Genomic DNA, 58639 nt, shown 5'->3' with positions numbered 1-58639 from the left:
AATAGGTTTAAAAAATGAGTGAAGATCAAGTTGTGCACTCAACATCAAACTCAGTCGTGTACAGTAGATCATAAGCCATAATCAAAAAAAATCACTGACTAGTTGACTATCAAAATAACCGTGAGCTGCAGCCCTATTGTAGATGCACTGAACCAGTGGTTCTCAAACTTTTTTCACCAAGAACCACCTCAGAAAAAACTTGGGTCTCCAAGTACCACCATAATGACCAAGATTAAAATACAGTAGCGTAGTAGGCCTAAGTATTCATTACAAACAAGGCAGAGGTTTTATTTTAGATTTATATTTTATATTTTGGGCCACAGTTTGAACAGTAACACTGAGTTTGAATATAGGAAAATAAAGCACCGTACTTTAATCTAGCCTTTCTTTGGCGTACTACTAGATGGAGCCCTACCACTAAACTCAGCGTGTACCTGCCTACTGTCAGCAGCATCAGACAATTGTGGGCGGGGCAGAGGGAGGGGCCACTGTGACAAAACAATCTGGCCATAAGGAAACACAACTGCAAACCATGCAAAGGTGTGAACACAACATGAAAATATGTCATAAAGTTGGGAAGGCAAAATGATGATGATGTCCATATTTGAAAACAGACACTGCAGTTATTTTTGATATTCTGACTTAAAGTTGACAAAAACTAAAAACAACTACTGCTTACTGTGGCTAATTTAATGTTAAATTGCTTGGAGATGTTGCTAAAGTCTAACAAGTGTTCATGCATGCGCAGAGTCAACTCACATCGGTGCCGTCCCGTCCAGGGGGCCCTGGCGGCCCTTGCAGGCCAACGGCTCCTCGGGGGCCTGGCCTCTGCAATACAAACAAATATAAATGAAATATATGGAGTATTTTATTATTTATACATCATAACAGTGAGAAAATGTTGTAGAGTCATTTTTCAGGTTCAGGCAAATACTTGCATCGTTATATATATATATATATATATATATATATATATATATATATATATATATATATATATATATATATATATATATATAGTCGAGGTTTCTGTGGTTTATCCGTTATACAGTGTTCAATACCGGGGTAGAGCGGAATATACGTTAGGTCAGAAAAAAACACAAGAGACTATATCATCCCTACAAGCCTGACGAGCAGGGAAACCTGCAAAACAGGCTTGTAGGGATGATATAGCTTCTTGTGTTTTTTCCTGACCTAATGTGTATAAATATATATATATAAATACTGAAAACATTTTAAATACAACATTCACAAGTTATGGATAACAATGACCAAGTTTAGTGAGAAGGAGTGGATGAACAGAGGTGGCTTTGTGTTCTCCATGAGTGCATTCCACAGGTTCATGACAAACCCTGCCAGCTGTAAAAGGTCCATTGAATGAGAAACAGAGCATCATAACGACACATAAAACTATGACAGGTGATTATTAATTGAGCAATTAGTAGCAATACAACACAGTCTGATGTCCTCATCGTCAACTACACACTTCTGCGCCTGCTGGAGGAGGCTCCAAAGAGAACATGGACGCCAGTGGTGGGAACTCACCTGTCCGGAGCAGGATGTGAAAAGCTGGCACAGTAAGAGCACCCACAGAGCCGAGAAGGTGGTCATCGTCAGCTCGCCCTCTCAAAGCGGGTTTTGAGGCGGAAAAGGTCAAATCCAATAGCCGCCGGTCCTCGCTCGCTCCCGCCTGCTACTGTCCGTCGAAGTTCGTTCACCTGAAGGCGCGCAGCTCCTGAATGACGTCCTGTTGGCTCCCAGACCAACCCGAACCTCCAGGCGGTAGGAAGGGGCTGAGCTCAGTCTAGACTTCTGTTTTGGGGCCGCAGGAGGAGGACTCAGGACCCTGAAAGTCCAGCAGGGACCACTCGTGGGCGGAGCTTCAGTGTTCTCAGGCTTTGCGGGGTTGTACTTTGACCAATCAGAAGACAGAGCTGTTGTGATTGACAGCTGGGGGTTTCCGCTGATCGCTCCTATCATTTCCAACTTCAACTTTTGCTTCTTTTTTTTTTTTTTTTTAATGAGATAACTTTGTTTTTCTTAGCGGAAACAGCTTGACGTAATTAACATGTTTGTTAGATTTACTCGATATCAGGGGCCGTACTTATCAAGCTTCTTAGAGTGCCATTTTACACTTAAGTCCTGAGAATTTGCGAAATTTAGTCCTACTCTCAAACTTAAGAATAAAAGCTTTTTATCAACGTTCTTAAGTCTAAGAATCACTCCTACTCTCCACGATATTTAAGAGACCTTCAGAGGTGTCTTAAGTGGTTAGGAGTTGCCAGCAGGGGATGGCACTGAGGCGAGAGAGACGTGCGCGAACGTTCAGGGAACGGAACAATGGTTTTTTTTTTTTGATGACGAGCAGCTGATCGAACGGTATCGTTTAGACAGAGCGGATATTATTTTTGTCACAGATTTAATACTTTTCCATTCCTTGTTGATTTCTGCATGTGTCTGCAGTGGGCTAGTATATATAGAGCCACCCACACCAGTTTCAAATTAGTTGCCTAATTAATGAATTGGAAAGAAAATGTTATCACAGTAGCGTATGTGTGTGGCCGTGAGGTGACCGACGTCAGTGAGTGTGTGGGCGATAGAAGAGAGGGAGCGGTAGCGTGAGTGCCGGCGGGGACTAGTTTGTTTTGTATTATTTTGCAGTTTATTGTCAAAATATACACTCCCATTGTCCACTTAAATATTTCCAAGATATTTCTTTATTCTTAGACAACGGATTCCCTTCCGTGATTGGTCATTTCTATGGACACAGAAATGACGTCACCTAAAATTCCGTTTACGGCACTTAGTAATGTCGTAATTCAGCTCTGAGTGTGACACTTAAGATTCAGTCCTACACTTCGCTGAAAGTGTGAGTAAGACGCTTGATAACTAACTTTTAAGTGCAGCTTTCAGCGAATAATTTATTTACTCTTAAGTCAACTCTTAGCAGACTTCTTAGGAGTCATTCTAAGAAGCTTGATAAGTACGGCCCCAGGTCTTCAACAGGGGGTCCGCAAACGCCAGAGGGTCTGTAGATGTTGTGTAGGGGTGTCGCGATTTAAATATCCTTTTTTTTTTTTTTTAAATATCTCCCTGAAGTCTTTAAATACACATTAATATTAATCAAACACACTGTATTGTATTTAATAAATGGCATTCACATACAGTACCTTGCAAGTTTAAAATAAATAAATGATAAATTGGTTATACTTGTATAGCGCTTTTCTACCTTCAAGGTACTCAAAGCGCTTTGACAGTATTTCCACATTCACCCATTCACACACACATTCACACACTGATGGCGGGAGCTGCCATGCAAGGTGCTAACCAGCAGCCATCAGGAGCAAGGGTGAAGTGTCTTGCCCAAGGACACAACGGACGTGACTAGGATGGTAGAAGGTGGGGATTGAACCCCAGTAACCAGCAACACTCCGATTGCTGACACAGCCACTCTACCAACTTCGCCACGCCGCCCCCCAGAATAAATTATTTCTATATTCATTTTAGCATAAACAATGTAAATCTCTTTCTGTATTAAACATTTTTTTAAATCAGGATGAAAAGTTATGACTGTGTAAAATGATTTATTGTTGGTTTAATTGTTGTAAAATGAAAATATGGCTTTGTAGTCACCATAGGCGCCGATCTACATTTCTGCCAGTGGGTGCTCGGTGTGTGCGTGTGTATTTAAAAAAAATTGACGTTCAGCGAAGTTAATATCCCATATGATTTGTGGCTTTATTATTTTGTAAAACGGACCAAACTTGCCACACAATTAACTACAACATGATTGATTTTTAAAAAAAATTATTTTAAAGATTGACGTGTGTGCTTGGGCCCCAAAAGCACCCACGGGATCAGCGCCTATGGTAGTCACCAACATTGGATGTCAATTGTTGTATTTGTGAAAATAGCGGGCAGATATGTTTTTAATTTATTTTCGTTCATATGCCACTTTAATGTTATGTTGATTGTTTTAATTAATGCCTTTGATTTTTTATGATAGACAAAAAACTTAACTGAACATTTATGATGCGTTCTAGTTGTCAGCTAGGTATTATCACCGTTATACGGTATTATTAAATGTCTTATTGCACAATAACAAGTGACCTTTAGAAGCATGTTTAATTTAAAACACAATCACAATTTTATTCAAATATATGTAAGTAGGAAGTTACTATTTTTTAGCCTGGAAAACAAACACCCCATATCTACTAGAAATAGGCTACGAAAATACCGAACATTTCTTTTCTTGTTACCACTGCAGAGCATTTGATATTAGGCCCCAAATATCAATTGTGGATGGTTTTAATATTGTTTTTGGAATATTCACAGAAGCACTACATTAGGAAATATTAAAACGTTTTTAAACATTGAATAAGTCATCTACAGGGGTTATAAAAAAAGAGTGGTTACAGAATAAAGAAAACTCAATATTCAACCTTCTCAGGCAACTAATGTCTGCAAACAGCATCCTCTTCCACCACAAGACAGACAGATTTCATGAAAGTGTCTGAAAATATCTTTATTCTGCTCTTAAACAACCAGATCTTCAGTTGGAAGAAAGGTTACATAGAAAGAACTTAAGCATTTTGTCTAACTTGAAATCAAAAAGTTTATGTTGAAAATGAAGTGCAAGTGTCAACAAAAATTACAACCCCAATGGCTTTACATACTTCCTGTATTCTCAAAAACCAAAATACAGATGGAACTCAGCTTTACCAATTGTGACGCAAAGACAAACATTTCAAATACAATCAATCAGTCTATAACATTTCTGGCAAGGCTTTCTGTTGTCCAGTAGTCAACTTTCCATTCAAGTGAAAGCACACAGACTGAAAGAAAAATTTGAGTACCAATGTGTGCGAATTCAGCATGAACACAAAAACAGCCTGCAAAGGGAGACAAAAACCTTCCAATTCGTTGTTCAGTGTAAAGCAACATTTTCTTGTAAAAACACTGTCCAACAGTTAATAAAGATCAGCATTTAGTTAACCTCGGTCAATAATGGCCCGTAGAAGAATTAAATGAGAATTTTAGCTCATATAATTTTGAAAATAAACATAATAATTTCAACCAATATATAAGAGTAATAGAGCCAAGAAAATAATAATTTCTTCATCTGTACCTAATACCCGTTTCACTTCAGTAGATATTTTAGGTTTTAATTCCGTGTTTGGGCTTAAATATTTAATTACTGAGACATACAACTCACTAGCCATACTTGTAGGCACACCTGCAACAGCTACAGCGAACTGCCTCAAAGGATTTTGCCTTTCAAAAAGTTGATAATGCCAACTTTTGATTGAGACTGTTAAAATATCTCATCTCTGGTAGTGTCAATCAAAACTGTCCATTATCTTTACAAAAAAGGCACCATTTTAGATGTTGTTTTGCAGTTGTTGCCTTTTAATGTTGCTTATTTCCATTATTAAATGATACTATAATAACAAAACACCGACATAAATAGTTCATTTTTAGTTGGTAACAGAGTTTAGAACATCTCTGTTAAATAAAAGTAAAGTAAATGTTCAATAGGAGTTTGTGAAAGCATCAAAGCTTAATGAGGCTTTAACGGTCCTTTCTTGCTTCCATTTATTGATTAATTCAACCATACAGGGTTTCTGAGCGCAAATCTCGAAACAGAACACCACTCTGTCTAGGAAAAGAAATGGACTGCTCAAAATGGAACAACCAACAATTCCTGTTGGATGTAATAATTTAGACTGAAAAACACTGGAACTGGGTCAAGGTAATACAAGAACTGTTCATGGGTTACCCATATTGGGGTCTACAGTCGAGGGGTTTGACTCCATGTCGACATCTTCTGGCTTCCTCTCAGTGGTCTGTTCGTCACCATTTTCATGGCTGCTCCTGTTTGCCTGCGACACTTTGTCCTCCTGATCTGGCACTTGAGTAAAGTCAGTCCTTGGAATCTTCTCCTCCCTGCCTGATGACAGACAGGGTGAGTGTTTTAAAGTCTTAAGAGGTGTTTGAGCAGGAGAGTTCATTTGGGCTGTGTTACTACCAGCCTTCCTCTCTGCCTGGCCAGAGCTCACGTATCCAGCAGAGATGCCGTTGGTTTGCATCATCGCACCATCTTCTCTCTTCTTCTTTAGAGGCTCCTCTGTGCCCACAACTCCATCTGTTTGCATAACATTGTCAGGTTCCTGAATGGTGTTCTGTGAGTGGTTCGTGGGTTTGGAGTCAATATCCGCAGTGGGCTCAGTTTTGACAGTCACAGTGTCAGGGGTAGGCGACTGATCCATTTCATCAACTTCATCCGTAGCCTCGTTGCTGTTCCCTAAATTATTGTTGGTCTCTAAATTCCCATTTCCAACAGACATTTTATCTTCCTTGACCTGAGGTGCTGACTCAGGCTGTTTGATTTTGTCTTTACTTGTTTCAGATTCTTTCTGTGGCTTTCCTGCATTGTCCAGTTTATCCTCTTTCAGGTGCACCCCCTTTTCTCCTTCTTTGTTTTTAGCCCTTGAATAGACATCATCTTTTCCTTCTCCAATGCCAAAAGCTTCTGATCGTTTCTCTGCCTTCCTAAACTGCTTCTGAATCTTCCTGGGACACCACACAAATTTATCCTTTGGTTCAAAGTGAAGGTAGGCGTAGCGCACCAACTCCTGGCGTTTTTGTTTATCCAGAATCGCAAACAGGAAGTAGTCAAGTACGCTGCGTTTAACACTGGTGAGGTTTTTCTTGACCAGAGTCTCCTCGAGGAAGAAGCGAACTAGCGGCGCCTGATAGTGCTCAAATCCTAGCTCGCCCAGGCTCTTTAGGATGCGAGTGATGCGCAGGTTGTTGTGCATGTTCCTAAAATAGATGAAATGGTTCCAAGTTAAATGATAAACTCTACAGTTCATATGAGCAAGTTTACTGTCATAGTAATAATGTCAGAATTTACCGCTCAAGGTTCCCGAAGCGCTCTTTCCAGTTGTCTGCTCGTGTCACTTCACCCGTCTCTTTGTTAACCAGGCGGACGCCGTAGAAGCCCAACATGAGTTCATAGGACTCCACTAGCCTCTTTTTTGCATCCTCATTACTCTTAAAGGCCTGGAGAAAATACAGGGTGAGTCAAAGTGAAAGTGCTGTAGAGTTCAGAAAAGGTCAACCATGTGACACTCACCTCAATTTCCTTCTTTGTGAGTTCAGAAGCCATGTAGTTTACCCCTGGTTCTCGGAGTGGAAACAGCCTGACAATAGCAAAAATATGTTGAACTCAGTTACAGTGCATTCTTATAGTTAAAATGCCACATCAAATGGTTAAGAAGCTCAGTTATACAGTACAATAAAATAACTTGATGCCTTTCATACTCTATATGGTATTGAACAGAAAGTAGAAATGCATGGCTTAAGATGACCATAATATCTTTCACTTGAAATTATGGATTGACTCATGCATTGAATTCCAATATGTAAGTGGATAAAAGCCTAAACTGGATTATCATTAACACACAATTGTGATGTGTGTTCAGTACCCACAAAACATATCATACCAGTTTATATATAAATAAGATATACAGCAAGAAAACCGACCGCTAGAGCAAAGTGGAGACTGTGGAGTGTATGCACAGCTTACATAAGCATTTGTGTTTATTTCTGTCATGACTATGTATCGTCAAATGGCACAATGCTATGGAGATGACAAACACACTCAAAGAAAATGCACATACCACTGAATGTATGAGTGAACTCTCTCCAGCTTTTTGTAGTCATTCTTCCATTCTTTGAGGAACGATTCAATGTAGACATCTGTGATGCATAAAAATATATCATGGCTTAGCTTTTTCACTAGTAGCACTGGTGCTACTAAATGAAAAAAAAAATAGTCGTGCAGAAAAAAATAGCAGCAACGTGAAATGTCTTAAATATCACAATTTCATTATAAACACTGATTAAACGTACATATGTGAACTCATACATATAAAACAATGCCATCATAAAGCCAACTGCAGCACTCAATTAAACACAAAAAACATCCCTAAAGTGTGCGAGAACTGTTGGTAAAACGAGTGTAGGGCTGGGCGATATGGACCTAAACTCATATCCCGATATAGTTTGGCCCATAAACGGAAATATCCGTTGATGTAACTAAATATCTCCACTGATGGGGATCCCAAATACACAAAAACAAATACCAACAAGTAAGAAAAGTAGGTTTTGTATATTAGGATCCCAATTTAAGAGGTTTTTGAGATAAGAAAAGAGAAATAAGAAAAGTTAAATATAATCTTTGATCTCCTTTAAAAGAAAACATTTAGCTATGCTCAATTCTTCAGCTAACAAAAACACAAAATAACTAAGGCTAAAACGACGCGTCGACGTAGTCGACGTCATCGGTTACGTAAATACGTCGACGCCGTTTTTGTGCGTCGACGCGTCGCATATGTACGTCACACTACCGTCATGGCGGAGCGCAAAGCCGACTGTGCGAGCGAGGGGAAAAACGCACGCCAAAAGTCGTCAAAAGTGTGGGAGTATTTCAATACACAGCCTAATAATGTTGTTGTATGCACACTGTGTCGAGCGGAAATGGCCTATCATAGCAGCACAACGGCTATGAACGAACATTTGAAAAGAAAACTATCAACCATCAACTAGTCAATCGTCCGCGTTAGCATACGTTGTCATCATTACACAAAAACATGAATGTGTCATTTGTATCTGCTAGGGGTGTAACGGTATGTGTTTTGTATTGAACCGTTTCGGTACGGGGCTTTCGGTTCGGTACGGGGGTGTACCGAACGAGTTTCTAAGCTAAAGCTAACTTTAGCTGCTAAAGTCTTAACAAGTTGCTTTGCTCCTCTGCCTCTGTCTCAGCACGCAGCATTGTCCCACCCATACAACCATCTGATTGGTACACACGCAGCATTGTCTCACCCACACAACCATCTGATTGGTACACACAAAGCATTATCAGCCAATCAGCAGTGTGTATTCATAGCGCATGTCAGCGCTTCAGCGTGGAGCAGATAGGTGTTTAGCAGGTGAGCATCAGGCAGCGGACTCTCCCCAAATGATAATAAACACCTCCCAGTCAACTACTAGTAACATCACTATGAGCCCGTTGACCTACTAGAAACTTAAACTGCAGCTCAGCTCGCTCGCAGTCCTGGCTTGAGGTGAAGGCTAATTACCTCTCAGTTCCAGCCACATCGACCCCTTCTGAGCGCCTATTTTCAGCTGCTGGGAATATTGTAAACAAGAAAAGAAGCAAAGCAAGTAGACATGCTAACCTTTCTTCATTACAACTGTTAGTCACTCACTGGAATGAGTAGAATTGGTTATTGTGTATTGTGTTGGACTGGATGTTTATTTTGCACATTTTAAAAGCAATACTTAATGTTTACAGTGCTCCAGAATATTTAGATTGGCACTTTTTTGTATTGGATGTTTATCTTTATTTTTGCACATTTTAGCAAATAAGCAATACTTTCACTTTTGTTGAAATGTTTACACTGTTGTTACAGAATATTTTGTTTTGCACTTTTTTGTATTGGATGTTTATCTTTATTTTTGCACATTTTAGCAAATAAGCAATACTTTCACTTTTGTTGAAATGTTTACACTGTTGTTACAGAATATTTTGTTTTGCACTTTTTTGTATTGGATGTTTATCTTTATTTTTGCACATTTTAAAGCAAAATAAGCAATACTTTTACTTTTGAAATGCTTATACTATTGCAGAATATTAAGATTTGCACTGGATGTTTACTTTTATATTTGCACATTAAAAAGCAAATAAGCTACTTTTAATTTTGTTAAATGTTTTAAATGTTTACATTGTTACAGAATATTTTGTCATGTTGTTGTCAATGTTGACTGAGTGGCCATACTTTTTTTTTTTGTAAATAAAAGCCATGCCTTTTGAAAAAACTGGCCTACTTTTATTTTTTCATCTTCATTTTAAATAAAATAAAATAAAAAATCGGTAAAAGGAAAAATAATCTATAGATGAATCGAAAAAATAATCTATAGATTAACCGATTAATCGAAAAATAATCTATAGATTAATCGATAGAAAAATAATCGTTAGCTGCAGCCTTAAAAATAACAAAATGTAAAATAAAGTGCCTTGGTTTAAAAGGGACATGTTTAAAGGCCTACTGAAATCATTTTTTAAAATTTAAACAGGGATAGCAGATCCATTCTATGTGTCATACTTGATCATTTCGCGATAGTGCCATATTTTTGCTGAAAGGATTTAGTAGAGAACATCAACGGTAAAGTTCGCAACTTTTGGTCGCTGATAAAAAAAGCCTTGCCTGTACCGGAAGTACATGACGTCAAAGGTTGAAAGGCTCCTCACATTTCCCCATTGTTTTCAATGCAGCGAGAGCGATTCGGACCGAGAAAGCGACGATTACCCCATTAATTTGAGCCAGGATGAAAGATTCGTGGATTAGGAACGTGAGAGTGAAGGACTAGAGTGCAGTGCAGGACGCATCTTTTTTCGCTCCGACCGTAACTTAGGTACAAGCTGGCTCATTGGATTCCACACTCTCTCCTTTTTCTATTGTGGATCACGGATTTGTATTTTAAACCACTTCGGTTACTATATCCTCTTGAAAATGAGAGTCGAGAATGCGAAATGGACATTCACAGTGCCTTTTATCTCCACGACAATACATCGGCGAAACACTTTAGCTACGGAGCTAACATGATAGCATCGGGCTTAACTGCATATAGAAACAAAAGAAATAAGCCCCTGACTGGAAGGATAGACAGAAAATCAACAATACTATTAAACCATGGACCTGTAAATACACGGTTAATGCTTTCCAGCCTGGCGAAGGTTAACAATGCTGTTGCCAACGACGCCATTGAAGCTAACTTAGCAACGGGACCTCACAGAGCTATGCTAAAAACATTAGCTATCCACCTACGCCAGCTCTCATCTGCTCATCACCACCCGTGCTCACCTGCGTTCCAGTGATCGACGGTGCGACGAAGGACTTCACCCGATCACCGATGCGATCGGCGGCTAGCGTCGGATAGCGCGTCTGCTATCCACCTCAAAGTCCTCCTGTATGTGTTGCTGCAGCCAGCCGCTAATACACCGATCCCACCTACAACTTTCTTCTTTGCAGTCTTTATTGTTCATTAAACAAATTGCAAAAGATTCACCAACACAGATGTCCAGAATACTGTGGAATTTTGAGATGAAAACAGAGCTTTTTGTATTGGATTCAATAGCGTCCGAATACTTCCGTTTCAACGTTTGACGTCACGCGCATACGTCATCATACATAGACGTTTTCAACCGGAAGTTTAGCGGGAAATTTAAAATTGCACTTTATAAGTTAACCCGGCGGTATTGGCATGTGTTGCAATGTTAAGATTTCATCATTGATATATAAACTATCAGACTGTGTGGTCGGTAGTAGTGGGTTTCAGTAGGCCTTTAAACATCAGCAGCAACATAACAATAAATTGAACTTTAACAATGGTGCTTTTATAGGTAAACATTAATACTGTACATACTGGGCTGTGAATCTTTGGGTGTCCCACGATTCGATTCAATATCGATTCTTGGGGTCACGATTCGATTCAAAATCGATTTTTTTTTTTTCAATTCAACACGATTCTCGATTCAAAAACGATTTTTTCCCGATTCAAAACGATTCTCTATTCATTCAATACATAGGATTTAAGCAGGATCTACCCCAGTCTGCTGACATGCAAGCAGAGTAGTAGATTTTTGTAAAAAGCTTTTAATTGTAAAGGACAATGTTTTATCAACTGATTGCAATAATGTAAATTTGTTTTAAAGGCCTACTGAAAGCCACTACTACCGACCACGCAGTCTGATAGTTTATATATCAATGATGAAATCTTAACATTGCAACACATGCCAATACGGCCGGGTTAACTTATAAAGTGACATTTAAAACTTCCCGGGAAATATCCGGCTGAAACGTCGCGGTATGATGACGTATGCGCGTGACGAAGTCAGAGTAACGGAAGTTATGGTACCCGTAGAATCCTATACAAAAAGCTCTGTTTTCATTTCAAAATTCCACAGTATTCTGGACATCTTTTGCAATTTGTTTAATGAACAATGAAGGCTGAAAAGAAGACAGTTGTAGGTGGGATCGGTGTATTAGCAGCGGACTACAGCAACACAACCAGGAGGACTTTGTTGGAGCGCTAGCCGCGCCAGCCGCCGACCTCACCTTGACTTCCTACGTCTCCGGGCCGCCAAACGCATCGGGTGAAGTCCTTCGTCCTTCTGCCGATCGCTGGAACGCAGGTGAGCACGGGTGTTGATGAGTAGATGAGGGCTGGCTGGCATGGGTGGAGAGCTAATGTTTTTAGCATAGCTCTGTGAGGTCCCGTTGCTAAGTTGCTAAGTTAGCTTCAATGGCGTCGTTAGCACAGCATTGTTAACCTTCGCCAGCCTGGAAAGCATTAACCGTGTATTTACATGTCCACGGTTTAATAGTATTGTTGATTTTCTATCTATCCTTCCAGTCAGGGGTTTATTTTTTTGTTTCTATATGCAGTTAAAGCACGATGCTATCACGTTAGCTCGTAGCTAAAGCATTTCGCCGATGTATTGTCGTGGAGATAAAAGGCACTGAATGTCCATTTCCCGTTCTCGACTCTCATTTTCAAGAGGATATAGTATCCGAGGTGGTTTAAAATACAAATCCGTGATCCACAATAAAAAAAGGAGAGTGTGGAATCCAATGAGCCAGCTTGTACCTAAGTTACGGTCAGAGCGAAAAAAGATACGTCCATCACTGCCTCTCAAGTCGTTCACTGTAACGTTCCTCATCTACGAATCTTTCATCCTCGCTCAAATTAATGGGGTAATCATCACTTTCTCGGTCCGAATCTCTCTCGCTCCATTGTAAACAATGGGGAATTGTGAGGAATACTAGCTCCTGTGACATCACGCTACTTCCAGTACAGGCAAGGCTTTTTTTTAATCAGCGAGCAAAAGTTGCGAACTTTATCGTCGATTTTCTCTACTAAATCCTTTCAGCAAAAATATGGCAATATCGCGAAATGATCAAGTATGACACATAGAATGGATCTGCTATTCCCGTTTAAATAAAAAAAAATCATTTCAGTAGGCCTTTAACTATTAAATGAACCAAAAATATGACTTATTTTATCTTTGTGAAAATATTGGACACAGTGTGTTGTCAAGCTTATGAGATGCGATGCAAGTGTAAGCCAATGTGACACTATTGTTCTTTTTTTAAATTTTTTATAAATGTCTAATGATAATGTCAATGAGGGACTTTTAATCACTGCTATGTTGAAATTGTAACTAATGATACGGTTGTTGATAATATTCATTTTTGTTTCACTACTTTTGGTTTGTTCTGTGTCGTGTTTGTGTCTCCTCTCAATTGCTCTGTTTATTGCAGAGCAATTGTTGCTGGGTCGGGTTTGTTTTTGGAATTGGATTGCATTGTTATGATATTGCTGTGTATTGTTTTGTTGGGTTGATTAATTAAAACAATTAAATTAAATTAAATTAAATTTTTTTTAAAAAATCAAAAATCGATTTTTAAAAAATGAGAATCGATTCTGAATCGCACAACGTGAGAATCGCGATTCGAATTGATTTTTTCCCACACCCCTAGTACATACACAAAGATTTTAGCCAGAAACACCAACCTGCCAACTGCTTATGATGCTGTGACAGGCTGTGTTCTAAAAAAAAAATTCTAAGTAATTATAGTTACTTATTACTTTACCAAAAAAGTAATTGAATTGAAAACAGAATTAGTCTTCAATAAATGTAAATAATTACTCGGAAAAGTGATAAATGCGTTACTTAAAAACTTCAAATATGTTACTAGCGCGCAGTGCAGTTTGTGTCAAGTTTTAAGGTGGTGGGAAAAAAATTGTTGTCTTTTACTGACCAGTTACTCCAACTAAGACATTGTTTCTTCCGTGTTGGAACACCGAGTGTGTGAACTAGTGGCTCCAGCCACACAGCCTTCAGTGCGCACAGAGTGATCAGTGACACTTCTGCATCAATCACTTGTCCATTTAGTTATGGTTAAGTTAATTTCAAACATTCTATACAGATGGGCAAACATTTTACTCTAGTTTGCTCAAATTTAGATGGATTTATTTCAGGAACAAAATGCTAATTTAAGGGTTAAAATCTGTATTCGCACGTGTGCTACTTTTTTTCTCAATACTTGTACAACCTACAGTCAAGGCCATAATTATTCACTCCCCTGTGAAATTAGACAACTCTTGATTTCTCTCTGGAAATGACCATAACAGCGAGTTTATATTGCATTTGTTTCCAAAATAAAAGACCAAATTTCCATTAACTTCAATTATATTTTATTGCTTCACAGAATTGAAACAAGAAAGGGCAAAAATGAGAAATCCAAACTTAGTAACCTACTTGCCATAGTCATTAGTGTCCCCTAAAGCTAATGCTAGCCAGAATATTCCATACACCCGCAACACATCTCCTCTGCTTGTGTTGTGAAGGATTTACCAACGCAAGCACAATAAACAGAGGACGGCAGCCGTAATTTCAGACACACTCTTTTTCTTTACAGAGCCTTGAGAAGACTCCTCTCAAAAACATATAAGCCACCAAGTGCACTGAAGAACAGGACACTCTCAGCCTACACAATAACCGTACTGTGCGCGACATCCAGTGGAATGAAAGATTTAACAATTTTTACCGTATAGCACATTTGTCACACAATGATTATGCTTTGACTTAAAATACTGGTCAAAATTGTTCAAGGATGTATTGCTCTAATAAATGTAAGGATTTTGTTAATTAAATTACATACTCTTGTTAATGAACATATCAATAAAATAAAAAATTATGCTGACGAAGCTTGTGTTTCACTTTGTTAATGGTATAGAATGGTTATAAAGGTTGTACAGTTTAGTTTACACTAAACATTTGTGTTTATAATAATTAGGAGCCATTTTTATTTTAAAGGATATTTTTGCAAGATGCATAACTGATAAATAGTATAGTTGCATTATTGGGATATTTGTAGGGTTGCTATCGATTTTATTAGTAATCGAGTGATCTATCGATTAATCAAGTAATCGGTTAAAACATGTTATAGCCTCAATGCGTATTTTAAGGAGAACAAACAGTAAACCATTAACAAAAAACACATTTCCTGCGAGCCATAACTCTGCAGAGACTACATTATTAGTTGAGACTACATTACCTGTAAATATGTGAGGAGATCTTTTTCATTCTTTTTTCCAATAAATGCACATCGAAATTGACCTTTTAACATCTCTTTGCTGTTTGTCCCCACACACCACCGTTCTCATGTGCGATTAATTGCAGTGGCCGTGTGGATACTTTGTCCACTTAACGTTCTGGGCACTCCCTTTAGACCGGATTCGAACAATTTTTAAAATATAAATCAAAGCTTTTTCTAATCAAAATCAGCGATAATCGTTGCAGTCCTAGATATGAAGTAGGGCTGGGCGATATATCGACGTCCCACTGGGGTGAGTTTTTCCTTGCCCGTATGTGGGCTCTGTACCGAGGATGTCGTTGTGGCTTGTGCAGCCCTTTGAGACACTTGTGATTTAGGGCTATATAAATAAACATTGATTGAGCTGAGATAGGCTCCAGCGCCCCCCGCGACCCCGAAGGGAATAAGCGGTAGAAAATGGATGGATGGATGGATGATTGATTGATATCGAGTTTGTAAGATGTATCGATATATTTTTTAAACAAGATATGACTTAAGAAAAATATCGTAATCATTTATTTCACTTTAAAATGACCAAATGCCGCTTAGTCCTTGTTCTCCCCCGCTTCCCCTCAATGGGCTACTAAACCCCCCCCCCTTCCTCCTTCCAAGACGTGCTTGCAGGTATAAGAACATCCATAATTGGTTGGTTGTTTACTATGATGAGTCACGATTGGTTAGGGACAGGCCAATCAGAGGCAAGATAGGGCGGGTCAGCGAACCAGGAAGAGAAATCACAAAGTGCCTGCCTGCAAATGTAATTTTTTATCTGAGTTTGATAAATTTTGTAATATTTGCACAGCTATGTTATTTATTTTACGTAGAAATAATATTTTCCTATGTTATTTATGTTATGTAATTCTGTGCTACTTAAACAGTTTATTTTCTGTGCTGTTAATACCCATCTTGACTAACTGTGTTAAAAGTGCCACTGACTGTTCACAGAACAGTTGTCATTCAGTTCCATTTTACTGAATATCACTAAAAAAATGAATATCTTTATATGTATACTTTCACCGAAAAATATATCGAATATCGAGTTTAAGCAAAAATATATTGAGATATACTTTTTCGTCCATATCGCCCAGCCCTAATATGAGGTAATAAAAAGAACAACAATGTACCGAACCAATCTGAAAACCACTCCATCTATCTTCTACCGCTTGTCGCTGGGGTGGCTGGAGCAGCTGGAGCAGCTGCATTCGAGCGTAAGGCGTGGTGGTACACCCTAGACCAGTGGTTCTCAAATGGGGGTATGCGTACCCCTGGGGGTACTTGAAGGTATGCCAAGGGGTACGTGAGATTTTTTTTTAAATATTCTAAAAATAGCAACAATTCAAAAATCCTTTATAAATATATTTATTGAATAATACTTCAACAAAATATGAATGTAAGTTCATAAACTGAACATAAAATCAAGTAGGCTATTCCATTCATTATCATAATAAACCCAGAGTTTCCCCCATGCCATGATGGTTTGACCGTCACTAAAATGTCTGTCAAAAAGAACTGTGAAAAGAAATGCAACAATGCAATATTCAATGTTGACAGCTGGATTTTTTTTGGACATGTTCCATAAATATTGATGGTAAAGATTTATTTTTTTGTGAAGAAATGTTTAGAATTCAGTTCATGAATCCAGATGGATCTCTATTACTATCTCCAAAGAGGGCACTTTAAGTTGATGATTACTTCTATGTGTAGAAATCTTTATTTATAATTGAATCACTTGTTTATTTTTCAACAAGTTTTTAGTTTTTATATATTTGTTTCCAAATAGTTCATGAAAGACCACTACAAATGAGCAATATTTTGCACTGTTATACAATTTAATAAATCAGAAACTGATGACATAGTGCTGTATTTAACTTCTTTATCTCTTTTTTTCAACCAAAAATGCTTTGCTCTGATTAGGGGGTACTTGAATTAAAAAAATGTTCACAGGGGGTACATCACTGAAAAAAGGTTGAGAACCACTGCCCTAGACAAGTCACCACCTCATCGCAGGGCCAACACAGATAGACCGACAAACCATGTCACAAAACAATGACAAGATCTGAACCGTGGCTTTTGCGAACTGTTCCACCCCTAGTATATATCTATCCTTATGGTATCATAATGTGGTGTGTTTTGATTATCCTACCATCAGGTGAAGAGGGGAATTTATTGAGGTAAAACTGCAAATTGTTCATTTTGTCCTCTGAGCACTCTTCATCTGCAAGATTCTGACAGAGAAAAGGACAGAGTATAATCATTTAGTAAAGTAGAACTTGACAGAACACACCAAGTCGAAGATTGGGCTTGAATATAACATACATTACTCATTCATTTAAAGACAGTCGCCAGTACTTACAGGGTATCCTCTTCTGTAGTTCTGCATGTCCTTTGCTGCCCTCATGTTTCTGGGCGTGTGATGCCACTGCAAACCATCATGAAGGTGAAATGTGTTTTACCAACGCATAAGACCATAGATTTTTGTAATTTTTGGTCCTGCATAATTGGACCATATCACGTACAAGTTTGACATATTTATCATAAAAAACGTGAATAAAGTCGAGGAGGGTTAGGTTCATGCTAATACTCGTTTTTCGAAACTAAATCATTTGGCATCCATTTGCATTTGTTCGTTTTATCACAGCAAAGCCAAAGTCATAATGTACAGTCTAAAATTAAAATGTCCTCACAATATAAGTGAGCTTATAAAGTAAGTTAGCCTGAGTAGCTTGCGAGGCTAGCTAGCTAGCTATTGCGCTCATTGTAGTAGCAACACCGTCTAACCTCTCGTCTCAAGACATTATTGCGAGTTAATATTTACGTTAGTTGAAGCACTTACCGATACTAAAGTCCAACCAGATTTATTTTTGTCTTGACTGGATCGACGAGGTTGGCCATCTCCGGCCGGGTCCTCTCCATCACTCTCTGTGTCCCAGGTCGAGTCGTAATCACACACGCAGTCGTCCTCCATGATTGCCAAAAAGGACAAAAACCACCTGAAGCTACCCGAATTTGTTTCCCACCGTAGATGTGCATGGACCCAGCTACACTGGCATGTTCAGGTTAGACGAGGAGAGCCCTGCTGACCAGCCTGTCTTTGCAGGCCGCCATCGTCTCTCGACACTCTTTAAGACGATGTTGCCTTCAGGTGCTCGAGTGGGCGTAGAAATAACCAGCCGCCGCTATCAAAAACAACATATAGTGCGTACTTTATTTAAGCAGCGGTGTTCAATTCCCCCTGTGTCCTTATTTAGATGAAATTCGCAATATTTAATCGCTCTATTACTTGCAGGTTTTGATCGAGAGAAAAATAATACGTTATTTTAACACTAATGGCGACATTAGCCTAACACAGCTGACATTTCCCAACGCAGCATTAATATGTGCGTTTTTGGGGCTCGACAAAGATCGTTTTTTTAATCGAAGGCCTCCCTCAAAATGTCTATACGTGAAGTTTTATGTGTAATAAAGTTTGTTCACGTCGAACTCCTAAATTCAGAGGGGAGGGGCTTGACATTGGTTTGTGACATAATCTATATTCTGAAAGCAGTGGCGGGCTGTGCGTTTCCCACCTAGGCCTTTCGTGATGTCCGACTTCAATGGATACCTCCCAAAATACCACAATTTATGTCACCACATGACCAATGCTGGAGAAATACTACTGGGCATTGTACAAAACGGGTTATTTTCTGGCACATTTAAAAATCAATAAACCCGCATCAGCAATTAAAGCTTATCTTATGTGGTACTGTCAAAATTAAAATTGAAAAAAACATATTAAACGTGAAAAAATAAAGAAATACAATATCTGAACTCACATTTCATCGTCAAGACAGCTGAGCTAGCTTCCGGGGTTGGCCGACATCGTCTCTCAAGATGTAGTTTCTCTTTAAATATCCTTCTTGAAAATGGCCCTTCAAATATATGTATTGTCTTGTCTAATCATAAAAGATGCAGACGAGGCCTGTTGGCTGAGTTCTTAAAGTTTACTCCACAGCGTGCTCATCAAAAACATCCCGCTGCATGTTATGCATTCAACAACCTAAACAGTCTACTGCGCATGATCTTCACTACTGTTCTTATGTTACCTAGCTCATAACATCACTATATATCTGACTTAGGCCATCTAGAAGGCCTTACTGACAACAACTCGTGATCTGATTGGCTATCACAACTGTCTGTCAAATGTTTGTGCCCGTTCACTGTGCACAGACGCCTGCATTGTTGATTCTGATTTGGTACAGCATGGCAACATAAGCTAGCTGAATTCTGATTGGATAAAAGCTCTATAACCTAAAAACAACAGCACTGGAAGGAGCATAATATGACATGAAGAGAATATGGATACTTTTAGATATTTAGGGAAAGAAAATAAAAAAATACTTTTATCTTTAATTATGATCATGATTTCTGGTTATGTTAGGCCAGCAGAGAAGGCCTTGTTGGCCCTGATGGCACACCGTTGCTGAATAGGCTGTTTTGGGGTATAGTATTAGCACCAGCTTGGTAGACTCTATAACAGTTGAGAGGGGATAGCAGTCCTACTTTCTGAAGTGCAATTTTTTCATTTTTAATAATGCAATTTCTGATGGCTAAACGCAACTAGATACTGTAAATCTCCAGAAAGAACAAGAAGTCAGAAAGACACAATGAGAGATTTAGACAACATCAGCCCTATTTATGCGACAAGTTATTAATATAAAGTATTTCACCGTTCAATTAGACACACACACATACACACACACACACAAACACACACCATCATCATCATCATCGGCAGTCACTCGAAGCGAGTATGACGGTCCTCCTGGTAGGGGGGTATCCCTTTACGGAGGATGCCTGTGCGTGACTTGGTTTAACGTGGGGAGACTGGTGCACAGACAGTCACCACACGATCCTTGACAGATCCAGGTCAGGGTCCAGTGGCATGGAGTCCAAGACGACTGGGGGCCCTTTTCTGCTGCAGCCTTCATCCGCCATCCCAGCCGTTGTGACGCTCCATAGGGTTAGCAGTAATCCTCCGCCTGTTCCACCTTTGAGGTCTTGGGTTGTTATTTCCCCATAACTGGGCCCACATGGATGTGGGGGTGCCTTCTTCCGCCATCACAGCCGTTGTGGTGGTTCATACATCTACCGTCTTCCGCCTGCTCCGCCGTTGAGGTCTTCACCGTATCCCTGGCTAGGGGGCAGTCAGGTACTAGGCCTTTGCCATGGGCCACCTGGGTTAACAGTAGTAAAGGGGTTAACCTCCTAGTGCCCCAAGACCCCATAGAGGAGCCTCCACTGCCGGATGCACTTTAACGTCAAGCCCAGGACACACACACACACACACACACACACACACACACACACACACACACACACACACACACACACGCACGCACGCACGCACACACACACACACACACACACACACACACACACACACACACACACACACACACACACACACACACACACATTATTATACATACACATATATGCCTTATATATATACTTATGATCAATTATTATTTGTGAACTTAAAAAAATAATCAGATTCATCACACTTGTTTACTTACTATGTTATATTATTTATTTATTTACTGTTTTGTTACAGAGAACAAGGAAATGAGATAACATTGCTATGGTATGAAAAGGGGTAGGATTAAATAAGCTCAGAGTGATGTGATAATCAAACACTCTAGAAGTCTAGAATGAAAGAGTATATAAGATCATTCACAGAGTGAGTTTGGAGTGTCTTCTTTAGCTTGCTTTCCATGATTATGTACTCACTGTCCACTGTGTCCAGGAACTTAGAAAATGTTTTCGTACCATTTGTCGTTTGACGCCCGCTATCATGCTAATTAGCTGCCTGAAAGCGGGTGACTACACTGTAGAAATAGCCTGCATGTCTTCTAGCACATACGCTGCAATGGCTCTATCAATGTTGTCCTGGCTAGCAGTCCCTCCGTTAAAATCCTTAGGTGAAGTGTGTTTCTCTTTACTAGCTTTGTCGTAGCATGTTGCTTTTGTAGCTGTTTCAGAAGATTTGAATTGCTGTTTTGGGCAGTAGATAGGATCTTTGATCCAAGACACAACTTACATTTAACTAAAATGCTCTTTTCTTTGTGCTCGACAAAAGAAAAGTAGTGAGAATATCTCCATGTTAAGAAACTCGGCTTCGGCTCCGCCATGATGTCTTGTTAGTAAACACAGACACGCCCCCCCACGCCCCCACACACAGCACGCGGCGCGCCTCTCTCTTCTAAGGCTTGTGAGACAGGAAGAATCAGAAGGACGACACTGCAACTCTCCAATAAAACACATTTAGATCTTCTGTTTCTAGCCGATACTATATAAAAAATAACGTAAAATAACGCAGTAACGCATCATGTAGTAACGGTAACTGAGTTACTGAATATAAAAAATAACACGTTAGACTACTCGTTACAGCCGAAAATAACGGCGTTACAGTTAGTCCCAACACTGGCTAAGGGTAACCCCAAATATTGCAATAACTGGATCTGACTTGATTTTTTTTTTTTTTTACACATACAAAAGAATGTATTGAAAATCTCTGACCAGAAGGTGTGTAATTTTGAACATGCCCAAAACATTTGTCCGGAGTGGCAGAGGCCTTGTGGCATCTGATGCAGTTTGGATCTAAGCCGGGGTATATCTGAGCTAGTCTGACTACGCAAAAGTGCAGGCAGTTAGATTGGACCAATCCGTGCCTAATACAAAATTGAGGATGTATGAACTCTTTGATAGCTCTTTGCCAGGTTTCCTCAGAAAGCTCTATGCTCAAGTCATCGCCTCAGCGCTCTTTCAGATGGTGGAGAGAATTACCTTCCAAGTCCTGTAAAATACTATATAGTTGAAACACACAACCTGGTACGTGTGGCTTAAGCTTCAGACATTCATCAAGTGGGCAAGCTGGGGATTTATGGGGGAATGATGGAAAAGTCGAAAGAGCTAAACAATCCATCAATAAATAGGTGCCCTACACAGTAAAGGCCCTACCCAAACCAGGTCTGGAAAGCTTTATGTAACAAAGAGGGTCTAAAAAAGGGATTGGCGACAAAGGGCATTGACACCAAAGCTTGCATAAGGTCAAAGTCTTTACGAAATTGGGTACATATACATAAAGTGCCTCTTACAGTTGGATTATTTGTATGAACCCCAACGCTAACGGTAATGGGCCACACAACATAGATGCTAAAGAGACTGGTGAACATGCCTGTTATAAATGGTAAATGGGTTATACTTGTATAGCGCTTTTTTACCTAAAAGGTACTCAAAGCGCTTTGACACTATTTCCACATTCACCCATTCACACACACATTCACACACTGATTGCGGGAGCTGCCATGCAAGGCTAACCACGACCCATCAGGAGCAAGGGTGAAGTGTCTTGCTCAAGGACACAACGGACGTGACTAGGTTGGTAGAAGCTGGGGTTTGAACCAGGAACTCTCAGGTTGCTGCCACGGCCACTCTCCCAACTGCGTCACACCGCCCCCTTTTTGTTCCATGATAGACCAATTTGGACCTTCGTCCTTCACAAAAGTATTGCACCAGACAATCACTTTATGCATTTTGGCTGCCCAATAGTAATATCAAAAGTTTTTTCAGCGCTAGGCCACCATTTGATTTGCATTTCTCTAGGACAGATTTGCGTACACATGTTATTATCTTATTTCAAATGAACGTGCTGGTACATTTATCTAGTTCTTTAAAATATGATTTTGGCAGGAAAATAGGAACTGTCTGAAATAGCTTGTGGAGGTTGCCCTCCAGGGGGTTCTTCGGACCACCAAGCACCGACATGAGAGCCCGGTTCAGGGTTACAATACAGTTTTATTGTGCCAATGTTCGCAGGTTGCTTTCCAGCAATTGTCTTGTGTCTCTCTGGCAGACTCGCTCTCGCTCTCACTCCAGCTCCAACAACCTCTCTCCTCCCGGCTGCTGCTTATACAGGGCGACAGGTGATTAGATAACAAGGCCCACCTGGGCCATCTACGCACCTGTCACTGACTTTGAGGCCGGTCCTGTCACACCCTGTTCCGCTGCAGGCCCGCAGGCCACGCCCCCCCTCCACATAGGTATAGACATTTTGGTAGAATAACTATCTTAACTGACCGGCCAGAGATAATGACCAGCGATTAGTATCCTTCTTAGCTTGATCAATGAGTGGTCTAAAGTTCACTTTCAGAAGATCTGTATAGTTGCGTGATTGACTCCTAAATATGTTTGGGTGCCAGTTGTAACTCTGAATTCACATGAGTCAAACAACATCGTCAATGCTTTTCTGTTAATGGGGAATAACACACTCTTTGTTAAATTGATTTCATAGCCCGAGGCCACACTAAATTGTGAGATTGTATCCAGGCACTTTGGAATATAATTTTTAGGTTCTGAAATAAATAGCAAAAGATCATCTGCATATAACAATACTTTATGAACTGTTAATTCCCAATATTTTGTTGTTTTGTCGCAGGGCTATAGCAAATGCTAACAGATACCCGTGGCATTGAATACAGAGTTTGAACCCAAGAAATAAAAGTTGTGCCAAATCCAAATTTGTTTAATGATTTAAAAAAGGTGTCAATATTCGATTCGATCAAACACTTTGTGTGCGTACAATGAAATTACAATTTCTGGAAGTTAGGTCAAGTGTTCAGAATATACAATATTAAAGAGGCGGCACAGGTTGTGATACCACTGCCTGCACTTTATGAAACCTGTTTGGTCAGGGCGCACAATGGGTTATACTTGTATAGCGCTTTTCTACCTTTTTTAAGGAACTCAAAGCGCTTTGACACTATTTCCACATTCACCCATTCACACACACATTCACACACAGATGGCGGGAGCTGCCATGCAAGGCGCTAACCAGGACCCATTAGGAGCAAGGGTGAAGTGTCTTGCTCAAGGACACAACAGACGTGACTAGGATGGTAGAAGGTGGGGATTGAACCAGGAACCCTCAGGTTGCTGGCACAGCCACTCTCCCAACAGCGCGACGCCGTCCCAATAGCTGGTAAAATTTATTGCAATTGTAGTGCAAGGGTTTTTGTAAGTAATTTGTAGTCACATGTAAGTAAGTTGATTGGTCGATATGATTCACACTTGATTGGATCCATTCTTTTTAGTAGAACAGATATTAAGGCTTTTGTCATAGATGCGCAGAGCTCTTTTTGTCTAATAATAATAATACATTTTATTTATAAGGCGCCTTTCTCGTACAAGATCGAAACAATACAATTAAATTGGATAAAAACAACAATAACAACAACAACAAAGATAGAGAAGAAAAGATGATTACAATGATATTGGCATTTCTAGGCTGGACATATGTTCATCACTTAGGGTGGGCAGGTCCAGATTTTCTACAAAATTGTTTGCATGACCACTCTCCAAGCTGAATAGGGAGGAGTAAAAACTTTTAAACTGATCGTTGATGTCTTTGAGGTCTGATTTGATGGTGCCATCAGTGGCTTCTATTTCTGTGATATAGGTGGCAGCTGAGAACCTGCGTAACTGATGAGAAAGCAGCCTATTCACACGTTCTCCATGTTCGTAGTGGCTTTGTCTTGATTTCAAAAAATTATCTTCGCCTGTTTAGAAGCAAGAAGATCAAACTCTGTCCCCAGTGCAATCCTCTTCTTGCGGAGGTCTGTCATTGGAGAGTCAAGAGAGTTGCTGATCAACGTCGTGAATAAGCGTAGTTAATTCTGTGAGGCGTTTCAACCTGCTATTGTTCAGTCGAGAAGTGTATTCTATCATCTGACCCCTCAAGTATACTTTTAGTGTTTCCCATAAGGTACACAAGTTGGTATCTGGCAGCTGGTTAGTTTCAAGGAAAAAGCCAATCTGAGACGTATAATAGTAAATATCATCATCAGACTTTATTCCAGACACAACATGGCCCATAATACACTAAAACGATAAAGACATCACCAAAGCAGTACCATAAGAATTAAACAAAAACAAAAAAAACAAACACTCTACAAAAATGTTCATTTAATGCTGTACAAGCAAAGACGCCAGTGTTTCCAAAAACTGGAGAAGAGCCTAACTGAGCTTTGAACAGGGTTGGTCACCGTGTCTATAATGTATGTGCAGGCTCAATAAATAAATATGTGTACAAGGACAGCAGCACTGACAAACATCTGACGGACTCTAGTCCAGCAGGGCAGATTAAGCAGCATCCTCATGCCATCATTGTATGCCACCTGGTGTTTATGCATACTGGGTTTTTTTTGTATATCCGCCACAGCAGTGGCGTGCGGTGAGGTTAATGTCTGGTGAGGCACGACTGCATCATCACAGTCAGATTTACAAACATATGAACCTGCAGTGCAGGTGTACCTAATGTTGTGTCCCTGCGGCACTGTTGTTTTTGCACTTTTCGGCTTCTTGTTAAGTGACTTTTTTTGGGTGGATTCGGTCTTGCACTTGGAGGGTTTGGGTTTGGGCTTTGGTTGGTGTGGCCGCGGCGCTCCCGTCGGGCGGTACTCTGCGGCGGAGGTGCTTGGCACCAGGAGGCGGGGTTATGAGACGAGCCTCCAGTTTTATGATCGCTCAGCACAATAAATACGTTACACACATACAGTTGTTGACAAAATACACTGTACATTATATACCTCAGCTAACTAAACTATGGAAATGTAAAATATAGTTCATATAGCAATACGGTCTCACTGCACAGCAGGCCAGCAGTTAGCCGAGTCATTGCGCACAATCCATGTTGAGGCACAAATCACTGACGTGCCTCGATCAACTGGCTGCTGATCACCGCACCGTCTCTTCTCAGTATTTGAACGGCAAATGTGAAAATAAAAATAAAGATAATCTAAAACTGGTGAAGTTAAATGGAAAATAACTTTAGTATAATCACTGGATACACATAACAATTTAATTATTTTTTTTTTCTTTTTACTTTTTTTTCTTTCCATGATGGCAGGTGAGGCCGTGCCTCCCCTGCCTCTAGTGACGGCACGCCACTGCGCCACAGGTGGGCAGTATACATGGGGGTACAAAATGCTTTAAAAAGTGCAGTTTTGACCGTTACTGAGCACCTGGAAAACTTACGAGCAAGCATATTGGCGTGTGCATATTGCATACAACTCTGCCAGTCCATGTCTTCATCTGATTGGTCAGCAAATATGTATTGTCCCTGATTTGACTTCATCACTGACATTGAGGATGTTGCCTGACTGTATGAAGTCAGGGAAAGTTAGTTTTGTATCCTCTGCACCCCTGGCAATCATGATATTACTCGCATTTGCATTGTATTTATTGTCAAAGTCTAATCCATACTGAGAGCACACCTTCAGCAACTGTTGCAGACCAGCACAGTTTTAAAAATTGCACAATAGAGTTCCAAAATACTGTGTTTTGTTATGCTCACCAATCTATGTGTGTAAAATGGGAAATGTTGTATCATATCTTTTTTATGTTAGCAATCGTGTATTTTGTCTCCTTGTCTTTTAATGTTTATATGGATGATTTACAGTGCATCCGGTAGGTATTCATGGGGCTTCACTTTTTTACATTTTGTTATGTAACAGCCTTAATCCAAACTATCCATCCATCCATTTTCTTCTGCTTATCCGAGGTCGGATCGCAGGGGTAGCAGCCTAAGCAGAGAAGCCCAGACTTCCCTCTCCCCAGCCACTTCGTCCAGCTCCTCCCGGGGGATCCAGAGGCGTTCCCAAGACAGCCGGGAGACCGAGTCTTCCCAACGTGTCCTGGGTCTTCCCCGTGGCCTCCTATCGGTCGGACGTGCCCTAAACACCTCCCCAGGAAGGCGTCCGGTTGGCATTCCAACAAGTTGCCCGAACCACCTAACGTGGATCCCGACTTAAAGAAGTTGAAAAACTTATTCGGGTGTTACCATTTAGTGGTCAATTGTACGGAATATGTACTGTACTGTGCAATCTACTAATAAAAGTTTCAATCAATCAATCAAAACCTCATCTGGCTCCTCTCGATGTGGAGGAGCAGCGGCTTTACTTTGAGCTCCTCCCGGATAATAATAATAATAATAATAATAATGAATTACATTTGTAACACACTTTACATTTTTTAAAATCTCAAAGTGCTACAAAGTATAAAAAAAAAGGTAAAAAAATAAAAATAAAAAGTTAAAATATCCAACTAGAAATAAAAACATGAAAAACACTAGACAAATACTAGATAAAACATAGAAACATAGATCAAATAGAAATAAAAATATGAAAGCACAGGATAAAACAGATAGGCAGGCAGTGCATTTAAAAACAAGAAGGCAGAGAAATTAGATAAAAGCTGTGCTAAAAAGGTGGGTTTTAGTCCTTTCTTAAAACGGTCGACCGACTGTCAGGGAGAGTGTTCCAGAGTTCGGGTGCGGTCGAGCAGAAAGCCCAGCGGCCCATCGTAGTAGGTTTGTCCTGATGGTTTGAGGAGGTTAGTGTTTGAGGAGCGGAGGTTGCGGGTGGGGGGTTGAGGGGACACTAGGTCCTTGGGGTGGGAGGGGGCGTTGCTGTAGATGCATTGACGTGTTAGCAGGTTAATCTTGAATTCAGTCCGGGATGCAATAGGGAGCCAGTGAAGTGATTTGAGGATAGGTGTGATATGATAACGCTTGCGCACTCTCATCAGGATCCTCGCTGCGCTGTTTTGGATGTACTGAGCTTTTTGATGCTCTTTTTGGGGACCCTGACGAGAAGTGCGTTGCAGTAATCAAGCCTGGAGGAGATGAAGGCGTGGATGAGTCTTTCAGTGTCGGCTGGGTGAATGAGGGGCGGAGTCTTGAGATGTTGCGGAGGTGAAAGAAAGAGGTTTTGCACAGATGGTTGATGTGGGCTTCAAAGTTCAGGTGGGGGTCCATTTTCACTCCCAGGTTGGTGACAACTGGGGAGAGTGGCAGGTCCTGTCCAGAGAAGGTGATGCTGGTTATGGGGCATGTGTTGATCTAGTGTGGGCTGCCTATTTTCATGACGACTGTTTTTAAACTATTGAGCTGCAGGAAGTTGATGCTCATCCACGCCTTTATCTCCTCCAGGCGGGTGGTGAGAATAAAGAGGGCATTGGTGATGAGGTTGAGGTTTGCATTGTTTGCAGGTAGAGCTGCATATCATCAGCATAGCAATGGAAGGATATTCCATGTGTGCTGATGATACGGCCGAGGGGTAGCAGGTACAGGGTGAACAGGGTGGGGCCGAGGACAGATCCCTGGGGGACACCGTAGATGACCTCCCAGGGAGACATATTCTGACCGACCGGAGATGTAGGACTTGAACTACTGTAGTGCTGTATTGTTGAGACCGATGATGGAGTGAAGGCAACTGATTAGAATGTTGTGGTTGACAGTGTCAAATGCGGCCGTAAGTTCATGTGTCCCCTGCTGTGTGTGGGGGTATCCACATATTGTGTGAGGTCCAGAGAGTCCAGTAGTTGTAGGAAATCAGATGCAAAATGGCAGGATGGTTGTCCACATGGATGTTTATGTCTCCCAGAATTATGACATTTGTGTATGTTGAGCAGAGGGTGGTGAGGAGATCAGAGACTTCAGAGATGAAAGTTGCGTTTTGTTTGGGTGGTCGGTAAATGAGGAGCAAGATCATGGAAAAGGGGTTTTACAGTTGAATGCAAAGCTTTCGAATGTGGACAGCGGTGACGGGGGCAGGGGACAGTTCCAGGTGGTCCTTGTGGAGAATGGCTATGCCACCACCACGCTCGGATGACAGAGCTTCTCACCCTATCGCTAAGGGAGAGCCCTGCCACCTGATGGAGGACACTCATTTTGCCGCTTGTACCCGTGATATTGTCCTTTCAGTCATAACCCAAAGCTCATGACCATAGCTGAGGATAGGGACGTAGATCGACCGGTGAATTGAGAGCTTTGCCTTCCGGCTCAGCTCCTTCTTAACCACAACAGATCGATATATTGTCCGCATTACTGAAGACGCCGCACCGATCTGCTTCTCGATCTCACGATCCACTCTTCCCTCATTTGTGAACAAGACTCTGAGGTACTTGAACTCCTCCACTTAGGGCAAGATCTCCACTTGGGGCACTGCGCCCTTTTCCGGGCGAGAACCATGGACTCGGACTTGGAGGTGCTGATTCTTATTCCAGTCGCTTCACACTCGGCTGCGAACCGATCCTGTGAGAGCTGAAGATCCTGGCCAAATGAAGCCGTCAGGACCACATCATCTGCAAAAAGCAGAGACCTATCCTGCAGCCACCAAACCGGATCCCCTCAACGCCCTGACTGCGCCTAGAAACTCTGTCCATAAAAGTTATGAACAGAATCGGTGACAAAGGGCAGCCCTGGCGGAGTCCAACCCTCACTGAAAACGGGTCGACTTACTGCCGGCAATGCGGACCAAGCTCTGACACCGATCATACAGGGAGCGGACCGCCACAATCAGACAGTCTGATACCCCATACTCTCTGAGCACTCCCCACAGGACTTCCAGAGGGACACGTTCAAATGCCTTCTCCAAGTCCACAAAGCACGTGTAGACTGGTTGGGCAAACTCCCATGCACCATCAAGGACCCTGCCGAGAGTATAGAGCGGGTCCACAGTTTCCAGGACGAAAACCACACTGCTCCTACTCAACCCGAGGTTCGACTATCCGGTATAGCCATCTCTCCAGTACACCTGAATAGACCTTACCGGGAAGGCTGAGGAATTGTCCTCAAAATTCTACAGACAATACCCCATAATGGCAATGTGTAAAGTTTTTTTTTTTTAAGTTTGCAAATTTGTTTAAAAAAAACAACCCATATACATACTGTAAGTATTTACAGCCTTTGCTCAATACTTTGTTGATACACCTTTGGCAGCAATTACAGCTTCAAGTATTTTTTAATGTGATGCCACTAGCTTCATTGCTGCATTCATCTTAGTCTACTCAGTTAGTTGACAAACAACTCAATGGTCACTCTGTCACAGATAGAGGGAAAGATGAATGGAGCAAGGTACAGAAAAATCCTGAATGAAAACCAACGCTTCTGATCTTACCTAATGAAGCTTGAGAGGTGCTGCAAAGAGGAATAGGCAAAAAGGAATGGGCAAAACTGCCCAAATATAGGTGTACCAAGCTTGTGGCATCATATTCAAAACGACTTGAGGCTGTAATTTCTGCCAAAGGTGCGTCAACACAGTATTGAGCAAAGGCTATGAATACTTATGTACATTTCTTGTTTTTTCATTTTTAATAGGCCTGCAAACATTTATAAAAAAAATGTTTTAACATTGTTGTGTTGAATTTTAAGGACAAATATTTATTTATTTTAGTTTGGATTTTGGCTGTAACATAACAGGCACGAAGTTCAGCATAAATAGGTGTTAGAAGTAACCCCAGCTATTAACCTACAAGTTACAACATAATTAGTTTTTATGCATGCATTCATTGTAAATAATGATGATAAATATTCGCACCAATCAAGAAATAAATAAAGTCCTAGCAATCGTCACACACACTGGGTGTGGGGAAAATTGTCCTCTGCAATAGACCCATCCCTGTGTTCACCCCCTGGGAGGTGAGGTGAGCAGCAGCGTGCGCCACGCTCGGGAATCATTTGGTGATTTAACCCCCAATTCCAACCCTTGATGCAATGGTATGCCTCGGCCGGGGTTTGAACTCACAACCTTCCAGTCTCAGGGCGGACACTCTAACCACAAGGCCACCGAGCTGGTTATGTATTTGCGATATGATCACCACGTATAATGTCCACAGTAGGAATATTCACAATGGAATAGCAAAGAGCAACGATGAACACAACAATTAATGTAAGAGCAGTGGAATCCTTACAGGGCAACCTGGAGTCTGATCAGTTAGATGATTGCGCTTATATCTAATGATTCATAAAATGTGCACACTTCACATTAAGCAATAGCCAACATTTTGACGATTACTGTAAAAAATGTTGCATATGTTGCATATCTTCCATTTGTGCACACATAGACCACTGGCACAAAGACAGATTTACCAGTGTGAACACATGATGAGAAGAACTGACTGGTAAGTTGCTTTTATGCAAGGCAGAGCTATAAATAGATTTACGTATCATGCAGGAGTGGATTTATTGTTGAACTGCCTCTGGTGTCAGTTTCTATTTTTAGTCTTGGTTACTGTGGAAACCAGAGGCCTGCATCCAGTGTGGCTATTTAGTGCTGCTTCTTCATCACTTATGCTGCTGTATTTAGAGGTGGTTATTATACAGCAAGATCTAAACAATCGGGTTGCACTGATTGGAGATTATTGACACAAACTTTACAGCACTATTGCGAGGTTCGGCTTTTTACAGTCTTGGATTCTGGCCTTTAATCTATGCCTACTGGAGTCTGCAAAGAGATGATCAATAACAGTTAAACAACTAAAAGGGTGCACTGTTAAAAGTGTTTGACTGCTTTGTTTTGTAAAAACAGCAACAGGTGAAATTCAGCTAGAAGATACCTTTCCCTTTTGACTTTTCCCCCCCATCTATATAGAATTAAGATGACAACTACGAAGATAATAATACGACAAATTGATCATATTATTATGTTGTCTGTGCTAACTTTTATACACGTGGTTTTATCATGTACTTAAAAGGCAACTGCAGCAGTTTATTTGTCTCATAAGGTCTGTCATTGATGATACAGTATGTCCTCAATACTCAAATCTTAAAGGGGACCTATGATAATTATATTCTACATTTAAAACACTTCCTTGTGAGCCATATTACATAAATAAATGGTGTATTTCAATAGAAAACTACATTTACTACACATCAAGAAATAAAAACACTTTGTTCAAAATTATGTGCGCCTTCCACATTTGAACCGATACAGTACCAATTACTTGTAACTGGGAATCGATAGCATTACTCAAGTCAACGGTACCAATTTTTGGTACTTTTGTGTGTGTTATAAATAAATAAATGGGTTATACTTGTATAGCGCTTTTCTACCTTCAAGGTACTCAAAGCGCTTTGACAGTATTTCCACATTTACCCATTCACACACACATTCACACACTGATGGCGGGAGCTGCCATGCAAGGCGCTAACCAACAGCCATCAGAGGCAAAGGGTGAAGTGTCTTGCCCAAGGACACAACGGACGTGACTAAGAAGGTAGAAGGTGGGAATTGAACCCCAGTAACCAGCAACACTCCGATTGCTGGCACAGCCACTCTACCAACTTCGCCATGCCGTCCCTCATGTGTCAATAAATGTTAACTTGTCTAAAAATAAAATATGTTTTATCTATTTACCATTTAACAGTTAGATGATAATGGTAACTGCAGTGAAGTTGTTAATCTTGATTTCCTACACTGCTGAGTCTAATTTGCATGCATTATATAGTAGACTTTGGACGCAGTTGCAATGCCTAGACGTTAGATGGCAGTAGTGCATTAACTATTGTGTTTTGCCTAGTCAGGGAGTAGTCTTTGCCATTAATCTAGTCTTTTGATGTGCCCTAAAAAGTGTTTGTACTGCAAGTATTGTACTTATTACACACAAGCAGTTTGATTGTAACGTGCATCTTATTTGTAGTTTTAATTACCAAATTTGGAGGTGTTGAATGCGCCATGTAAAATCACTAATGCTAATTGGTAACATGTCTAAGACAAATCCAATGTGAATTAGAATTGAGCTAGCGTATTTTGAAAAGTGGAGCCTTACTGTACATTTGAGTGTTTTCTATCAGGCATACTTGCTTTGTTGGCATGAAAAATTGCATGGTAACAGCCTGACTGAGACCGCTCTGAGTGCTGCTTGAGTGCTGCTTGAGTGCTGCTTGAGTGCTTTGGTGCCCGCGAAGTGTTTGGGGTGGTGCTGAGTCTGAAACCGGAAGTGACGTCACATGCAAGAAAGGTATCGAAATATGACACTGTTTGATTTTACGCAAATCGATACCCAGACAGAATTCGCTCTGTGCCTATGAAAGTACAGAATTTAATACCCATTATCACAGCCAAGGCCTTCAAGTAATCAACAGGTACCTTTAACCAAGAGTTGTGCACCAGGGTGATGATAAGCATTTACTGTGTTATAATGAATCGTGGTTATGGACTTTTGATTTCATATACACTACTGCTGCATTGCTCGACACGCGGTTACAAAAGATAAAGTTTAATTTTCAATGAAAAGTAGTTGCAAAATGCAATGAAATTCAACATAAAGCTGATAACGCTCGGTTAATAACTGAACAATAAAAGTATCGCTACAACAACACATTATTTTGGATTAATGCATGACTCATTTTTGAACCATTACAGTTCTGAATATCATCCACCTAAATCCACTGTGTCTGTGCGTGCCCGATATGCGAGTAACCATGGAAACCAGCATCCAATCGTGCAGGTCTGGAGCAGGGAACGTAGCATTGGTATTTATAACGGTCATTTTTCTAATGTGCACGCACACGTACGCACACGCACACACACACACACACACACACACACACACACACACACACACACACACACACACACACACACACACACACACACACACACACACACACGCACGCACACACACACACACGCCACGCACACACACCACACACACACACACACACACACACATTTACAGGTGTTTTTTTTTTTTTTCAAATACAATATCAGCTTTACAGAGGCTTAGAACGAATGTCTCCGCTTTCCTTCCTCTGCATTAAGGTGTCACGCAACAGGCTGCAGAGAAAGGCACCTCGCGCGCGCAAAAGGGTGTCGCGCGCGCGCACAAAGGCACCACGCGCATGCAAAAGGGAAGTGGAGAATCAGCGCGCGATAACAGTTTTTATGCGCTTGGATTTTTGGTACTAATGTGACGCCATAGTATGCCCACTGCCACCTGTGAGTGCGCCTCCGCTGCAGACTGAGGATGAAGAAGCAGAATGTCCGGACCCTGTCGCTCATCCTCTGCATGCTGTCCTACTTGCTGGTGGGCGCCGCCGTCTTCGACGCGCTGGAGTCGGAGACGGAGAGCTCCCGCAGGCGCATCTTGGTGCAGAAGCGCAACGAGATGAAGAAGAAGTACCGCTTCTCCGAGGAGGACTACCGCGAGATAGAGCGGGTGGTTCTGCAAGCTGAACTGGTGTCGGTCGCTTTCGCTCAAACATGTTCCAGTGGGGCTTAGCACCTAACGCGACGTGTGAGTGTGGCGCGGAGGAGCAGACTGCCGACCACGTGATCCTGCGTTGCCCGATTTATCGTGCTCCTAATGGTTTGCGTGGCCTGGCGGACCTGGATGACTGCTCGGTGACCTGGCTCACTTCTGTGTGTCCTGACATATGAACGGGAGGGCCCCCCGGGCCTGGGGTGGTAAAAGGCATAGACCCTCGGCCTCAGGCCCGGTGCCGGAAAACAGCTGCCCATACGATGAAGCCCCATCGCGCCGGGAGACAGTGGAAATTTGCTGGTTCTTTTTACTTTGCAATTACAGTCATCACCACTATTGGTAAGACGTCATTTATCATGATATATTTCCACCTTCTCTGTCTGCTATTTAAGTAACATGTTTAATAATGTGCTTGTATTTCTCCCTACTGAGACTTGTTCGAATTTCAGATAAATAAGCAAAATATTCGAAAGAGCTCCCGCATGATGCAGTACAGTTTCACACTACTGCAAACTACTATCATTGTGTAACATCCAACAACCTCTCATTTGAAGGGTATGGCCATGCAGCACCGGGCACAGACGCAGGAAAGGTGTTCTGCATGTTCTACGCAGTACTTGCATTCCTTTGACTTTGGTCATGTTCCAGAGCCTGGGAGAGAGGATGAACACATTTGTTCGCTACCTCCTCCATAAGACCAAGCAGTGTTTGGGTCTTAAGCTCACTGATGTGTCAATGGAGAACATGGTTCTCGTGGGCTTCCTGTCCTGTATTGGAACACTCTGTGTGGGGGCCGCAGCCTTCTCCCACTTTGAGGGATGGAGCTTCTTCCATGCCTATTACTACTGCTTCATCACACTCACCACTATTGGCTTCGGTGACTTTGTGGCCCTGCAGAAGAAGGAGGACCTCCAGGAGAAAACCCCTTATGTGGTTTTCAGCTTCATGTACATCCTGGTGGGGCTTACAGTCATTGGGCCTTCCTGAATCTGGTAGTGCTTCGTTTCCTCACCATGAACAGTGAAGATGAGAAGAGAGATGCTCAAGAAGGGCATCATTAAAGAGAGACAGGGGCCTTTTGGACGGGGCCCAGGGTCTTCATGTCGTGGGCGATCACAGTAGAAACGACCGTAGGGAGAGGAACAGGCACAACATCGGCAACAGCCTCAACCAGAGTCCGCTCTTCGTCCGGATGGAAGAAGGAACTAGCCGCACCAACCTTATTGTGTCTTCAGCAGAGGACCATGAGAGAGGGAGAACCCCTGCAGACACAGATTGCATTTTCAAGTGACGTCAGATCAGCGTAAGGCAGAGTCAAGCCTGAGCTCGCTGTGTTCCTGTGTGTGTTACCGCCTGGGTATTTGTGATAGTCCTCTCATGGCCCACAGCCAACACAAAGGCTGTCACGGTGGTTCTGTTTACTACAACTCTGTTTCCTATAGGATTCACAGCAGCTCCCCAGGCTCCAGGGACAATACCGGGCTCTCCTCCCCTGGAAGTGCACACTCACCAGGGCTTAGCTTCCACCAATTTTATCGTTCAAGGAGAAAGTCAGTGTGAAAGCCAGACAGGTCTGCTTTGCAGTTTTTCCTTTTTCGAAATTTGTATTTCTTTTGGGAACGTTTGGCATAGAATATTTTTTGTAAAGAGATGCTGAGGTCCCAACACAATTACATAAGCTGCTGCTTTCCTTGCACGTTGCTCAAGTGTATGCTGAATTGAATGTAAAGCACACAATGCGGAGAGATTTTAGTTTATGTCAGACATACGATGTCTTTTAATACATGTTTTTAAATGAAGGATGTCCAGACAGTGCTTCCCAATAACTGTATTGCTGTTCTGTGAAATAAGTGATTGATCCACAGTGATTCTTGCACCTGCTTTTGTCTAACCTGCATTCACTTATAGGTCACACGTTGCTTTCACTATTTAATGAGATTCAAGAGTGTAAAAAGAAATAATGCTCAACAATTATTGAAATTGTCAGAGGTATTCATTCAACAATTTCTTTATTAGTATGATTGTAGTTTGCAGCTGTACAAAACTGTTCAGCATTATCACTGATGATGGACGAGTGATAGTTTTGCTTTATGTCAAAAATTTGCATGTTCTTCCCACGTGTTTCTAATATTCGTACTTTTTTGTTTGTCTGTGAGTTAGTTAGTTAGCTCAAAAAGTTATTGGCAGATTTTGAAATTTTCAAAAAGAATAATGAACAAGTGATAAGATTTTGGGGCTATGTTACCTTACATTTCCTTTACAAGGCTAAACATCAGTGTGTATGCTAGCAGCTCCACCGCCACCCACAGGGACAAAGAGAGTGGAGGACTAACAAGACGGTTGACTTGCAAGCGACAGGCGAACAAGACAAACATGCACGGACGGACATGGCATTTTGATTTATCCTTTGATTAATTAGCTCCACCGGAGGTAAAGTAGTTGTTACATTTTGTTTGTCTTTGTTAGTTAGCAACCTAGCTTAAAAAGTTATGTGTAGATTCTGATTAAACATTTTTAAGAAATGTCAAATAAACTAATGCTTAGAATTTGTAGACGATTCGGATCACCGTCTGGATTCAGGATTTAAAAAAAAAGATTGGTTTACAATTGGGAGCAGAGGTCTGCGATCTCAGAGTGCTTATCTAGTTTTTGCATGTGATTAGCAAACATATGACAACTGATGATAATGCAATAGACAACAGTACAGTGGTACCTTGGTTTTTGCTAGTAGTCCATACTAAAAACCTATACCAAAAAATTTATGAATGCCAAAGCAATTTTTCCATAAGAAATAATAAGTGCCTTTCAGGTAACCATCCGTGGTTAAGGTAAAAGAGCATGTGCGGTCCATATAGAATCTGCATATATTAATGCAATAATTGTTTGTGATGATTGCATACGTTAACTTTAACAGCCCTACAAAAAATGTAAATCCAGAACCCCAAAAATATGAACACAAAACACATTGTATAGAGAATAATTATATTTTTACATGCAGAAAAACTAAGTGAAATACATACAAATGAGAAATTTAATGTATACTCTTCATTTCACTTCAACGCACTAAACTTCACTGGCTCCCAGTCAGGCAAATAATGTATTACAAAATCCTTCTATATACTTTCAAGGCCATCACTCTTTCCTGTTTGTCCCACCTCCAGCATGCTCCATCAGATCCGCCTCTTCCATCCACCTTGCGGTGCCATCAACTCGCCCCATCACCAAGTAAAGCACTCAGTTATTCTGCTCCCAAACTCTGGAATTCCCTCCCATCTGACTTTTTAATATTGGCTCCAGTCATATCTTCAAATCCAGACTCAAAACCCACCTGTTCAGAATTGCATACTTACCGTAACTAACGCTACACCACAGGTGTCAAACTATAGGCCCGGTGGCCAGATCTAGCCCACCACATCATTTTACATGGCTGTGAAATAATATGCGTCAATAAAGTACCTTATATTTTTTTACTAAATGTACTAGTTTTTTCCATTTTGACATAAAAAAAATATATGTACAGCATGAAATTGCATAGCTTTTTAAACTTTAATTGTGTCCAAGATTGCAACAAATATTATATTATCATACTTTTCAAACAATAAAAATAATAAAATAAATATAAAAATAATACAAATAAATACTTAAATATCTGCTTGAATTAGTACTAATCAAATTGTACGCTGTAAAAATGCCAAAAGATTTGACTGTAAAATGTACGGTGGTTTTTACAGCATATTACTGTAATTGAAAAAAAACTACCACTGTTTGTTATTTTACGGTAAAATTCTGTCAACTGAGCTGCCAGTTTTGTTTTTTTTTTACCATAAAATAAGAGTACCACATTTTCGTACGGCAGCTCAGTTGCCAAAAAAAAAAAAAATTAGTGGTACAGTTTTTCCATTTACAGTAAAAACTACCATACATTTTACGGTTAAATTCTGGTAAATAAACTGACAGATTTTCCTTAAAAAACATTGGTAGTTTTTTTCAATTACAGTAGTATGTTGTTCTAAAATTTTAACAGTAAAATTCTAGTGACTGAGTCGCAGTTTTTTTTACTGTAATATCTACAGAGCTTTTTTCACAGTGCACGTAAAAAAAAAAATCAAATGCATGGGCAAATTCATATATTCACTGTTACAAGCGGCCGGCCCTCTCCTATGTTGTTTTATCATCCATCCATCCATTTTTATCATTATATTGTTAATTATTTTATCTGTACACTGTAAAATGTCCTTGGGTTCTTTGAAAGGTGCTTGTAAAATAAAAGTATCATTATTATTATTATTATTATTATTATTATCATAAATTAACATTTAACATCACTTTTACCTCCATTGAAGACTCTGAAGATGACGGTGAGTGGAGAGGAAACAGATTAGTTTGTTATGCGTAATGTTTGGCCATGCAAAAACAGAGACAGTAAGCCTATACAATAAAACATTTTTTTTAAAAACTGAATCATACAAATATCAAGGTAGCACCGTGTTACATTGTTAAATGTATACCTCTCTAACAATGTCAGTCGACACTGTCACTACTTGTACTCTCTGATACTCTATTCAGGTAGACAGTTCGCTTCATATTGAATCTTATTAGATTGTGCCACTGTACCTAATGATTTGTCCAGTGAGTGTATACTTTTATAGTAAAAAAAAAAAAGCCTTAATGAATTTAGACCCAGCACATGAGGAATGTGGCTTTCAATAGTTCAGTGAATTGAATACATCCCACAGTACTTTGTATCACATATCATTGAGGCCTTTGATTAGCATTAATGCACTGGAATGTAAACATGAGTTTATATTTAATGTAACAGATTACTGATACGATATGTAGCATGTTACCAGTAAACCTCCCACTATCTTGGAAAACACGACAGTGAGGCGGTGTTGACTTGGCTTGCTATCAGATTTGATGTGAGTCTCCTGTAGTGATGGTTCATTAAACAAGAAGAAATGACTCAAACATGTTGTGTGTTGTTACTTTGTCCAAAGCATAAAATATTGTATTCCGTTGTGTTTGTTCTTCTGTTTTACGCTCTTTCAATTACTTTTGTAGATTAAAACAAGGATGTAACAGGCCTGTTTTCTTCTGGCATCAACACAATATATAAGAGAACACTTTTTAATTTTTTCTCTTGACTTTAAAAAATACCCACTGATATAATTATAAAAATATAAATTATTAATTTGTAGTTTGAAAGTATTAGTTGAACGGGGTTGGACATTTTCAACCAAGTATATATGGCTTACATAAACCTGTTGCCAAGGCTAAATGCACGGGCTTACCTGGGCCCCACTCTATCATAGGCCCCCGATTTTGACGGCGAAATTCTGTGATTGGTGTTCATAGCTGTCAATCAGAAACAGCTCAGCTTGTGTAGCGATTGTGTACTCTCTCTCTCTCTCTCTCTCTCTCTCTCTCTCTCTCTCTCTCTCTCTCTCTCTCTCTCTCTCTCGGCCGTGTTGTTTTTTCCTACTGCTCTTAGCGGGGCTCGAATCCGCATCGCGCGTGTGAGAGACCAGCTTACTATCCATCCATCCATCCATCCATCCATCTTCTTATCTTCCGCTTATCCGAGGTCGGGTCGCGGGGGCAGCAGCCTAAGCTTACTATCACTGAGCTAAAACACAGGCAGTCTCCTGTATCGCCAGCAGTGGACTGGAAGTTGACTTGCTTCTATTGCACTTGCTCAGACGTGAAATATAAAATGTGAAATATTTTTTCATTGTTGCTGTTCTGTTGAGTGAAACCATGATTTTTTTCCCCTCAAACTGCATTTTCAGACAGGGGGCATCTTTTTGGTTGGGGCCCCAGGGCCCCCCCTTAAAGTTAAAGTACCAATGATTGTCACATACACACTAGGTGGGGTGAAATTTGTCCTCTGCATTTGACCCATCCCCTTGATCACCCCTTGGGAGGAGAGGGGAGCAATGGGCAGCAGCTGTGCCGCGCCCGGGAATCACTTTTGGTGATTTAACCCCCAATTCCAACCCTTGATGCTGAGTGCCAAGCAGGGAGGTAATGCGTCCCATTTTTATAGTCTTTGGTATGGTTTGAACTCACAACCTACCGATCTCAGGGCGGACACTCTGACCACTAGGCCAGTGGTTCTCAACCGCTTTTCAGTGATGTACCCCCTGTGAAATTTTTTTTTGATTCAAGTACCCCCTAATCCGAGCAAAGCATTTTTGGTTGAAAAAAAGAGATAAAGAATTAAAATACAGCACTATGTCATCAGTTTCTGATTTATTAAATTGTATAACAGTGCAAAATATTGCTCATTTGTAGTGGTCTTTCTTGAACTATTTGGAAAAAAAGATATACAAATAAATAATAACTTGTTGAAAAATAAACAAGTGATTCAATTATAAATAAAGATTTCAACACATAGAAGTAATCATGAACTTAAAGTGCCCTCTTTGGGGATTGTAATAGAGATCTATCTGGATTCATGAACATAATTATAAACATTTCTTTACAAAAAAAAGAAATCTTTAACATCAATATTTATGGCACATGTCCACAAAAAAATCTAGCTGTCAACTCTGAATATTGCATTGTTGCATTTCTTTTCACAGTTGTTTTTGACAGACATTTTAGTGAGGGTCAAACCATCATGGCATGGGGGAAACTCTGGGTTTATGGTAATGAATGGAATAGCCTACTTGATATGATGTTCAGTTTATGAACATACATTCATATTTTGTTGAAGTATTATTCAGTAAATATATTTATAAAGGATTTTTGAATTGTTGCTATTTTTAGAATATTTAAAAAAAAATCTCACATACCCCTTGGCATACCTTGAAGTACCCCCAGGGGTACACGTACCCCCATTTGAGAACCACTGCACTAGGCCACTGAGTAGGTAGGTTAAGTCGGCCCCGCCTGTTGACATGATACCATATTTGAAAGTCAGCATCTGCCAAAGTTTAGAAGCAGCACTTATGTTTATTGCACTTTCAAAAAATTTAAAATAACCTACAAACTCCAAAACCAGTGAAGTTGGCATGTTGTGTAAATCGTAAATAAAAACAGAATACAGTGATTTGCAAATCCTTTTCAACCTATATCCAATTGAATACACTACAAAGACAAGATACTTAACATTAGAAACGGTAAACTTAGTTATTTTTAGCAAATATTAACTCATTTGGAATTTGATGCCTGCAACATGTTTCAAAAAAGCTGGCACAAGTGGCAAAAAAGACTGAGAAAGTTGAGGAATGCTCATCAAACACTTATTTGGAACATCCCACAGGTGAAAAGGCTAATTGGGGACAGGTGGGTGCTATGATTGGGTATAAAAGCAGCTTCCATGAAATGCTCAGTCATTCACAAACAAGGATGGGGCGAGGGTCACCACTTTGTGAACAAATGCGTGAGCAACTTGTCAAACAGTTTAAGAACAACATTTGTCAATGAGCTATTGCAAGGAATTTAGGGATTTCACCATCTAAGGTCTGTAATATCATCAAAAGGTTCAGAGAATCTGGAAAAATCACTAAACGTATATTGAATACCCGTGACCTTGGATCCCTCAGGTGGTACTGCATCAAAAACCGACATCAGTGTGTAAAGGATATCACCACATGGGCTCAGGAACATTTCAGAAAACCACTGTCAGTAAGTACAGTTTGTCGCTACAATCTGTAAGTGCAAGTTAAAACTCTTCTATGCAAAGCGAAAACCATTTATCAACAACACCCAGAAACGCCGCCTGCTTCGCAGGGCACAAGCTCATCTAAGATGGACTGATGCAAAAGTGTAAAAGTGTTCCTTGGTCTGAAAAGTCCACATTTCAAATTGTTTTTGGAAACTGTTGTGTCCTCCGGAACAAAGAGGGAAATAACCATCCGGATTGTTCTCAGCGCAAAGTTCAAAAGTCAGCATCTGTGATGTTATGGGGGTGTATTAGTGCCCAAGGCATGGGTAACTTACACATCTGTGAAGGCACCATTAATGCTGAAAGGTACATACAGGTTTTGGAGCAACATATGTTGCCATCCAAGCAACGTTATCATGGACGCCCCTGCTTATTTCAGCAAGACAATGCCAAACCACATGTTACAACAGCATGGCTTCATAGTAAAAGAGTGCGGGTACTAGACTGGCCTGCCTGTAGTCCAGGCCTGTTTCCCATTGAAAATGTGTGGCGCATTATAAAGCCTAAAATACAACAACGGAGACTGTTGAACAACCTAAGCTGTACATCAAGCAAGAATGGGAAAGAATTCCACCTGAACAGCTTCAAAAATTGGTCTCCTCAGTTCCCAAATGTTTACTGAGTGTTGTTAAATGTTTACTGAGTGTTGTTAAAGGAAAGGCCATGCAACACAGTTGTAAAAATGCCCCTGTGCCAACTTTTTTGCAATGTGTTGCTGCCATTAAATTCTAAGTTAATGATTATGAAAAATAAGTTCCTCTGTTCGAACATTAAATATCTTGTCTTTGCAGTCTATTCAATTGAATATAAGTTGAAAAGGATTTGCAAATCATTGTATTCTGTTTTTATTTACGAATTACACAACATGCCAACTTCACTGGTTTTGGGTTTTGTACATGAAGATCATCCTGAAAGAAGAGTACTGACCTCTGTTAATCTATCATACAGCAGTCAACATTTCAAGCCTTTATATGCCGCGCTTTGACAGCTATAGTGTTTACTAATGTGTACTGTATCCTAACTTTTTTAGTTTTCCACTTCACCTCCATTTTGTACCTCAATTTGGGCTAAGGCTCAGAAATCGTGACAAAGTTGTTCCTGAGCCAACATGTCAAGCCATCTGCTGAGCTCCAGGAACAGTGGGCTGCTTTGCAAATATAAAAGTGACTGGGTGACAGAATTTGAAATGGGGAGCACATGTTATAAAAAAGGCCATCTGCTGTCGAGATACATTTGGAACATTTATGTCCTTACTTGGTCTCTTCTCAGATTGTCCTTCATGGATTTATTTCAGGTTTCATGGCGTTTTGTTCATAAGCACTAGTAAAAACAAGACTTCAATTATTGCAACTCAGGACAGATGCAAATGATAACTATGACAAGGGCGCCCTCTAAAGGGAGAACGTTTGAGGGAAGTGTAAGGTGTTCCTTCATTCCACCGCCAGAGGTCAGTATTTCACCACGTCAACAGTTGATTATGTCAGGCTTTTACTTTATGAGCAATATTACTAGGAATTAAATATAAAATCAGAACTGTCTCAGGAAACCTGAGTTTGGGTGGCTATTCTTTCAACCTTCATGGGATTTATAATTCTTTGAAGGAAGCCGGATCTTGAGGAGCCGAATTCCTTTTAAAAGACTGGCTCATTATTATAATTGTATTTTTTCTTAACTGTTTTTTTTGTTAGTCAAGGAAACAATCACTGGTAGCAGTTATAAAATAAGATGAGCATCAGAATAATTAAAATGAATATAAATTGGCTCTAGTGTGTGAATGTGAGCGTGAATGTTGTCTACACGTGTTGGCCCTGTTGGCCTTCCGCCCGTGTGCAGCTGGGATAGGCTTCGGCACCCCCCACTACCCTAAAAGGGACAAGCGGTAGAAAATGGATGGATAGATTACTCTATTACTGGGAATTTTTCTGAAGTCCATCCATCCATTTTTTACCGCTTGTCCCTTTTGGGGTCGCGGGAGGTGCCGGAGCCTATCCCAGCTGCACATGGGCGGTACACCCTGGACAAGTTGCCATCTCATCACAGGGCCAACACAGATAGACAGACAACATTCACACTCACATTCACACACTAGGGACCATTTAGTGTTGCCAATCAACCTATCCCCAGGTGCATGTCTTTGGAGGTGCGAGGAAGCTGGAGTACCCAGAGGGAACCTACACAGTCACGGAGAGAACATGCAAACTCCACACGGAAAGATCCCAAGCCCAGGATCGAACAGGACCTTTGTAGTGTGAGGCACACGCACTCACCCGTGTTCCACCGTGCTGCCCTTATTCTGAAATCCATCCATCCATCCATTTTCTACCGCTTATCCCTTTTGAGGTCGCGGGGGGTGCTGGAGCCTATCTCAGCTGCATTTGGGCGGAAGGCGGGGTACACCCTGGACAAGTCGCCACCTCATTACAGGGCCAACACAGATAGACAGACAACATTCACACTCACATTCACACACTAGGGACAATTTAGTGTTGCCAATCAACCTATCACCAGGTGCATGTTTTCGGCGGTGGGAGGAAGCCGGAGTACCCGGAGGGAACCCACGCAGTCACGGGGAGAACGTGCAAACTCCACACAGAAAGATCCTGAGCCCGGGATTGAACCCAGGACTACTCAGGACCTTCGTGTTATGAGGCACATGCACTAACCCCTGTTCCACCGTGCTGCCCTTATTCTGAAATATTGACTATAATTTAATTTTTGTTGCGTTTTCATTGTAAACATTCCATGAGATGGTGCCATATCCCCAAGCTTTGACAGTGACATTACTATGTAGAATTTTCCCTTACTTAAAAAAAAAAACGTAGTAGCATTTTAACAATACAGTAAAAACACATAAATTATAATAAGTAGTAATTTGATCTATATATGGTTAAAAAAAAGTTAAATAAAACTAGAATAAACATTAGAACATAGTATACATGGGAATACAAAATTGAACTTGAATGACTATACATATCCACATCAGAACAATGAACCAAACAAGTGAATCCAAATGCTGTAATTTTTCCTTTATAGATAAAAATGCACTTTGTTTTGGAATTTTGCCCATCATTCACAATCCTTTTGTGAGACCAGAACAAAAATGTCTTTCTTATTTTGTGCATCCAAACATTAATCAAATGCCAGCAAAAGGCGGCTAACAACGCAGCAAATGGGGATGGACCTGGTGAAGGGGGGACTAAACTTAACAGTCTCGGAATGAAGCGATTGTCTTGGCGCTGTAACCCCTCATTCAAAATGTACAGAAGTAGCGTTAGTTGAGTTTGTTGCTCTAAAACCAAGACTAGCAAAAACAAAGGCATGATCTGGACGGCACACAACAGCTCCATTTCCAAAAGAGAGGTGAAACAAAAGTATGGCGGACAGAAGGAAAAATTGATAAATAAATAACGTCGGACAAGCAGAAATGCACAAAGCCATACTTTTCACTGCTTCCTCTTCTTCTACTTCCTTCAAAGGTATGTGCTGCACATGTCAAAAAAAGTATTCCGATTTCAGGTGTGATGCATGAAAACGCATATCATATTCGGATAATTTTTTTCAGGGTCCATGTACACAGTAACATTCTTATCCGGATTATGATAAGCTTAAATACATTTTGCCCATGTACACGTGGCTTCTGACTCAGTTTCTAGTCCAGTTGTCAGTCCCGTGGCACACACATACAGCGTGGGCTGTATGCATATGCGTTTAAAAAATGCAGCTTGCAAACGAACAGCTTGCAATTGCAAATCGGTTCACATCATTCACTTAAAAGAGCCGTTCAAAAGATTTGATTCGTTTGTGAAAGGCACATTTCTATTAATTTCATGAGTATACCATCGAGGTCAGAGGTATACATATACCAATCATAAGCATGAATGTCTTCTTTAAAGGCCTACTGAAACCCACTACTACCGACCACGCAGTCTGATAGTTTATATATCAATGATGAAATCTTAACATTGCAACACATGCCAATACGGCCGGGTTAACTTATAAAGTGCAATTTTAAATTTCCCGCTAAACTTCCGGTTGAAAACATCTTTGTATGATGTATGTGAGTGAATGTATGCGAATGTATGCGAACGTATGCGAGTGACGTCACTAGTTAAACGGAAGTATTGGTACACCTTTGAATCCAATACAAAAAAGCTCTGTTTTCATCTCAAAATTCCCAGTATTCTAGACATCTGTGTTGGTGAATCTTTTGCAATTTGTTTAATGAACAATGAAGACTGCAAAGAAGAAAGTTGTAGGTGGGATCGGTGTATTAGCGGCTGGCTGTAGCAACACAACCAGGAGGACTTTGACTTGGATAGCAGATGCGCTAGCCGACGCTAGTCGCCGACCGCACGGATAATCGGGTGAAGTCCTTTGTCCTTCCGTCGATCGCTGGAACGCAGGTGAGCACGGGTGTTGATGAGCAGATGAAGGCTGGCTGGCGTAGGTGGAGCGCTGATGTTTTTATCATAGTTCTGTGAGGTCCCGTTGCTAAGTTAGCTTCAATGGCGTCGTTAGCAACAGCATTGTTAATCTTCGCCAAGCTGGAAAGCATTAACCGTGTATTTACATGTCCAGGGTTTAATAATATTGTTGATTTTCTGTCTATCCTTCCAGTCAGGGGTTTATTCCTTTTGTTTATATCTGTATTTCAGCCCGATGCTATCACGTTAGCTACGTAGCTAAAGTGTTTTGCCGATGTGTTGTCGTGGAGATAAAAGTCACTGTGAATGTCCATTTCGCGTTCTCGACTCTCATTTTCAAGAGGATATAGTATCCGAGGTGGTTTAAAATACAAATCCGTGATCCACAATAGAAAAAGGAGAAAGTGTGGAATCCAATGAGACCTGTACCTAAGTTACGGTCAGAGCGAAAAAAGATACGTCCTGCACTGCACTATAGTCCTTCACTCTCACTTTCCTCATCCACAAATCTTTCATCCTCGCTCAAATTAATGGGGTAATCGTCGCTTTTTCGGTCCGAATCTCTCTCGCTGCTGGTGTAAACAATAGGGAAATGTGAGCAGCACTCCAGCTTGTGACGTCACGCTACTTCCGGTAGGGGCAAGGCTTTTTTTATCAGCGACCAAAAGTTGCGAACTTTATCGTCGTTGTTCTCTACTAAATCCTTTCAGCAAAAATATGGCAATATCGCGAAATGATCAAGTATGACACATAGAATGGATCTGCTATCCCCGTTTAAATAAAATAAATTCATTTCAGTAGGCCTTTAATTTGGTCTCTCAATGATTTTCTGTATTTGAAACCTGTATTTTCCCAGGGTAAACTCATTATACAATGCACACCTTCAGGGATTTTTAAAAATACATTTTAGGTCCAAAGATCGTCCAAAAGATCCAATTAGTGCAAACACATTATTTTTTTATTCCGGCAAAGATAAACTATGAGCTGCAGTCAACCATGATGATCACTTACAATTAGCTAATAGGGCTTTGCCTTGCAATGAACTATGAGATTTAAGAACAGGGGGTGCCCAAACTTTGTGACTCCAAGTGCCAAAGTGAAAATGTGCCAAGGGGCAATGGGCTAAGCAGGGGTTTTAAGCATACAGCAGCACAATGAGTGAGGAGTTTATCCCCATGTCGCCATATATAAGGCTGGTGGCAACTAGTTAAAACACCTTTAATGACAGTGTGAGCTTGAAAGAGGTCAGTAGGACTATGTATTAGATTTCGGAGGCCATCCTTGAGGCGGCCCTGTTCTAGAATTATGAACCCTACTTATTAAGCTGTTTAGGTGAATATAAAGTATGTCTGTAAGCCTTTATGTAATGACAATCTTAATGTGAAAAGTAGCACAGGCTGCGTTGAGTTTTAAAATCTGAAGCGGTAGTCAGCAGTGTTTCTCTTCAGCTGGCAGCCAAAAGACTGATGACATAGTTGAGGCTCCCTGCCGTCTGCTCCATGCGGTGACCTGGGAATTACGTGGTGAATGAGTGCGCCATGGCGGCTGGCTTGTTACAGGGCCAACCGTTCGATTTGTTTACAGACGCAATATGGACGTTTTGGCTGAGTGCTGCAAAAGAAGCCAGGGGAGCTGTTGTTTGCCAGCTAAGTCCAAACCCCCCACCCGCAGGGGCCATTTGAAGAAGGAAACACTTTCTAGGACGACTCAACGCTGTCATCAGTCAGTGTTCGACCTTGTGACGCTTATAGTCTTGTCTTGATTTTGGCCTTCTGACTGTGGAATACATTCAATTTGTGGGATTGGGTGGGATTAAATAAAATCTGCTTTTTCCTGCTCCTTTTCAGACATGTTGAGGTGTATAACTGTTAGCCTGAGTCTGTGCCCTAATGTAACCTGGTTGTCTGAAATAATACAAACTAAATTGAAAATTCACCTTTCTTTTTGGTTACCCACATTTGATGCAAGTCATACTGTTGCGTTGCAGTATTGTGTGGTATTTTTCACTTGTCAGCGTTTTTCAGTTCTTGCAGCATCCAACACATTTCCATGCAAGCGTCCTCTGCAGGGGACATTTCAAAAACAGTTAGAGGCGTGTTATGGTATTTAGTATTATACAGTATTGGAAACTAGAGTATGACTGGTGATCAGTCGGGATTGGAATATAACAACAACACACGATTCGATTCCGATTGTTGAGGTGATGATTCAATTCAGAATTGAGTCAACACGATTCTCGATTTATAATGAAATATTTTCAAAACAGGTTACACAAGCTCCCCTTGGCTGCTGACATATGACGTTTACGTTCAACGAGTAGGCACATAGATGGCCTAAAAATTTATTAATTCTTTTGATTTTTGAAAATCTGAATAAATACAATTTGGATGGGAATTTTTTTGCACCCCTAATGATCAGACAGCCACCAATCAGTCAGATTGAATTCACCTTCCTGTTAAAGGATGGTTGAATGTTTTTTTTTTGTTTGTTAAAACATGTTACAGTTTTTTCCATTTGCTTACACCCAATTTTACTAACTATGTGTCTTTTTTCAAAAGGATTGACACACTTTTCTAAACACCACATTAAATTTTTCTTAATTCCTAGATTATTTGCAAAATGACACACTTCGGTCAAAACATATGCCCATTCATCAGAATAAAGCAAGCATTTGTTAAAATGCAGTTTTATTTTCAAATGATAAGACACTATTGGAGTGAGTTACCCAGAACAGTGATACATACAAAAAAAAATTGTAAAAAAAAACAATTTTACTATAATAAATCACATGTTTGGGGCATTTTGTCCTACCTTTTTAGCATATGTGATGAATGATTACTGTAACTTGACAAAATATATTGGCAAATCCACAGCAATTGTCATTGAAGTTGGCCTATACGTAAATACCTAAAGAGAAAGTAAAAATATCCTGTAATCTTTTCAAGAACTCCTCAACAATGATGCTGCAAACTGCAGATATTTATTTTTACCACAGTGAGGTAAAGTAAGATAACACAGTAGTCAACAATGACATGCAGTACAAATTTAAATCTGAGACCAAAAAAAAGGTTAGAAAACAAATCTGGAGTTAAATAAAAATTACAGCATAGAGTATAGACTACATGTGCAGGTTTAGGCAACAGCAAGGTTTGAAAAAAAAATCTGGAGATAAAGATGTGTGAATCACAATCCTAGTGTGTGTGTAACATGTGAAAATGGGTGTACCACAATCGTTATCTGTGTGCAAGTTGTGAAGATGTGTTTATCACAATCCTTATATGTGTGCAGGATGGGAAGGTGTGTGTAAAGCACTGTGTGTAATATTTCGCAAAACTGTGAAGCAGAGTCTATGCCTAATATTAAGCAAATCTGCACAGTGGTTTTGTTTACTGTGTGTAGACTTTGTTACTGTGACAATTTAAAATTTAGTGTGTAAAGCAGGGGTATCAAACTCAAATACAGAGTGGGCCAAAATTTAAAACTGAACAAAGCCGCGGGCCAAGGTTGAACAAATTAACCTTTTAATAGGGACCCAAACAAGTTTTGCATTGAATATTGAAGCAAGGCTTATATAACTTTATAGTGACATGCAAAATTGAGTTTCAAAAAATAATAACAATAATTAAAAAATATCAATGGCATATCAAATAAAATGTAAATAAAAATTGACTGCCTCTTTTCTATTTGCAGCCTTCTGAGGTAAATATCAAAATAAACTTTTTCCACAGGCTAATAATAAATTTGAAAATAAAATAACAATAATGAATGAATCAAACATTCAAGCCTTGAAGTAGCAAGAGAAAGTGCATGAGTAAAATGTTAATTATTGCTCAGTTTGCTACACTGATTTGCTTTAACACTGAATATGGAACAAGCAACGCTTATATAACTTAATAGTGCAAAATCAACTTTAAAAAAAACAAACGAAAAAACATCAATGGTATATTAAATAAAATTTAAATAAAAAATTGAATGCCTCTTTTCTATTTGCAGCCTTCTGAGGTAAATATCAACATTAACTTGGTGGGCGGGGGCGGGTTTGGGGGGGCAGGGTTTGGTGGTAGTGGGGGTGTATATTGTAGCGTCCCGGAAGAGTTAGTGCTGCAAGGGGTTCTGGGTATTTGTTCTGTTGTGTTTATGTTGTGTTACGGTGCGGATGTTCTCCCGAAATGTGTTTGTCATTCTTGTTTGGTGTGGGTTCACAGTGTGGCGCATATTTGTAACAGTGTTAAAGTTGTTTATACGGCTACCCTCAGTGTGACCTGTATGGCTGTTGACCAAGTATGCCTTGCATTCACTTGTGCGTGTGAAAGGCCGCATTTAGTATGTGACTGGGCCGGCACGCTGTTTGTATGGAGGAAAAGCGGACGTGATAATGTTGTCGGGAGAGTTGGCAAGTATGAGTATTAGCAGTGAATGCGGTGTTACAGCGGCACCGCCGCTGTATAATAATGGTGGGCCAGTTCTAATGTTAATTTGATATTGCCTCAAGGGCCAAATGAAATTACACGGCGGGCCAAACTTGGCCCACGGGCCAGAGTTTGACACCCATGGTGTAAGCAATTGGAAAAAAGTGTAACACCATGTCAAAAGGTTTAAACAAATTCAGTTTGATATACACCTATGTACCTATGTCATTGTCTAAAAGATGTTCCAGTTACGGTTTGAATTCCAGAGATGTCGCTAAAGTTAGTGGTGCGTGCAGCACTTCTACACGGCTCCACTTCCATATTCATTGCAAGACATAATGTTATAAAACTGATTGATAAACAACCCTCAAGGGATTCTTATGATTCTAATGGAAATGTTTTTGTCGGTTAATGTCACAATTTTATCGGATAAATCACCAACCTTGGATTTCCCATCTGGGGAAAAAACGTGTACCGACAGTGGAGAAATTAAGTAATGAATCCAAATGTGGAAAGCATGGAAGAGTGCACCTTATGTCTATCAGAGGTTTATGGAGCAAAGAGGTGTGAAAAGGTGCATTAAATGAGATATGAGCACACTTGACTGTTTTGCAAGTGCATTGCAGTCAAAAGAAAGCACATGCAGCTCCTCCAATTATTCTGAGGCAAGATAAAAGGTAACACCGGCATTGGTAGTATTGATATTTTGGATTTGAATAGCAAGTCTTCAGGCGCTATACAAAGTGAAGCCGACTTCTGCATTATTTTTACTGCTTAGTAGCTGTATCCCCGTATATTTTAATCCACAGGGCACCCATAATCCACTTTAATTGATTTATTTGTACTCAACTCTTGTTCATCTTTAATAGTATCTTTAAAATGTCATACTTGTTCTTCTGGTCTCTTGGCAGTACGCTTGGAACTTTACCCCATAATGGGCTCACTATTGAACATTCACTGGTAATTGAACAGTAATGAACTGTTTCGTGCCCTTTGTGTGTGCATGAGTGTATGTGCGTGTGTGTGTGTGTGTGTGTGTGTGTGTGTGTGTGTGTGTGTGTGTGATTGTGTGATTGATTCAGTCTTTGAGGGAACACTTTTGTGTCTGCAGGCTGTGCAGACATCATGTAAATGTGCAGAAATGTGGCCTATAGATGGCGCTGTTGCACTTCTTGTAACTATAAGCACTGAGGACGCCATCCTATCATCTCCAGACCCAGGGTGTTCTTGCCTCTTAAAACTATGCTGTGTGCTAAATTTTTAAATTTCACACTATGCTGTTGCTTATTTGCGACAATCGCATTGTTTTGACTTTTTAATACACAAACGTTAATTTCTTCCAAGTTCAACATGACAAATAGGTGCAAAATCATGCACACACAATGTTTAAAGGTATGGTTCTGTTTGCCAACAATGCAGAACCCAAGGCTGTAATAAATGTTTGAAATGTTGTTTTGACATGCATGAGGGAGGAAGAAGCATCATCACGTAGGCTATAGTGATCAATGTACAGCTACCAATACTACACCAACACAGTGAAAACAGCCAATCTAGGCACACAATAATTACACAATGAGCTGCAAAAAAACAATTCAAAATGAAAGCAGTCACTCGAGCCATGATGCATTAGAAAACTCATCAATCATACATGCACTATTGGCAGAACACAAAGTCAACTGCAATGACCAATAAAGAACTTCTCACATACTGTATGAAATCATTCAACGGTACTTGGCCTTTTATGGATTTATTTTTATGATTTTTTTTCGACTTCTAGGATGACGAATTGTGTTGATTTTTGGATAGATTGCAAACAACTAGGTAGTATATCACAGTTTTTTAAATGATCTTTCTGCATATCATACACTATAGCGGGTCCTCATGTTACAAGGTTTTTTGGTTACAAACCTACTCCAATAAATATTAATATTACTGTACGAAAAGAGAACAATTTACATGGGCACGGCGAAAGAATACAAAGGCGCAGCATAATTTAGTGGTTCTTTTTAGTTTACTTTTTCCCCTTTATTATTTCTCCAAAGTGTTCACTTCAGTTCAGTTCAGTTTCAGTTTATTTCGAACATGCATACGATACAATGTAATGCATCACACAATTGCAGTTGTTTCATAACAGCACGTCCGAAAAGGTGTAGGAAGAAGCAGAGTTTATTTAACCCTTGTATCATGTTGAAAAAAAATGACATTGATTATGTTGCGGGTCATTTTGACCCGTACTGTGTAAATGCACTCAAAACAGTCAAGAAAACAGGTTAAACCAATAACAACTTTATTTTAGGTTATATAAACATTTAGAAAAGTGACATACAATACATTTTTAATTCCAACACTATATTTAAGAAATATTTTAACTTCAACTTTAACTTCATCCCAGCGAACTTCAACATTTTCAATGTTCTCCAAATTTTCTTCAACATTTCTAATGCTCTCCACATGATGGACAGAATGTCACTGTGTGCTTTTTGCAGATGTAATTCTTGCATTTCACACAAGAGGTACTTGTTTTACTGTCCTATCGGCTGTCTTGCGCTGGCAGCTGTATGTTGCTGTGACTTTGTCCAGATTGTCAACTCCTCCTTTGGTGGAGTTATAATCCAGGATCATTTGTGGCTTCATGTCTTCTCTTGTGCTCAGAGATGCATCTGTGTGCATTGTACTCATTACAAGAACATTCTTGTTTCTCTTTGGGCAGTATGAAACAACTGTTGCTTTCTCAGTGAAAGCAAATATTGAGGAATGCAGAGGTCTGCCCTGCATCTTCAGAATTTCGGTGGGAAGTTCTGGCTTATTTCTTCTGACTGTTCCCAACATGGTCAGCTTTCTCTTCTGAAGTTCATCTCCAAGGCGGTAGGATGTAAAGAAATTGTCACATGTGATGTTATGACCTTGCAGCCCTTCACTCATTTCCAGCACCACACGCATCCCCTGATTCTTCTCAGATGTTCCTCCAGGTAGCTTTCCAGTGTATACTTGCATATTCCATGCATATCTGGATTTTGCATCACAGGCTGCCCATATTTTGATGCCATACTTGGCGGGCTTGTTGGGCATGTACTGTCGGAAAGGACAGCGCCCCCTGAATGGAACAAGGCGCTCATCTACAGTAACATGGGGACCAGGATTGTACAACAAAAGTACATTTTCTGTCATGATCCATGGTCCGGATCATGTTTTTGTGTTTTCTGTTAATTTTGGACTCCTTTTGTTATTTGTTGTGCTCCTGTGAGTTTGTTTTGGTTGTCATGGTCACTCTTTGTGTGCACCTGTCTCTGATTAGTGCTCGCCCGCTCACCTGCTTCCCGAGCGCTAATCAGAGGCATTATTTAAGTTGCCTTTGCCAGTCACTCGTCCTGCTCTCATTGTGTTTGCTCCATGCACTTGTCACGTGAGTTTTTGAGTTCTAGTGTTCCTTGTCTTTTGCCTATGCTAAGTAATAGTTCCTTAACTTCCCGTGCGCTCTGCACGCATCCTTGTTGTTTTTGTTTATTGGATGATTTATGATAGATAAATCACTTCCTACCTTACGCCTTCGTCCAGAGCCGTTCCTTTGCATTGGGAGAACAACCGCGCAGCAAGCTGCGACCCTCCCGATCGTGACAGAATGAGAGCAGCCTCCGTTCTCCCGCAAACGAACCAGAGTGAGATGGATGAAGGTACGCGCATGGTGTTGCGAGCGATGGAAGTGGAGACGCTTCGCTATTCGACGGAGGAGAGGTCGAACCTTATGTGGGGACCTGGAGGCTCCCTGATCCCCATCGACTCCCTCTGGTCCGAAGACATCGCCGCTACACAGCAGTACCGGACGCGCAGGCAAAAGCGGAAGCCGTCCAGAAGGGCTTCGCCTCGCCGTCAGGACGCGTCACTCCCGCAAGCTCCTCCCCCGGACCGAAGCAAGTTGCAGGCAGCCCAGTATCCTTCCCCCGATGACGTCACTCCGTCCACGGCTGATGACGTCATGGCCCAGAATTTTTTTTTTCTGAATTCTGTCTCTTTGCGTCAACAACCTCCTAAAGACTTTAATTCTAAAATTATACCTTGTCAGGACATTCTTTTAAAATTTAGATGTCAGCCACAGTCTCCTTCTGAGTGCCAAGCTCCGCCCCCTAGGACTCTAGCCCCGCCCACGTCAGTGACTTTTTCCTCTCATCCTCCCAAAAGACCTCAGGTGGGGGGTGGGAAAAGACATTTTGGACAATTTAGAGGGGAGGATTTTGCCCCCCTCCTGACTTCCCGCCACCCACCCGTAAAGACTGTTCCAGACCGCAAGCAGCGCGTCTGGTATCCGCCCCTTGAGGGGGGGGCTGGGGCCGGGAGCTGTGCTGGTGGGGCTGCTCGGCTGCGCCCAGCCAGGCAGCAACCTCCATCCCGGCCGCCGCCACCTGTCCTTCGGCCTGCCAAGCCGCAACCTCCAGCCCGTCCTCCACCACCAGTCCGTCGGCATGCCAAGCCGCAACCTCCTGCCAGGCCACCTCCGCCAAAGTCACGACCAACACCTCCAAGTCTGGTTTCCACACCAGTACCTCCAAGTCTGGTTTCCACACCAGTACCTCCAAGTCTGGTTTCCACACCAGTACCTCCAAGTCTGGTTTCCACACCAGTACCTCCAAGTCTGGTTTCCACACCAGCACCTGCTCCACGGCTGGTTCCCACACCAGTACCTGCACCTCGGCTGGTTCCCACACCAGTACCTGCACCTCGGCTGGTTCCCAGACCAGTACCTGCACCTCAACTGGTTCCCAGACCAGTACCTGCACCTCGGCTGGTTCCCAGACCAGTACCTGCACCTCGGCTGGTTCCCACACCAGTACCTCCTCCTCGGCAGACGCCTGCACCTGCTCCTCGGCAGACGCCTGCACCTGCTCCTCGGCAGACGCCTGCACCTGCTCCTCGGCAGACGCCTGCACCTGCTCCTCGGCAGACGCCTGCACCTGCTCCTCGGCAGACGCCTGCACCTGCTCCTCGGCTGACGCCTGCACCTGCTCCTCGGCTGCACCTGCACCTGCTCCTCGGCTGACGCCTGCACCTGCTCCTCGCCAGACGCCTGCACCTGCTCCTCGCCAGACGCCTGCACCTGCTCCTCGCCAGACGCCTGCACCTGCTCCTCGCCAGACGCCTGCACCTGCTCCTCGCCAGACGCCTGCACCTGCTCCTCGCCAGACGCCTGCACCTGCTCCTCGCCAGACGCCTGCACCTGCTCCTCGCCAGACGCCTGCACCTGCTCCTCGCCAGACGCCTGCACCTGCTCCTCGCCAGACGCCTGCACCTGCTCCTCGCCAGACGCCTGCTCCTCGCCAGACGCCTGCACCTCGGCAGACGCCTGCGCCTGCACCACGCCAGACGCCGGTGGTACCTGCAAGCACGCCAAACTCGCCGGTGGTACCTGCAAGCACGCCAGACTCGCCGGTGGTACCTGCAACCACGCCAGACTCGCCGGTGGTGCCTGCAACCACACCAGACTCGCCAGTGGTGCCTGCTGCCACGCCTGCCATGACGGCGCCGGTGCCTGCTGCCACGCCTGCCATGACGGCGCTGACACGCCCACCTCCTCGTCGACCACGGATGTGGCCGCTCCCTGGTCGTCCGCCTCGCCAAGTGCGCCCACCTCCCCGTCGGCCACGAATGTGGCCATTCCCTGGTCGCCCGCCTCGCTTGCTGCAGCGGCGTTCCACTCGCCGCCGCCACTTGACTTTGCCTCGGTGGATTCGGGGACACTTGGCCTGGCGACCCACCTCCAAGTCCTCCCTCCGCCCGCCCGTGACTTTAGACCCTGCTTGTGTTTTGTTTTTGTTTTCATATGGACATCTGGTATCTGTCCTTGAGGAGGGGGTACTGTCATGATCCATGGTCCGGATCATGTTTTTGTGTTTTCTGTTAATTTTGGACTCCTTTTGTTATTTGTTGTGCTCCTGTGAGTTTGTTTTGGTTGTCATGGTCACTCTTTGTGTGCACCTGTCTCTGATTAGTGCTCGCCCGCTCACCTGCTTCCCGAGCGCTAATCAGAGGCATTATTTAAGTTGCCTTTGCCAGTCACTCGTCCTGCTCTCATTGTGTTTGCTCCATGCACTTGTCACGTGAGTTTTTGAGTTCTAGTGTTCCTTGTCTTTTGCCTATGCTAAGTAATAGTTCCTTAACTTCCCGTGCGCTCTGCACGCATCCTTGTTGTTTTTGTTTATTGGATGATTTATGATAGATAAATCACTTCCTACCTTACGCCTTCGTCCAGAGCCGTTCCTTTGCATTGGGAGAACAACCGCGCAGCAAGCTGCGACCCTCCCGATCGTGACATTTTCAACCCATTTATCCCACACATCTCTGATCGCAGCTAGTTTGTCTCTTTCACGTCGACCAGCTCTGGTGTCGCGGTTGTCAAAGCGGATCACACAAGATATCATGTGGAATGTCTCCAGAGACATTGTTGCACGAAAGATTGGTCTTCCATTCTCGTTATTCCATAGACTTGCAGTGGCTTCTCCCTTTGACCTGTACACTCCAGCTAATAACAGAACTCCAATGTAAGCATGCAAGTCAGTCTGATCCAGTGGCTTCCATTTCTCTTGAAACACACGTCTCCCCTCCAAGTTGGTCATTTCCAACTCATAATCCTCTCTATTGGTGGGGATATGAAGAGCTGAAATGCTGATTGAATCTCATCAACTCGTGAGACAGCAAATCTTGTAGGACCGGGAGTCATTTTGATCACATTGGAAGATGATAGTCTGCCTCGGCTTGGGTGTGGTGATGTTGACCATTTTATATTACCGTCCTTAGATGCCCATGTCCCCTCTGTGGATGATGATTGCTGCATTCCTTGGTTTTCATCTGTTGGAGGAACAACGGCAGACTCGTCCTCTGAATCGTCCTCATCGTAGGAAAATTGACAATCTGGATCAGTAATAACATTGTCCTCTGTCTCTGAAAAATCCTCTGTTTCTGAAATCTCTTCCTCTACATCATTATCCCAGTTAAAAATCAGTGATAAAGCCTCCTCAGATGTCATCATTCTGGAGCTCATTTTTGGTGAGTTTGTCAAAGAGATGACATGAGAACAGTGACAAGGACAAGTGTGAGAAAGTTCCCTCTCTTCACACTCCTGGCTCTGGGTCTCAGAGGCAATCAAACTACAAACAACTGTACATCAAAGTAAAAAGTACATCATAGAGACATGTTTATTTTGGATCTGAACAGCTGTTTACCCTCATCAAAGCTTCTGGGTCAAAATGAACCGCAACATCATCTTTGTATACAACTCTAGACAGACATTCCACTACACATCAAAGTGTCCAGATTTTACACACCAGTTCAAGACCCTAGATGAGGAAAAGTCACCAAATTTCAGCAAGAAAAAGAAAGGATAACCAGTACTCTGATCAACACAAAAACTGAAATGGGTCAAATTGACCCTTAACATAATACAAGGGTAATCCTACCCCTTTTCATAACATAGCAATTTTATCCAATTTCCTTGTTCTCTGTAACAGAACAATGAACAAATAAATAAATAAATAAATAATATACCATAGTAAGCAAACAAATATTAAATACATAAATAATCTTTCTCTCAATAAAAAAAAATTAAAAATACAATTAAAAAAGGGTTCAAGATGTTCATCATAATTCTTGTTCTGTGTACTTTGTGAACACTTGTAGTTTTAACAGTCTGCCTCAGTGTAAGGCAGACTCTTCTGATTGCAGTGCGTCAAAGAAAAATAAAGTGAAAGTAAAGTTGAAGGTGCCATATGTAATAATTGCATGTCAAGTCAGCATTAAATGGCCCTGATATGTCAAAAGGCATTAATAAAT

The 58639-nt window shown here is 41.3% G+C and overlaps 3 protein-coding genes across 3 annotated transcripts in view; 1 reads left to right on the top strand and 2 right to left on the bottom strand.

The window, feature by feature from the left end:
* Positions 1–2093, bottom strand: part of col9a3 (collagen, type IX, alpha 3) — a 15209-nt gene extending 13116 nt beyond the window's left edge. The window contains exons 1-2 of the mRNA XM_062053879.1: positions 1546–2093; positions 760–828 (exon numbers count right to left, since the gene is read on the bottom strand). Of these exons, the coding sequence (XP_061909863.1) occupies positions 760–828; positions 1546–1611 (135 nt within the window). The 5' untranslated portion in view covers positions 1612–2093. The remainder of the gene's footprint in view (positions 1–759; positions 829–1545) is intronic.
* Positions 2094–4662: 2569 nt separating this feature from the next.
* On the bottom strand, positions 4663–18388 carry LOC133653986 (opioid growth factor receptor-like protein 1). The gene is made up of 7 exons (XM_062053878.1): positions 18067–18388; positions 17587–17652; positions 17377–17458; positions 7686–7764; positions 7139–7205; positions 6917–7065; positions 4663–6825 (listed from the first exon to the last, which is right to left on the bottom strand). The coding sequence occupies exons 1-7, from the start codon at positions 18196–18198 to the stop codon at positions 5769–5771; spliced, it is 1632 nt and encodes a 543-aa protein (XP_061909862.1). The 5' UTR covers positions 18199–18388; the 3' UTR covers positions 4663–5768.
* Positions 18389–33770: 15382 nt separating this feature from the next.
* On the top strand, positions 33771–36657 carry LOC133653114 (potassium channel subfamily K member 15-like). The gene is given in 7 exon segments (XM_062052134.1): positions 33771–34288; positions 34582–34655; positions 34871–34933; positions 34936–35292; positions 35295–35360; positions 35363–35563; positions 35566–36657. Coding segments are annotated over 7 exon segments (1281 nt in total). The 5' UTR covers positions 33771–34079; the 3' UTR covers positions 35877–36657.
* Positions 36658–58639: the final 21982 nt, after the last annotated feature.

Source organism: Entelurus aequoreus, linkage group LG07, assembly GCF_033978785.1.
Source record: "Entelurus aequoreus isolate RoL-2023_Sb linkage group LG07, RoL_Eaeq_v1.1, whole genome shotgun sequence".
Lineage (NCBI taxonomy): Eukaryota > Metazoa > Chordata > Actinopteri > Syngnathiformes > Syngnathidae > Entelurus > Entelurus aequoreus.
The sequence above is the reverse complement of the archived record's forward strand: the minus strand, read 5'-3'. Positions and strand labels throughout refer to the sequence as shown.

Bases quoted from the DNA above. Each gene is read 5' to 3' on its own strand.
- LOC133653986 (XM_062053878.1), bottom strand. From the start codon at position 18,198: ATGGAGGACGACTGCGTGTGTGATTACGACTCGACCTGGGACACAGAG. The intron at 17,459-17,586 runs GTAAGTACTGGC...TTTCTCTGTCAG, and splicing joins ACTACAGAAGAGGATACCCT to AATCTTGCAGATGAAGAGTG. The intron at 6,826-6,916 runs GTAAATTCTGAC...CATCTATTTTAG, and splicing joins CGCTTCGGGAACCTTGAGCG to GAACATGCACAACAACCTGC.